The 72089-nt window shown below is 39.1% G+C and overlaps 1 long non-coding RNA gene and 1 pseudogene across 1 annotated transcript; both read right to left on the reverse strand.

The window, feature by feature from the left end:
• Positions 1-15340: 15340 nt before the first annotated feature.
• LOC138829381 (U6 spliceosomal RNA) lies at positions 15341-15437 on the reverse strand (annotated as a pseudogene).
• A 5292-nt stretch (positions 15438-20729) lies between these two features.
• On the reverse strand, positions 20730-29071 carry LOC138829370 (uncharacterized). The gene is made up of 4 exons (XR_011372565.1): positions 28752-29071; positions 26512-26645; positions 22446-22497; positions 20730-20769 (listed from the first exon to the last, which is right to left on the reverse strand). It is a non-coding gene; the product is annotated as an uncharacterized lncRNA (long non-coding RNA).
• Between the last annotated feature and the right edge of the window lie 43018 nt (positions 29072-72089).

Consider the following 72089-nt stretch of genomic DNA (forward strand, 5'->3'; position numbering starts at 1 on the left):
AATTATTCAGGAGATCAATTCATCTCCCTCAACTCTGTAATGTTGGATGATTGTTTAAGTTCTACCTAGCAATGTAATTTTGTGAATTCCTGCATCAAGTAGCATATTTCTTTCATGAACAGGGAAGCCTCTGGGGAAAAAAAAAGTATAGGTTTTACTCCTCCTGGCAAGCATCTGGAAATTTATTATCTTCATATAACCCATGATCTGTCTGTGTATGCCAAAGACGGCTGTGAATATAAAAAGACCCTTCTAAGCACATAGAATTCATATACCATTAATAGGTATGAAGGTTTTTTTTTATTATTCTGAAAATACCATACAGAGGAGTTACAATTACATGGGCAAGATAATGAGTACATTTCTTATCAAGCATTGTTGCCTCCTCCTTTGTTTCCCCTTTCTATCCCTTTCCATCTCACCCCTTCTGCCCCTCCCCGTTATTCCCCGCCTTGCGAAAGTTTTAAAGTTCGTTTTTCGACATAACATCTCGTAAATCTCATTGTTACAATGGGTCCAATTCTATCCCTTTTTAAACGATTTGTTTTTTCCCTTCCCCTCCACAAATTATACCAACATAAAATACAGTGAAAACAGGAGTTATATCGTGGGGGAGGGACATACAAAGCAACAAAAATTCATCTTATAAATATATTTCAAACAATCGCATGAAAGAAAAAAAATATTTGAATACTTATGTTGAGGTACATTTCACATAACATCAACGAATCTTACCTTTTCTGCTTGTCTCAGACATATACACTTTACTACCAATAAGGGAAACTATGGCTCCTATGTGCATTTGGGCCTGGCTTACTGCACTTAATATAATTTTTTCCAAGACTTTCATTTTCCTGACAATGGGGAAATGTCATTCTTTCTGATGGAGGCAAAGAGTTCCATTGTGTATATATACCACAATATCTTGATCCATTCATCTACTGAGGGGTATTTGGGTTGGTTCTAAGCTTAGCTATGGTAAATAATGTTGCCATAAACATAGTTGTGCTGGGAACTTTAGTGTGGTCTTCTTTGTGATAATTTGGGTAAATGCCCAAAAGAAGGATTGCTCGGTCATAGGGGAGCTCTATGTAGAGTCTTTTGAGGAACCTCCATACCACTTGCCAAAGTGGTTGACCAAGTTTACACTACCACCAATAATGCAGTAGGGTTCCCCTATCCACATTTCCTCTTGAATCTGTTGTTATTAGAGTTCTTGATTTTAGCCATTCTAACTGGGGTGAGGTGGTATCTCAATGTTGTTTTGATTTGCATTTTTCTATGGCTAGCGCGGTTGAGCATTTCTTCATGTGTCTATTGGCCATCCTTCTTTCTTCTTGAGAGAAGTTTCTCTTTAGCCCACTTATTTATTGGGCAGTTGTTGCTTTTAGGATTTGTTGTTGGGGGATTTAATTTTTTGGAGTTCCAAGTATATTTTAGATATGAGACCCGTGTCCGTTGTATGGATAGTGAAGATCTTCTCCCAATCTGTGGGCTTTCTATTGATCTTGCTAGCTACGTCTTTGCCATGCAGAAGCTCTGCAACTTCGTGCAATCCCATTTGTCTAACCTTTCTATGATTTGTTGTGTTTCTGGCTCTCTATTAAGAAAATTTCGGCCTTTGGCAAGGAGACCTAGGGTTTCTCCTATTCCATCCTGTAAATTTTTCAGAGTGTCTGCTTTGACTCCGAGGACTTTGATCCATTTGGAGTTGATTCTGGTGCAGGGGGATATATAAGGATCTAGCTTTAGTTTTCTACAAGTAGTTAACCAATTTTGAGAGCACCATTTACTGAAGAGGCTGTCTTCCTTCCATTCTATTTTTTTTAGTTGCCTTATCAAGATTAGGTGGCTGTAGTTCTTTAGGTTCATTTCTGGGTGTTCAATTCTATTCCATTGGTCCTGAGGTCTGTTCTTGTGCCAGTACCAAGCTGTTTTGATTACTATGGCTTTCTAGAAGAGTTTGAAATTTCTTATTGATTTTCTTCCAGCACTGTTCTTTCTGTTAAGGATCGTTTTTGCTATACGTGGTCTTTTATTGTCCCATATATATTTTTGGATTGCCTTTTCTATTTCCTTGAAGAATGAGGTTGGAATATTGATAGGTATCACATTCAATTTATAGATAGCATTGGGAAGTATTGCCATTTTTACGGTGTTGATCTTTCCAATCTAAGAACATGGGTTTTTTTTGCCACTTTCTAAGTCTGTTTTGATTTCCTTTTTTAGGTATTTAAACTTTTCAGTTTAGAGGTCCTTCACTCATTTGGTTAAGTTAATTCCTAGGTATTTCATTTTTTGTGGGGCTATTAGGAATGGAGTTGCTTTCCTAATTTCAGCCACAATTTTCTCATTGTTGGCATACAGAAAAGCCATTGATTTTTGAGGGTTAATTTCATACACTGCTACTTTGCCAAAGTTTTGAGTCACCTTGAGTAACTTGGGAGTGGATTCTTTAAATACAAGTTCATGTCATCTGCAAAGAGGGGGAGTTTTATTTCTTCTATCCCTATTGGTATCCCCTTTATGTTCCCATCTTGTCTTATTGGTGTAGATAGGCATTCTAATACTAGATTGAAGAGCAGAAGAGTGAGTGGGCATCCTTGTCTCATTCCTGAGTTTAGAGGAAATAGCTTTAGTTTTTCACCATTGAGTATAATGCTTTATGTAGTTTTGTCATACATAGCCTTTATTGTATTGAGGAATGTTCCATGGTTTCCTAATTTTTCCAGGACCTTCACCATGAAGGGGTGTTGGATCTTGTCAAAAGCTTTTTCTGCATCTATTGAGATAACCATGTGGTTCTTATCCTTGCTCTTTTTGATATGATGAAGTGTTAATTGATTTGCGTATATTGAAGCAGCTTTGTATCGCTGAAAAGAATCCTGTTTGCTCGTGGTGTATTATTTTTTGGATGAATTGTTGAAATCGATTAGCCAAAATTTTGTTGAGAGGCTTTGCATCAATGTTCATGAAAGAAATGTGTCTATAGTGCTCTTTCTTTCATGAGGGTTTTGGTATGAGGGTAATGATGGCTTCATAGAAAGCATTTGCTTTATTGGGGAGTTACATCCGTTAATATTGAGAGTTAGGACTGAGAGGTATTTGGATGTTCCTGCCATTTTATCCTCCTTCTTGGGAGCTATGCCTACTGCATTCTTCCTACGGTTCTTGGATTCTCTTTGGGTGTGGTTTCTTGGCCTTTATTGTGGTCTTGTTGGTTTTCTATGTGTAGGACATCTTTAAGTATCTTTTGTAGAGCTGATTTGATGTACATATATTGTTTGTTTTTCTTTGCTATGGAAGATTTTTATTTTACCTTCAGTTATGAAGGAGAGTTTAGCTAGGTACACTATTCTTGGTTGATAGTTGTCTTTAGGGCATGGCATACATCATTGCAGGTTCTTCTTGCTTTAATTGTCTCTGTTGAGAAATCTGAGGTGATTCTAATTGGTTTTCCTTTATAGGTGACTGATCTTTTCTCCTTGGCAGCTTGAAGGAACTTTTCCTTGATCTGAATTGATCCCGTGTGGATTATAATGTGATGATGGGATGTCCTGTTCTTGTGTGGTCTATTTGGAGTTCTAAAAGCTTCTTGTATCTGAATATGCCTATCTTTTTGCGTGTTGGGAAGTTTTCTGCTTGGATCCTGTTAAACAAATTTTCTAGACGATTAACTTCTGTCTCTTTGTGCTCCTCTACACCCATTTCCCTCAGATAAGACCTTCTGATGGTGTCTGCCAAGTGTCGAATAGATTTATCATATTTCTTGAATTTGTCTTGGATAGTTGTATGTTCTTTCTCTATAATACCTAGGCTGTCTTCAATGCCGGAGAGTCAATCTTCTGCATGGTCTAACCTACTGTCAAGACTTTCTACTACATTTTTTCATTTCTTTTGCTTCTTATTGGTCGGTTTTTATGGTTTCAAAATCTTTGTTGGAGCTTTGTTTTAGATCTTGTATGAAATTCTTTACTTCCTTAATTTGTGTTCAGTGTTTATTCTCAAATCACTAGGTTGATTGGTTATGTTTTCCTTGGACTCCCATTGCTTCTGTGGGGCTCCATTCAGCATTCTCTTTGTGGTCTCCCTGACTCCTTTCAGGTGCCTGTTTATGGATTCCATGAATGCCTCTATTGATCTTTGTCTATGCTCATCCCGCTCTTGCAATTCTTGTATTACTTTTTGATTAGATTTCTAACGTTCATGAAACTTGTGTAGTTCTCTTTGTCTGATCTCAGCCTGCTCACGCAATTCCTTTATTTCTCTTTAAGTGTTCTCAACCTGCTCACACAATTCCAGTATGAACCTTTTAGTATCTTCCTCAAGCCCATGAGCTTCCTGTTTTGATCTTTGGTTTGCCTCTTCTCTCTCCCTATCATGCTCACACTGAGTCCTTTGCAGGGTTTCAATCATTTCATTCACCATGTTTACCAGTAATGTTTGTAGAGCTTTATGGGAACTCTCCTCTGGATTATTCATTATCTGTTCTATCACCTGATTATCTTGAGTGGGAATTGAGATACCCGGACTTGCCATTTTTCCTTGTGTTTTTCTTGCTTGTTCTGCCCATTTGGGATGAAAGTAATGCTAGTTTTGTGCTAGAACACCATTTTAAGGCAAGCATCAACCAAAGTCCTGTAATTGCATAGTCAAAAGTCTGCAGATACAATCTATTTCAAGAGATACAGTCTATTCAACATTAAACAACTATGTATTAATGGGGTATGAATAGCAAAGAAGAATTTGACAAACCAGAAATTATTATGTTTAGGGAGAAAGGTGTGGAAAAATAGGGTTAGAGGGATGTGGAAAGGCAAAAGGAGAGTGAAATTAACCAAGTCCTACTCTCAAGAGGGAAATGGATTGGAAAGAATGGAAGGAGAGAGAAAAAAATTAAAAGAAGGGACAAGAAAAAAAAAGGAAAGACAAATATTTAAATTTAAAAAGTGAAACTCTTAAAAGTAATGAAAATTTAAAGAAGTGACATTGAGAGATGAAGGGGGATAGGATGAGAGGAGGGGAGGGATAGAAAGGAGACCTGAAAAACCAAAAAATAATAATTTGTGGAGGGGAAGAGGAAAAACAAGTCATTTAAATCAGATACAGGTGGACCCATAGCAACAATGAGAAGTACAAGTTGTCATGTCGAAAACGAACTTTACAAATTTGGTGGGGGGGGGAGGATTAAATGGGGGGCAGTGGGAGGCTGGGAAGGGAAGAGAAGGGGAAACAAAGGAGGAGGCTACATGCTTGATAAGAAATATTCTCATTATCTTGCCCATGTAATTTTAACCTCTCTGTACATTATTTTCACAATAAAAAATAAATTAAAAATACTTCAAATATTGTATAGGTATAAATAGATAATACTGCCATTAAGGAATTTAATACTAAACAGTTTTGAATTGAGGAATACATTTATGAATTAAGTATGTACACAATGGGGGATAAGGTCTTATAATCAATGACAGGTATATATGAGGATAAGCAGAACAACAAATAATTCATGCAAAAAGAACAAAAGATGAAAAAGTAAAACGAATGTGAAAGAAAGAACAAAAAAGACCTAAAGGTCAGTAGAGATTTTTTTAAAAAGCACACATACACACATATACACCTAAAATAAGAGTTATAAGAGGAAGAAAAAAAGATTAATAAAAACAATTTTTATAATTAAAAAGTAAATATTTTAAAATATATAAAAAAAGACTTCTTTGATTTTGTTTTTGGGGTGTTGATGGGAAGATCCTGTATCTCCCTTGTGTCAGTAACCAGTCTCTTGGTGGAGTCTCTGGTTTGCTTGTGGTGTTTCGTTTTCTGTGGCTTGATTGGTTTTTTTAAGTCAGTTTGTTTGGGCAGGCAGAAAAAATTCTGTTGGTTTACCCAGAAGTTTGTGATACTCCTCCCAGGCTAGTTCAGTGGGAGGGAGATCTGCTTTGAGTATCACAAAAGAGGGAGATGGCTGTTTCCTCTAGTTTGGAGTTGCTGTGAAAAGGTTGGGTTCTGGGAAAAGTTGAGGCCTTTCAGAAAACAATAGCTTTTCCCTGAGGAGCTAGCTTCTGAGACATTCACAGAGCCCAGCCTGGAGCCATTCTCAGGGTTTATGTTTACTGTGTTTCATTGATTGTCAGGGCTGATGTAGAGAGGAGCAGCCTCTGGCTCTTTTTACCCAGTAAAGAAAGCCACTCCTTCGGGGGTGTAGCTTTCTCTGCCTGGTTGTGGAGTTCAGAATGGCAGGTCAGGGTAAGTACTTGTGACTCGCTAAATGACTCTTTTGTTTTCATCAAAGGACTGAGTTGAAGCTAGCTGCTTAGCCAGGCCTTTGTCTGTATCAAAGATGGATAGTTCCGCTGTTGGGGGGAGGAGTGGCCTTCCCTCCTCTGCTTCCTTTGAGAAGCAGTGAGAATGTCAGTTTTGTACTCATGCGGGAGTGTTGGTTCCTGGGTAGCCTATGTTCTGCTATCTGCAGGATGAAGATATCTGCTATTTGTCAGTTCTTGTTGGTTTTGAGTAAAATCTGCTTACCTGCTGCATCTGGCACATTTGTCCCAAACTCTCTGGGTTGTAGGGATGGTGGCTATGGATGCCACCCCAGCCGCCACAGCCGCCACAGCCATGGCTGCTGGAAAATGCTCACATCTGTCTCCTTACCTGGATTTTCCCTCTCTGGCCAAACTCTCTGTACTGTGATGCACACTTGGTGTGCCTAGGACTGTTCACTGGAACATTAGAACTGCTTTCTCTGCGAGAGCTTGTTTAGCCACCAGGTTCTCCTCTGCCATCTTCTCGAAATTCCTGAAGGTGTTTAAATGTTACTGGAATTGTTTTGGAATAAATATTTTTTTTACCTTGACTATCTTGAGAAAGAAGATTTGGTTTCTCAGCACGATAGGTAAGAACTTGAATGAAAGAAACAAAAGGAAAAATGAGGAACAACTCAACACATACATTCAAAAAAAACAAAACAACCCAAGCAAACCCAAATTAACTCAGTACTCAAGAACCTGAAGGAAATTCAAAGGTTTTTTAAAAATAGCTATGATAGGGGCTTGGAAGATGGCTCAGTGGTAGAGTGCTTGCCTTGCATGCATGAGGTCCTCAGCACCACATAAGCAAAAAGAAAAAAGCCAGAAGTGGCACTATGGCTCAAGTGGTAGAGTGGTAGCCTTGAGCTTAAGAGCTGAGGGACAGAGCCCAGGCCCAGAGTTCAGGCCCCAAGACCGGACTCAAAAAAAAATAGCTATGATAAGCTTATGAAAATCCTGACTACATGGAAGCCTACTGTGGTGAGGATAGTGGTTAAAGCTCAGACTGGACCGAAAGATCTGTACACAATGCCAGGAACCTGTTATTCTAAATTCCAGGAAGAATAACACCAAGTAGACTGAGCCCACGATCATACACAAGTAGGAAGCGAGATTCAATCTGAAAGTTAATCAGGATAATTTAGGGCTGGGGGCATGCCAAAGTGGTAAGAACATCCATTTAGAAGACACAAGACACTAAATTTAAATTCTAATATTATGGGTATTAAAGAAAAAAAGCTATGACTTTAAATAATTGGAATAATTGCAAGATTTGAATATTGAGTGGAGAAAAATCCATGAGAGAGATAGAGTTTACCCATGTTGCAATGCTTTCTACTTATGTGATAATATTATGTGGTACTCCAGATACAACAGAGTTACCTTGCAATGAGCATGGATGTGCATTTGGGTGAAAGAAATACTCTACTTACACAGGTGTAAATTAAATACTTTTTTGGGGTAGATTTTAGTTCTTGAACTAAGAGCCTGGGTGATATCTCTGAGTCTTTTCTCTCAAGGCTATCACTCTACTACTTTGAGCCACAGTTCCAATTCTGATTTTCTGTTGGTTGTTTGGAAATAAGAGGCTCATGGACTTTCCTGTCCAGGATGGCTTCAAACCAAGATCGTCAGATCTCAGCCTCCTGAGTAACCAGGATTCCAGGCCTGAGCCGTCCATGTTTTTAATAATTTAGTAAATTGTACAGTTACAGAAGTTAAAATTTATCATTATAACTTTTATAATATATGTGTGTATATTTATATCAATGCATACATATAGAAATATTTTAATGTATTTTTGTATCTACAGTAGATTTATGAAATCATCCTTCATTACAAAATAACATGGAAACAAGTTAAATGAGGAGCAAAGCATAGGGAATAGTCACGTTTCTTGTTGAATGAAATATAAATTGTGAGAATCAGTTTGAGAAAACCATTTAACAAAATGGATAATGGCTATTAATTCCAATCCTTTTATTTGTCCATATTTTTCATCCTCACACATGAGTGTCAAAGTCAAACCACACATTTTTGCCTTTGTAGTTAAATCATGCTATAATTTAGGGGATAGGTGAAGTAATCAAATAAAGATTAAAATAATAGTAAGTGATGCTATGAGAGCTGAAAATTATTTTAAATGATAGTAGCTAATTAAATTCCATATCTCTCACTTTTACTCTATTGTCATATCCCTCATTACCACATTAGGAAAGTACATAGAAGATTCTCACTAAATTATGTGTAAAATTATGAAAAATGTATTAAAAGAATATGGGCACATCGGGGCTAGGAGAGTGGCTCAGTGGTAGAGCTCTTGCCTTGCATGCATGAGGCCCTGGGTTTGATTCCTCAGCACCACATAAGCAAAAAGAAGAAAGCTGGAAGTGGCGCTGTGGCTCCAATGGTAGATTGCTAGCCTTGAGCAGAAAAGCTGAGGGCCAGCGCCCAGGCCCAGGGTTCAGGCCCCTCGACCAGACAGAAAACAACAACAACAACAACAACAAAGAATATGGGCACAGTGTGGTTTTAGCTGATTCAGATCTGTAGGGGGTAGTGTGTTTTTGAGAACTTGAAAAACCTTGTGATGGAGATGAAGGAAGGGATGTGCTTATTCTGGAAAATTGGCTAGAGGGTTGCTCCTAGAAAAACAGTGGTGAATTCTTCCCAAAAGTTACAGTAAAATCAATCTCACAATCATGTTCTCTACTGCACTATTCACCATAGAGAACTTATGGAATCAGCCCAGACGCCCTTTACCAGAGGGATGGTTGGAGAAAGTGTTGCACATATACACAATTTGATTGCACCCATCCATTATAAAGACGTTACAGCATTTGCAAACAAATGGATAGATCTAAAATTATGTTAAGTAAACGACGTCAGAACCAGACACACAAAGGACGCGTATTTGGAAGACAGAATTTTATGCAAGTTAAACAACAGTATTAATCAAAGCATGCTATTTGCAGAGGAGTATTTAAAAGGTGTAATTTCTTATAAAATTGAACTTTTAATCCAACAAAATGAATACCAGGAAAGTATCACTTGGAAAATGTGAGGGGAAGTCAAAGGGAAGGATTAAAGACACTTACGGAAGTAGAGAGTGAAGCCATAATATTCAATGCAGATAGTATGAAACTAGGAAAAAATGAAAGTGGGGTGAGGTTTGGAAGGACGTGAGAAATTTATGTAAAGATCCATCATACTAAAAACTGATTCATTGAATGGAAAACCCTTCGTACAACTATTTACTAAAAATATAATGAAAAACAATGGAGACATCTGATCTTAACCCATGAGTCAATATGATAATTTCCTTCTCAGAAATTTTCTTTGCAGGTATTATCCTCATAATAACAGAAAAGTGAACAACACAATGAATATCAATACATCACTTTGCCTATCCTAAATAGACACAATATAAAAATCACAGTACAAATATTTGAATATATCACATGATAAAATAACAAGTAGAAAATATCAAACTATGATTGTTTTTCCAAGTACTTTACCTTTGGTATCTAATTTAATCCTCACAATAATCCCATAAAGTAGAACTACTTCTATTTTTAATTCTAAGATGATGATATGTAAGTCTTCAGAGTTGCAATTACTAGTACAACATTGTACCCACGGTAAATGTTAGGCTGCAGTCCATTCCCACCATATCAAATAACCTCATTCTATTTTATAACTAAATACCAGCACTCAGTCTACTAATTCTAGGAAAATTTCCCAAAATTATTGTGCACACTCTAATAATATTTCACTTTATCTTTGTTAGAAAATAGGTAACTAAGCCAGACACCGGTGGATCACGCCTGTAATACTAGCTACTCAGGAGGCTGAGATCTGCGGATTGTGGTTCAGAGCCAGCTCGGGCAGGACAGACTGTGAGAATCTTATCTCTAATAAACCACTAGTAAACTGGAAGTGGCACTATGGTCCAAATGGTAGAGACCAGGGACAACACCCATGCCCAGAGGTCAAGCCCCATGACCAACAACAACAAAAAAAAGAAAATAAGTAACTGTAATATGAAAACTCCAAGTTCATAATCAATTTATACCTCCCTGATGAAAGGAACTGCTAAACTATAACATTCTTGATTTCTAGCTCAAAATACTAGAAATCATATTTTATCCCTTCACTCAACACTACACTGCCTGGGGACCCCATCTCTGGTTAACACAGTCTTATTGAAAAAATGACCTGCCCAATTCCTGATGGAAACAAAATGCAGGTCTTTTGGAACAATCGTTTCCACATTGTAGCTCACCTAAATTGTTTACCATTAGAAGTATTTTGATTGCTTTTTATACCCAACATTTTGAGAGAAATGTACTACTTCATAATGTTATTAAAGAAAGACTGATATAAAAATTACTTTTCACCCCAGATAAATATTTTACCTTTCATATACACAACAATGCAGTCTGACATATTAATTTTAGGAATGAGAGGTTAAAAATCATAGGCACCAAGACCTAAGTATGAATTAAAGACTCTTCAACTTGTGAATACAATTGGTTTAAAAAGACATCAATACTGCTGCATTTTTTAATTCCCTATGATAATGATAATGATTCCCTATGATAATGACAATGAAAATCATAAACTATTAACACTTAAAAATAACTCATTTTCTTGGGAGTAGGACACAAAACACAAGGTTAATTCTAATCACTTAAAAAGACCTTTATACTAAAAATTCACTCATAACTATAAAGATTCTAAAACTAACTGAAGTACAGAGACACAAAGCAAATAATTTAACTATCATGTACATTCAATGGACTGTTAATAGAAAACAAAGTTATACTAATAATTAGCTTACCCAATTCACTTACATTATTTTATTCTATTCCATTTACTTTCATAAAAAGTGGGTTTTCATAAAATGAGGCATAAAAAAGCCTATATGCCCACTTACATTTTCAGATCTTAACAATATTTATTTCAGAAAATTTAGCTCTATAGTGAATGAACTGAAATAATACTAAAATATTCAAAGGACTTTCAGAAATTGCAGGACTTCCTCTGGGATGTTATGTATATTGGAAAAGATATTCAAAAAGCCTTATTTGTTAAAGTTGCCATAGTTACTCCCACAAAAGAGCCATTGGTAAAGATCCCTGTGCATGTACAAAACACCTTCAAATGCAAACACAATCTGGACATGACACATCCTTTTTGTTTGTTCGTTTTTGGAAGGAATATCTAACAAGCATATCGACAATACTTATTTTGTCGATAAGATGGGATATTCAAACGTAATATGGGTTTGATTACCTCTTAGTGCGAATAGATATGGTCTTGCAAAGAAAGTGATTTTCTACAGAAATCCGGAGTTTATCCAACTTGTGTTTCACAGGAATAACCAGAGAGTAATACCTATTTGGTTAAGTCGGTCCAAATCACTCCATGAGTGTATCTTAAAAGTATAACCAATTTAAGAGGTCAAATATGAATTTTGTACTGACAATGATCTTACAGCAATAACTTACTACCTAATTATGTCTGTATCTTCTTACCTCACATACAATAAGAGCTGAAAGTGGTCTGTTTATCTAACTTAATGCTGTAAATGCTTTGATTATGATGACTTTTTTAGTAGACAAATAATATGTACAGAAGGGTGGTTCCACTGAAATGACATGACAGAACACTGATAAATAAAACATTGCAACACAGTTAGCTCTTTTCAGCCTCACCATGTCCAGATTGTCAAGCAACATTGCAAAAGCACACACACACATATACATGTATACACATGTTCGCACATGTACACACACATATACATGCATGCTAAATTCAGGGTTTATTGTACAAAAAATTTCAAATAAAATATTAGTGATTAGGACAAATGATAATATGCCTTATTACAAAATAATACATGAACCATCACCACCCATGTTACTTTTTACCTGCCTCTCCAAATGTGACCACTTAGTTTATTTTTAATTAATTGATTACCTTATTAATTCGTTTGGTGCTAATACTAGGGCTTGAACTCAGGGCCTGGCATTGTCCCAGAATTTATTTTTTGTTTCAGTTTTCTCAAGGCTAGCATTTTACTGCTTGTACCACAGCTCCATTTCTAGCTTTTTCTGGTTACTTTCAAATCAGAATCTAATGGACATTTTTTTTCTTGGTCTGCTTTCAAACCACAATCCTCAGATTTCATCTTTCTGATTAACTACTACTAAAGACATAAGCCATCAGTGTGGCTTCTACTTTTTCCTCTATAGTTATCTAATGCACATACTTAAATAGTAATTTAAAACTGAGAGTATAGAAGCAAGATTTACAGTGATGATACTGTCCTGTCAGAAATTCAAGTTAGTAATGTAAATTATTCTTAAGACCATACACAAAAAATACCATATTATAGTGTAAGAGAACTCACTATTGAACATATGATCATTAAGAGCTTTCTAATAGATCCATTATTTATTGTTACCCAACATTAGAAAAATGTATGAGGCATTGGTAAAATAGAAGTTCTTTGCATGACTACATACATTCCTTGTTTTTTTTTTTAAAGACACTTGCTTTCATCTAAAGAAGTAGGCCTGTCTATTGTCTTCATGTGATTTCAATAATTGAAAGTGCTTAGTGAGAAGGTCAAAATGTATTAGTAGTCCTTAACTATCAATTCTCATTTTTCTTCTTGGAGAATATAATGATCAAATCAATAATTCAGAATCAGAAATCTATAGTTCAGTATCATGCCTCCAGTGAAAGTGGATCACCAGTAAGAAATCCTCAATACCAATTTGCACAAAGTTTTGTCACAGATACAATCTCCCTGCCTTCTCTAGCTGCTTTACTACCTTCCTATTTCTTCATTATACAGGAAAAGTTGATTCACCTGATTTCAGTCATATCTGTTGCTATAATTATCAAGGAATTAGTTTATTGTCTGTAATTTGGTCAAAGTTATGTCTCTTTACGTAGGCTACTATAAATGTATTTACTAATTTCAAGTAAATACATAAATTCTATTCCCACTTTTTTAAAAAATAAAATTCTGTTTGCTCTATAAATTCATCAGAGGCATGGATTTTGTGGCTAGCTAGGTCATTGCACATCATCTGTCTCTCTCTCTCCCTTTCTTGGTTCTCATAGATAATATGATTGCTCCATAATTATCCTGATTTACTTTGCTTTCATATTTTTGGTTGCATCATTTCAGTTTTTGCTCTGCCATTTCCCAAGTCATTTATATAGAAGGCGTTATTTCCTAATTTCTCATTCTTAGAATAAGCTGCACATGAAGATATCACTGGTCCTCATTGTCAGTGTGTACATTCGAATACGGAGGAACATCTTTCCTCTGCTCTCCATCAATTCCCTACTCTCCAGTTAGAATAATTTCGAATAGTAAAATTGGAAAAAGAGAAAATAAATCATGGTGAATAAACAGTTGCAGAAAAATCATTGGATATTTCTGACCAGTTCAACCAATGTGAACTATTAGGAAAATACATGGACACCACATTCCCACTGGCACTCAAAGTTTCTGGTTAGGCAATTCTTAGGAATATGAAGAACAAGATGAAAAAATAAGGAATGATATCAATTGCAAGAAAAAAATGGAGAAGGATCCAAGCAAATTTCTTCATTGGGCTGCCAAAAATATTCGGCTTACTACAGTGCGGAGACTTCTTTCCCAAAAGGCCACTTATGTGAATAGTAGGGATGACGATGAGTATACCCCTCTTCATCGAGAAGCGTACAGTGGACAATTAGACATTGTCAGTGAGTTGGTGTCTCAAGCGGTACATGCAATAATGTAGATGACTGGACACCCCTGCACAGTGCATATACGTGGAATAATACCGGAGTGACTTCTTTATTACTTCATCATGATGCAAATACCAATGCCCAACTAAAGGCCTCTTGTCCCCCTTACATCTTGCTGCTGAGAATTGAGCTAGCAAAGATACGCTGGATCTCCATCTGTTGAACCATTATATAAAACCAGGCCTGGAGAACAACATAGAAAAAATTGCATTTGATATTGCCAAAAGGATAAGTATGTATCACTACTTCTATGAAGTTGTGGAAGGCTGTACAAATTGTTCACCTATGTCCTAATGGTCGGGTTAAGTTTCTTAAATTTCAAAAATGCAAGTCGATCTTTTGTGTCCCTACAAAATATTTTCACAATCCAAATAAGAGCAATATATTTTATTTTGGTCTGTCATGGGGCTTGAACTCTGGGCCTGGGAGCTATCTCAGTGCTCTTCAGCTCAAGGTGAGCGCTCTACTACTTGAGCCTCAGCTCCACTTCCAGTTTTCTAGTGGTTTATTGGAGATAAGAGTACCACAGACTTTCCTTCCCAGGCTGCCTTGGAACCATGATCCTCAGATCTCAGCCTCTTGTGTAGCTAGCATTATAGGCATAAGCCACATGTGCCCGGCAACACCAATATTTTACTGTAAAAATTCATGGATTCCGCAGAATTCTTCCAAGTGAATTGCCTGCATTGGATGTCAAAATGTATTCAATAGTTTTTGTATACATGTATAATGATTTCTTCAGAGTTTGTGATTTTTTAATCAGAAACAATTTTAACTTACCTGTTGAAATGAGTAGTACAGAAACTAAAATATTTCTGGTGCTTGTCTGAAAAAGTATATTTTAAAATATACTATATTCTATGTTTGCATAATGTTCATAATTTACTTTATTTTCTCCTAGATATACTTTGAATTCTACATTATTTTATAATATTTAGGTTCATTAATGTGTCCTTTCTGATTGCATTCCATATAGAAACAGTTTGATTCCTTTTTTTCTAGGTCTTAATATTATTTTTCTTTGGGATAAAATGACAATGTTGTCTAATTTGAAAAGTTTTGTAAAGTTTATGCTATGTAAACGCCTTTCTGAGGTGAATATTTAATACACTGATGTCAAACTAAATTTAATTATATGAATTAGGTGTATTGTTACAGTTGAAATTTTGTAATCAACTTTTTAATAACTGTTTTTCATTTCTTGCATCTGAAGAATGAAACATATGGAATACTTCTCAAATTTTCATATTATCCTTGTGCAAGTGCCATGTTAATCTCTGCATTGTAATTTGAGTATTCGTGCTGCTGAAGCATGTAGTATCCTCTAAATTTAAGTAGTTAATGATGCAATCTTTATACAAGCCTATATCTATGGGTGCCTACTTGTAACAAAGAAACTGTATTGTTCCGAACAATGCTATCGATCTTATTTCCCTAAAATTCTGTGAATAGCAGAAAAAATTATATTGATCAGTCAATTGCTCACATTTGCAAATTTTTTGTCAATGACTATCTTAAGTCTTTTTATTTGGAATTTGATCGTACTCTCAATTATTTATAGATAGGTCCAAGGTGATGGCTTTTTCAAGAACTTATTTATCCAACTGTGTTAGCTATGTGGACCTAATGGATTCAAAGTAAGCGTTGCTTAAGAGGTACTTCTAAACTTCTTCAGCTGATATTTTCCCAAATGAGGTGTTACTGTCACAAATGTCTACCTGAGCCTTTACCCTTCTTCCATGTGGGAACAGACCCACCAGAATATCTTACCCTGACAGCATAGATTGTCTTACTAGAGCAAAACTAATCTTGGTTACAAGGGATCATAGAGAGATGAACAGTTCAAACAGAACTGTTCAGACTAGAAGGTATTTTATCAAAATATAATTGTTTATTATACATTCCATTTCAAAAGTAGCTAAAGCCAAGAAGGTAAAAAAATTGTTCATATGCATGATTACTTAATGTCCTGGCCTGTCTACCATCCAACCAGGCAGGAACTTAAACTACTGCCTTTTTATCACCAAATATTTTCATAGTTGCAGGAGAAGTTCATATGTTTCTCCTCGTTATTAGGCATTAAATTGATACTGTTTTAATCACAGTGTTTCCTCTTGCCTCCATGCTGTAAATCTACAAATGGTAAAGCTTTAGGTCTAACTCTATCAAACACTAAGGTAGAGATAATGGAATAATACTTTAAAACAGAGTTGCCTTTGATACAGTAACTACAACAGAACAATGCAAACCTGTGCCTTTTAATTATATTATATATAGTTATATATTTTATATTTATATGTGCTGATTTTATATTTCACAAAGTAAAACTTACTAGAATTAGTTGATAATTGGACAAATAAATTGATATTTATTTATTCCAATAAATAGAATTGGAATATAAATAATTAGGTTTAAAATATATATTAGAATATAAAAAGTATCAATGCAATGTCTTTAGTATTAACTTGTGATATATCCTAACTGTTCTTGGTCTTCTGAATCCACATGGTAAAAAAATCAATGTTTTCCTCTAATCTATAATGCATTTTACTCTGCTGCTCTGTTTATTGTTTTAACTCTCTTGTCCCAAACTGTTTTTCTCCATATTTCTGAAGCATTCCTATTGATTATACCTAAATTTTGCTAAGATGTCTAAAAAAACATTATTCTTCTGCAGTCCCCATGGGTCCTAGGATCCCAGGTCCCAGTTACCTGCATCATCAGATAACAGGGGCAAGACTTCTCACCAAGGCCCATGCGCCATGTCAGCACATAGTAATTGAAGACCAATCTCAATTTCTCATTTCCTATATTTCAGGGCCCCAATTCCTTGAAATGCTGGAATTAGCAGTAAGCAATTGTGGAATGCAAGGCAACTTAAAGAATGAAATAAGAAAATTTAAGAAAAAGTACTGTAATTAAAACATTCAACTTATAGATGACCAGCCCATATGAGTGAACAAGTTCACAATGTGTCATAAGATTATTTTTAATACCCCTCCCCTATGATTAATGAAAGATTTTATTCCAACATACGTGGCCCAAAAAATAGTTCCTTGAAGGATAGATCCATAATTGGTCTACCAAAGCCCAAAAAACTTGACTTAGAGGTCAAATGTAATTCAGAAAAATATTTGAAGCATTAAGGAGTGCTTCAAAACACTGGGACTTCAGTACAACATGGTTCTGTGGTATAAAAATGTCACTCTCAAACCAATGATAATCTACATTTAATCTTCTGAAAGTGTATTCTTTTTCAAATAAACTTTTTAAAATCACATTCGTCAAAATGACGGTTTACAAGTTGATGATACTTAGTGACATTACAAGTTTTTTAAGTGTAGGGAGCAAGTTACAATAGAGTTGAATTTTTTACACAGCACTAATGCCAAACACGTTCAACCATTCATTAAATTGTAGAAATAGTACCACCCACAATTTGTGTTTTTCAGTAAGGGCCTTCCAGAAATGTGTTAAATAGGTTAGCCTCCTAAATTTCAAACCCAAACCTGAGCTAATAAATTTCATCATTTAATAAGGTACACTTTAAAAAGTCACAAATAGTTGCCTTATCATATGTTATTTTATGTTTTCCCTCTGTCTAACATAGTAAGAAATATGACTTTAAGTCTTGAATATGGGTATTCATCAGAGATATGACAAACATAATATCTGTCTTCTATTTTTATCATATTCCTCTTTTGGAATAAATTTTAATTTTCTTCTTTTTCCAAAACTTAGAGGCAGTAGAAAATATTATTCCATGTAAAATAAAAGAATCACACCATTGTACAAAGTCATTTATAAAAATTCGTAGTTAGGAATACATTCTAAGCCATTTTTTAAACTTTCTTTTTGACTAAAGATTAATCTTCCAAATGGATGAGAATAAAATCTTGTTTAGGTGCTTCACCTCTCCAGTCTCCAGCAAATTGTTGCTGCAGATGAATCAATTATGGAAATATAAGCTGACATCAGTTCAAGAATATGCAGGATTGAAAGTCCATAGAATGCATATAAACCATTCAAAGTATTAATAGACAGTTTAACACAATGACTATCAGGAAGTTGAAACCAGAGAGGAATTATAGTAAAGACATAGAGTGAATGAAAAATGAACAAGGGGCAAGTACAGCTAGAATATTCAATGTAAACATATGATAAAGGAAGTGGTAAATTGGAAATAAATCTTGGAGAAAGGGTTGGTTGAGAATGATGGAAGGAGTGACTCAGATCTAGGAGCATTGGACAATTGCACAACCTTTTAAAATTCAGTTAAAAAACATAAGAAACAAAAAAACAGAAAAATCACAACCAAACAGCAATCTCCAGAGAGTATGAATATGACCTCTCAAAATTTTAATCAATTAATGAAGGGCAGTCTTGGGAAAAGCAAACAAAACTGTTCAAAGAGGGAAGTTTGGCATAGGGGAGAATTGTGAACAGAATTAAATAGAATGTCTAAGGTTATAAATCACCTAAATCTGCTGCAAATAGTATCTTTCTTCTACGAGTTTTCTGTCTGAACTGGATAATCCAGTCCTGAGACACACTTGGTAGCTTGTGAGGTTAGAGTGGAAGAAACAAGATCATGAACCCATTACTCCATTGGAGAGAAAACAATACTCTATATTTTCTCTAATCTCTCTTCACTACTCTTTCTTCATACTTTTAAGTCAATTGATTTTGAATTATATTTTTCCTTCTTTCTTCTGGCAAAGTAATTCATTAAATATTATTTGCCATTTTCTTCTTTCATGCTGTTTAATTGGCCAAGTGAGTCCATTAAATATCCCTCTTGCATTTGGTTGCCATGAAACAACATTAATGTTAATGAGGAGAAATCTAATGTAAAACTTTGTCTCCAGAATACAGCCCTAGAAGCTGTGATCACAAATATTTGGCTATTTTTTTCTTTTACCTTAAAAGATTTCTTGTGTCTAAAATGCCCACAAAAATAAGTACTCCATCACTTGTTGGTTCAATCAGAATTGTCTAAGCTCAAAGATATATTTTCCTAACAAGATGATGATAGGAAACAAAAAATACTGCACTTTTATCTTCTCTCTTAAGATTCTCCTTAGATACCATATTAGGAACAGTGAAGTTATTCTAGGCAAAATTATTTCAATAGATTATTTTTCTCTTGGTCTTGCATTTGTTCACCAAGATGGATGGAGGAGAATAGAATTAAATGACCCATACCTTGGAAGACAGTGTCTGTTACAAAAGGACAATGTTTCTATTTCCTACTTCTATGTCCTCCTCTTAGCTCTTGCCGGAGTTCCAATTAATCACAGCTTCTTGGCTTCATGTCTAGTGAAGCTGAAGGACTATATGGGCTCCACCACTGTGAAATCTTCATTATTTCTCTTTTAAAACTCTTTAAGTTGCCTCATTTGGATGTGGAATTTATTTTCATGTCTTCATTCAATCAGTTCTGCATTGTAGTGAGCCAAATAGGCTCTGTAAACTCACTTTAGGGAGTAAAAATACTAACACAATTTATATCAAAAAGTTTTGGCCTCTCCTTCACTGCTGAATACAATATACTTAGCTAAGTCTTCTAAGAAAACTTTTTTTATTAACTTTTCCATTTGCTCAATTCTTGTCTGAACTTTTTGGCATATGTAATAACAGAAGTCTTCACTATCTCATATTAATAAGGATATTACTTTTGTAAGCCACTTAGAAATGTGAAATCATTGGTTTGAAGTATCCAATCAGATTTTTTTCTGTGTTTCACTGCTTCACATCAAAAGATTTTGTGGAAAGTGTTACAAACAAAAATGTGTAATCCCAACACCTTCTTTCATTGTGAAGAGCACTTTGTCCCTAAATATTTTGACTCAAATTATCTTTTTCAGATAATTACTCTTTGGTAATTAAAGGTAAATTCACAAATTTTGATGCCTTATTTTTTTTTAAGAACTTTGAATTTAAATTCCAATACAACCTTGTTTCAAACAGTGAAAATATATTTCCTGGTTAAGGACAATTCCAAGGAACCCTACAGGATTTACATGTTTGTTTGTTTAGTGTGAAAAAGAGCCATCTTAATACACATTGCTCCCTCTCTACTCTACTAAATCTCCTTGGATTTCTTTGCATGAAAGACTATTCTTCCAGGCAATTTAAATTTTCGTAATAGGCTAAGTTGTTAAAATTTTGAACAATTAAAATTTACCTGTCATAACTTTAAAACTCTTGAAAATCCTTTATCAGAACCGCTAATTCACCAATCCTAATTCCACCATTACCATCAAAAAGTTAACATGCTATTTTCATGATATACTATCCAGGCAGCTATTATATTCCAGTGGCTTTGTTATCCGTATATATAACCATATTAGCTGATGCTAAGCACAATTAATTCCAAGATATGGAACCAGATTTTTTCATTTGTGGTTGTTGTTTTTGATGAACTATGTGATTTCTGTTTTCTTTGGGGTTTCCCCCTGTGGTTTATCCTTCTGATATATCATTTTGTATTGTATATACATTTACCTTAATTAGCGAAGGGAAGAGGAAAAGCATAATGGTGAGCCAATGGACAAAAGGCAAACCAATGCAATAGCAATACTCACAAGACAATATATTGGAAATGTACATTACAACTTGTGAGGGATGAAGGGGTGAAGGAAAACTGTGAAAAAAATGAGAAAAGGTTAACAAATTTGAAAAGTTATGATTTAATACCTTACAATTACTGTAACCCCACTGTACATCAGTTTGATAATAAAATTGAAAAATAAGCTGCGTAAAATATAATTTCACTGTATTGGCACAGGAAATAATATTCTTTATGTAGTAATATTTTAAAAATCAATACTATTTGGCATCTAATTTGTATTAATTACCCCTTATTTATCAGAGGGTCATCAACTTGAATGTTATCCAACTAGACAATATTTTCACAATATACTTGCCAAATTTTTCAAAAAAGAATAAATTTAGTACTTTCTCATTATAAAACAGAAAACTGTTTAAAATGCTATGGAAACCCATAACTTTTAAAAGTAAGTTGTTAAGAGGACAGAATATATGTGTTCTTCAAAATTCCTATGACTAATAACTACTCATTTTTAAATTCTCAACATTCCTGAGAGATTCTAAACAGTACCTGTTTGCATGTTATATAATTGTGCAATAAATGTAGTTTCCAATGGGGTGTTACAGACTGAGAAGTCAACAGAAAAATAACCACATTGTGGTAGAGGATAAAACTATGAAGCATGTGTAATAATTATTTCTTCAAGAGTAAGCTATTGTTTAACAGCGTAAGCTATTATTTTTATGACTATCAATCCCAAGATTTATGCCATAAAATCATCCTAGCCCAACAGTTTCCAACTTTTAAGGGGCACCTTAAAATTCCTTAATTCACATCATGAATACCTTATCTCTATTTTGAAAAAATACTACACCTCTGCTAATGTGACGCCCTCCTTGTTCTGAAAAGAACACCACAATACATTGATCTGCATCATTTTTCCTCCACTGGTATTCTTGAGATCAGAACACTTGCAAATATTATTTATATTTATACTTTTTTAACTATCATAGATATTCAGGATGCTAAGATAAAAAAATTATGGTTCAAAGCCCACCCAGACAGGAAGGTTTCTTAGAATCTTATCTCCAAAAAAATTCTCCACAAAAGCCAGACTCAAGTGGCACTGAGGTTGAAGTGGTAGGGCACGAGACTTGAGCATCAACAGGCTCAGAGACACTGTACAGGCCAAGAGTTCAAGCTCTAGGATGAACCAATAAAACAAAAACAAAATTGAAAAGAAACCCCAAACCTAGCATTTTTCTCCATGTATACAGAGGCACGTAAATAAGGAAATGACTTCCTGTTTTACATATAGGTAGAAGAAAGAAGATGTCACACAATTACTCTCTTCATACCATATTAAACCAAACCCTTAAAAAATTGTTTTTTCTAAATGTATAAATTAATGTCATCCATTTTTTGGCAACTCTGTCTAGATTATTCACATTAACATAGTATACATGAACTGTGGGAATTGTCTATTAACTATGTTCTAATTATAACTCTCTTGAAAGAATATCTAGACAAATAGAATGCCAGAATCATTTGTGAATTTAACAATTAATCCCTCTACTTAAAAATAATTTTGTAGTATACTATAGAATATGAAATTACAAATAAAACCAAAAAATATATTTTAAATCTAAATTCTAATTTAACAAGGTCTACAAAGTCCTACATTAGACGAACTTTGCTATTTCTCCAGATTTAAGCTTTTGTAATCCTTCAACATTAATTTGGAATCCAACAGAATGAGGCTGACTTACTTTTGCAAATTTTTGGATGGGAATCATGAGCTATTTTTCATCTAGGAATGTTCTGTAATGATGAGAGCATTTAAAACACAAGTGAGGATATATATGAGTTGCATTCAATAGGAAACTTGACTTCTCAAAACATAATGACAAAATTAGCCCAAACTTCCAACTGTGTATTCCTTTTTTGTTGTTTGGTTTGTTTTACTGAGTCAAAATTATTCTACCTGGTCCAGGGAAGGTATTGTTATGTAATTCCACTCTCTAATCTCCTGTTTGAGTGCTAGAATTCCAAGCTTGTAGCACTTTGCCCTGCCATAGTTTGTTTATTTAATCTAGAAACAGACTAGCAATTCTGAACTTCTCCTATGATCTTATCCACTAGACTGAATGCTCAGACTGTTTATGTACTATTTTCAAAGATGTTTTAACATTTGACACAGGATATGAACATTTTCAGATGCACCTGCAGGGTTCCCTGATTCATTCCACCATGGATCCTATAATAATAATGATTACTTGACTTTCTTACTATCTCTGGTCCCTACCTATGTAATATTCTCAACTTCTGGGGGAATGTTCACTTGAAGGCTTTCTAATATTTAAAATTATCATTTGATTCTAATCTTACTCAGGACTTATTTTCTATTGTTTTCTAACTTTTCTACATATTCTGAGAGTTGTTTCATTTGTGTCTTTTTGTGTGCACCTATAAGTGCCTCTGTGTGTATGTGTATGTTCGTATGTATGTATGCAAAAACCTAAAGCTGTTATTCAGCAATGTTGCTCGTGACTGGTATTCCAGCTTTTGGCTGATTAATTATAGGTAGTGTCTCAAAGCCTATACTGTCCAAGCTGGATGCAAATTGAAATTCCCAGACTCCTTTACATTCTTAGGTTTTATTTTTCCAGGAGTATCAACTTTTAAACTTCAAACACTTTTGCGAATGTAAAGTCTAACCTGTAGCCCAGATTTTTAACTCAAGAATTCATAAAAAGATAGATGAACATATACATTACATATCCTGAGTGTACACTGTTAGAAATGTGATCATAAACCAAGTTGTTGTGAAATCTGAGGATTGGGGTTTAAAGTCAGCACGGGTAGGAAAGTCCTGGAGACTCTTTTCTCCAATAATTACTAGAAAATTGGAAGTGGCACTGTGGCTCAAGTGCAAGAGCCCTAACCTTGAGCTGCGTTTCAGAGGGACAGCAACCTGCCCTATATTTCAAGTGCCACAAACAACAAAAACAACAACAAAAAGAATATAAGAAAAGGAAAGAATAAGGAATGTGATCTTAGCCACCAGGTTCATTGCTGGTATAATTCCTGTTCTCTCAAGATGGATTCTTTTTTTCCAGTTACGTGTAGACTCTCCTATATCTGACTTGCATTGGAAACAGAATCATTCTTCCATTCTCCTTTTTGCACATTTACGTGATTAGCAAGCGTGATTTAGAAAGGCAGTGGCCTCATGCTTCATGTTCCACTTAGGAGTAATGCTTTCTCTATATCACTCTCATAAATCTACATATTGGATTTGGCTTTATTTTTTCAATGTTTTCTTATTTGTTGAGTCTTCTATATTTTATTGAACACTTATACATAAACACAGAACTTCTTTTTCTCTTATAATTGCTATTGTTTGTCTTACTCTTAACTCATGTACACTTGGGAAATTCATGCGCAGCACATAGACTCACAAAAATGATCTGAGAACCTTCTTCCCATTTAAAATTCACCTTAATTTACAGAGCACATAGGAAGTTTGAACAAAATGTTCTCATGGATAATGTATTTATAAGCAATTTAAATTTCATTTCTCTTTACTAAGTTGTCTCTGAAACACGTGTTACCTCATGGCCAAAAGTATCTTTGTGCTATTTCAATGAAGCAAGAAAACATTCATTTTTTTTCCGGAGCAGCACCATAGATTGTTACTGGAAGTAAGTGGAAGTAACTGTTACTGGATGTGGAAACTGATCCCAGGAGAGGAATTGAACATAGAGAAATGACAAAGTTCAAGTTAACTATTGCTTTCTTTTTTACTGTATAAGAAAAGGATCCTAGGCTGGAAGGAAATTCTGTCCCTGACTTTTGTGAGTGTGTCCTTTACTCATATAAAACTTGTCTGTGAACTTCTGGTTGAGAGTATTACAAAAGGAAACAATGTGTCATTTGAAGGCCAGTATAGAACAAAAGGAAGTCACTTTATTTTAAAAATGTTCTACTGCAAAGAAGCAAAGATATGGAGGCTTTAAATTGTCTTATGGATGGATGTTTCACTCCTGAGATGATTCTCTTGTTGCAGGAATCAGTTATCAATTCCTTTAGTCAAGTCCTGAGTTTTCCATAGCAATAAGGATTCCAAAAAAGCAGGATCCAGTGAGTATGATAAGCAAAAGCAGCCTATTTTCAGACCACCACTATTTTAAGGAGAGTCCCAAAGAAATACCCAGGGTTTGTTTTGTTTCCTTGTTTATTTAGTTTGTGCTGGTTCTGGGGCTTGAACTTAGAGACTGGCCACTGTCCCTGAACAGTTGTCTTTCTTTCCCACCTGGCCCAAAGCTAGTACTCCGCTGCTTGAGCCAAACCTCCACTTCGGGATTTTTGGTGTTTAATTACAGATACGGGTTGACAGACTGTCTTTCCTGGGTTGGCTTTGAACTAAGACAATAAGAAAGCTAAGTGACATCAACTGTATGTACTTCTCTTTTGAACCAAGAAATATTAGATGAAGTTTATTATAAAGTTACTATTTGACAATTTTTAAAAAAGAGAATATGTTTAGCAAAGAAGCCATAACAAATAACTCAGCAAAAGTAGGTGAACTACTCAATCATTTGGGAAGATTACTATTGACTTCATCATTCCTTTGAGGGAAAATTAAAGCCATATTTGTAATTTTTTGTTGGTTGTGATTATTGAATATTGATCCTTGGCATTGTCTCTCAGCTCTTCAGCACAAATTGAGCACTCTACCACTTTAGCTACAGCACCACTTCCGAGTATCTGGAGTTAATTGAAGGTAAGTGTTTCATGGACTTTCCTGACCAGGCTGGCTTTGAACCACAATCCTCTGGTCTCAACCTCCTGAGTAGCTAGGATTACAGACATGAGCCACCAACACCCGGCTCATATTTGCATTTCTGTGCACTTAATGTCACTATGTAGACAAAGAATGGAAATCTGAACCAAATGATGTGACATTGAAGCTTGCCAGAATGATTGAGTTAGCAAAAAATATGTCCTCCTTTCCCATTTTGTTACATTAATGACCCATGAGCTATGGGACTCTTACATTAGCATCCTCTTCCATCTTTGTAGGTGTATTTAGTATCAGAAACTGTTCACAGAGAAATATAGAAAGACAGATTTTTAGAAAGCAAAGGATATCAGGTGGGAAAGAACAGCATAGAAGGAGATACATTTATCACACAGAGATTAAGAACTAGCCTAGGAGATTTGGAATGCTAAAGGCAATGAGGAATAAGCCTATTTGATAACTAGTTCTTCAATATCCAAAAATGGTTTCCTAGAACGGTTTCTGCTATACCTTAGTTACGATCATTTTTTCTTTCCATCTGGAGTTATTCCTTCTCTTCTGTCACAACTGTTAATTAGCCTCTGCCCTTTTGGTGCGAAGACTTGCAAAAAGAGTTTCCAAATCTCACTTAGACTGTTGTTGTTGTTGCTACTTTTGTTGTTTTGGCAGTCCTGGAGCTATAACTCGTGCTTGGGAATTTTCCTCAGCTTTATTTTTTTTCCTCAAGGCTAACCATCCACCATTTGAGGCACAGGACCACTTCCAGTGTTTCCTTTGCAATTTATGTGGTACTGAGGAATTGAACCCAGGGTTTCATGCATGCTAGGCAATCACCAAACCATGAAGCCACATTCCCAGAACCCTAAATGACTTTCTTAAGATGGCATTACATTTTCATTCTGTAACTATGTATCATAATTTTAACCAGAAATTTTTGCTAGAAAAGAGCATTGAACACAGTACTGAGTCCAGTAAGGCTAGTTGGATAATGGATTACTTTCACAGTGTAGTCAGGGCACAGAGGGAATTACCTCATGGAGCTGGTACAACATAGTGAGCAAGACAGAGCCTGACCCACAGTCTACCTCCAGAATGAGAGGGCCACCTTGGTTTCAACCATATGGAGATGCTGGGCCACCTCCTCCAGCACCCATTGAATCAGTTCCTGAGAGAGAAAGAGAAAGAAAGAAGGTCAGAATTACACTTAAGCCAGGTGCCGGTGGCTCAGGCCTATAATCCTAAGTATAATGGAGGCTGAGATATGAAGATCGTGGTTTATAGCCAGCCCGGCAGGAACACCTGTGAAACTCTTATCTCCAAAAACCACCAGAAAACTGGAAGTGGTGCTGTGACGCAAGTGGTAGAGTGCTAGCTTTGAGCTGAGGAGCTGGGGGAGCTGCCCCAGGCCCAAAGTTCAAGCCCCATGACTGAAAAGAAGTGGACTTCCCACCACAAGAAGTGGATTGAATTGCACCCATTGTCCTAAGGAGCATGGCAGAGAAGTCAGACAGAGCTTCCTGTCAGCTAGGAGTCATTAGTAGGTCACCTGGCTTCTCTGTGCCTCAGTTTCCCCAGCTTCAAAAGTGAACAAAATGAAGGATCCCGTTACTCATAGGGATAGGATAATAAAGAAAAAGAGCCATGTTTTGTTTCATAATCCTATACCTGTTTCACCATTAATAACACACACTATCTGAGATCTTTCTGGGAATCTTCCTATCATATAGTCACAGAATTGCCAAGAACAGGATCAGATGGCCCCTCCCTCTGTGCCTGTCCCTGCTCCAGAGATCCCTCTGTATTAATCCCTTGTTTCCTCAACTGTACCATTAGGAGATTGAAGTCCAATGGTTGAGGCCCAACCCAGAGCTTCACCTCTGGTCAAGAATCAGCTGCCATGGACTGAGTTTGGGACAATCCATCTAAACTAATGACTGAGCGTGGTGCTACATGTCTACCATCCCAACTACAGAAGACCAGGCCTGGTGGATCATGCCTGTCACAGATAGGAGGACCATGATCCAGCCCAGCCTGAGCATATATTAATTCTCCATCTCAGAAATGCCCAAGACAGAAATGCTTGACTCGCATTGTAGAAGACCTGACTGGCAAGCCTTAGGTCTTTAGGTCTAACCCTAATATACCAAAAGAACCAGAGTCCCAGTGCCAGAGGCTCATGCCTATAATCCTACATACTCAGGAGGCTGAGATCTGAAGATCACAGCTCAAGATTTAAGATAGGGTTGGCCTCGCCCATCAGACGTCATGATGAGAAGACCCAGAGTCTGACCTATGCTGTTGCACTCCATACTAGCAGAACTCATATCCTTACTAAGTGTTGGTCATGCTCTCTGTCCCCCTGGGAAGCCATCCCCTGCAGGCCACACTCCCATGTCCTCTAAATCTCCCACTGCCACCAATCAGGCTCAAGGGAGTACCCAGCTCCATTGCACACAGAACCCTTGTTCTTGTAATTTAACAGTGCTGTGTCCCCTTCAAGCCTCTCACCTTTCCAGGCCCCCAGACCTCAGCTGTGAAGCCCATACATGCCTCAAAAATAGCAGTAGAATTTACCAAAACATTCTTCCTCCTGGTTACAACCCAATTCTACACACACACACACACACACACACACACACACACACACACACACACACACACACACACACACATTCAGACCGGTGACAGAAGACTCATCCATGCAGCACCTGCAATTTGCCAACTGATCACTCACCTGAGCACAGTCAGGCTGTACAAGGAAAAAGATTTTCTCTCTCTCTCTCTGTCTCTCTGACTATGTCTCTGTCTCTCTGTCTCTATGTCTTCAGGTGAAAGGTTGACCGAACACAGAACACAAGGGTTCACACAGCAAGGGTGTCTATCTTCTGCATCCAACACCTCCCATCCCCAGAAAAAAAGAAAAAGACCCCACAAGGCAGGTGTAGACATGCTCCTCCCCACCTCTGACTAAAGCCACCGGGTTTTCACCAGGGAGAGGAAGGGTGCAGATGTGCGGCAGTGTGGCTCCCACTACTCCAGGCCAGGGGATCTGTGGCGCCCACTCCTCACTCAACCATATATCTCCCCGTTTCCTGGGATACTAGCTGCTGGGGATGGGGGTGAGATCCTCGGGTCAACACCCACCCCCACCCCTGGGGCACATTTGTGGCAGGGCGTGGGCCAGACTGTGGGGCACAGGGGAGGCGCGGGTCCAGGTCAGAGAGGAGGGGATATGAGGTGCAAGGTGCAGGGATGTGTGGCAGCCACTCACATGTGTTGCTGGCAGAAGCTGTTGGCAGCTGCTACAGGTGTGGCAAGCAGCAATGGCAGAGGACTGACACACACTCAGGCCCTGAGCAGAGGACAGGGGAGCAAGGACCAGGTCCTGGCCGCAAGCTGGCTCCTGGCCCACCATTGCACCATTGCCTGAGAAAACCATGGGTCTGAGCCCACAGCACCAGGTTTGAAATGCTGCTCCATGGGGAAGGGGGTGAGGGGGCCAGGGCTCAGGCAGACACATGATGGGCCTGAGGAAGGCCTTTCCTCCTAGGCCTCGAGTATCTTGCTCACCACTCAGCCACCTCTACCTTCCTCAACTGCTGGAAGTGGTGTCAACAAACAGAGGGAATTATGGTGCTACTGGTCGGCATGGAATGTGGGCGTGGCCACCATTCTTGTATCCCATTGGTCAGAAAGAACCATGAAACAATGGGGGTGTGGCTGGAATCCTGTGATGCAGGTAGAATGACGCAGCCCATTCCCCAGGGAACTCTGTCCATGACAGTTGGGGACAAGAGGGTGACCTGCTTTAGCCGGATGGCTGCACAGATTGTTGTCTATGTCTGTTTGTTCCCAGACCTTGAACTCAGGATCTGGGCACAATCTGTGAGTTGCTTTTGATCAAAGCTAGCTCTCTACCACTGGAGCCACATGGCTTTACTTCTGGCTTTGTTGGCACTAGTTTGACAGGAGTCTCAAGGGCTTTCCTGTCTGGGGTGACTTTGACCATGATCCTCCTTTCACAAACTTGTAAGTTTTAAGGAGGACTGCTGAGAGCCACTGATACCTGACTAATCATTGGTTTTGCTGATGTTCTTGGACAGACCTGTGAGTTCCCTATCCTCAGGTTGAAGTGGTAGGAGCTGGAGCACACAGTTTGAATCCTGGTCCTACCACCAACAAATGGCAGGAGATCCTATGAAACTCATTCCTATTCATATGACTACCAAAGGAATGTGATGTATATCATGATTAAATGGGCAGTACTTGAATGATTTGAGGATAAAACTATACACAATTACATTATAGGACACTGGTCGATATTAATTAATACTTTATGAAGCATTTAAACAATCACATTCATTAAATGGAAGCCAAATGAAATACCTACGAATTGGGCATCACATAGCATGGAGATGCTATTTTTTTTTCTGCCAGGACTGGAATTTGAACTGATGGCCTAGGTATCCCTGCTGTTGCACTGTGTAGAAAGAGGAAGCTTGCCTCCTTGAATTCAAGAAATTCAAAGTCTGTTCCTTAGGCCTGAAATCGATGCCCACCACTAGAAAACATCCTATTTGTGTACATTTTAAATATATGATTTATATTTATATACATATGTTGATTCTATATTGCATTCAGTGTAGTTATTTATTTTATTTTTTGTTTTATTCATGTATTGACTTCTCATTTTATTGACTAATATGACTCATAGAACAGTGATTACATTGATTACATAGGATATAGGTTTGCATATGTATTGCACATCCTTCCTGACACCCAGGACTTTCACAGAAAAGGAAAACGTGTCAGCATCAACTTCTTACTACATGATTCATTTTTTGGGAGTGCTGGCATCTGAACTCACAGCCTACAAGGCCCAATTCATGAATGGGTGAGTGTCAGCCTGGCATCCTGTGGCAAATTGAGCTGACAGGCAGCTCTGAGTACCTGAAATCGAGCCCCAGCGGTTGACAAAATAAGAACAGATTGACATGCAGATGGTAGTACACTAATAAATATATATCTTTATAGAGTGCCAGAGATGTCTATACATTATTCGGTATTATAGACTACATTCCTACCAATACTTGGGTATTTATAATGCCTCCATATAATTAATGTTATTGTTTTCATTCTTAACAAACTCTTAAGTAAATCAATCAGTATCCTGAAATTATTACATTCTGTAAGTAATAGTATTATTTTAATGCTTCATAAATATTAAATAAAATCAGTCTTCTGAAATTATGCTGTCTAATTTTATAGGAGCATCATTCACCATCAATTCATTCAACCTTGACATTGATAATATTCCCTTGTTATTCCCATGGATGGGAACGAGTCTCTTAGTATCTCCTGCCATTGATTGGTGTCAGGACTAGGATTTGAAATCAAGGCCTACATTGCCACGTGGACCTATGACTTCCTCAATAGTCTGACAACCTTCAGCAATGCAAGGTGAAGTACCCTTTGCAACAGTGTCATTCAGACCCAGGAGGGTCACCGTGCAAAGGAAGAAAACATAAAAAGGCCATCTCGCTGCATTTTTTCTGTACATTTTTGCCACACAAGGCTTGGGGGTCTAGGATCTCAGGATCTACTGTATGTCCAGTGGCTGCACCCCAGCATAGGGTGTCGAAGCTGAGGCAGAGTTACCACAACCTGAGTTCAAACCCCCTACTGAGCAAAAAATAATGAAAAGAAATTAGCTCCCTGGCTTGCAATTCACCCCGTTTTTCTGCCAGGCTATGGATTTGAACTCAAGTTCTGGGGAAATCTGCAGCACTGTGTTAGAAGGGCAAGCTCACCGTACTTGAAGATAAGAAAGTCAGGCCTGTACTCTAAGCCAAAATTCAAGCCCCAGCCTTGGAAAACATACTATTTATATACATTGAAAATGCAGGATTTGTACTTACCTATGGGTGTTCAGTCCATACACGTTTGGTGTGGTTGTTCCTTGTACTTTTTGTTTTATTCATTTATTTACCATTGAATTTACTATGATGACACCCATTCCCTTTATTATATTGATGACATCCTATCACATGGAATCTAAATTTGTAGAAGTGTTCTCCATCATGCCTAACACCCAGGACTCTCAGAGAAAAGGAAAAAAGTTTCACACTTGGTTTCTTACTGCCTGATCCAATTGTTGGTAGTGCTGGGATCTGAACTCAGGGCCTAGCAGGACCAATTGGTGAATAGTTCAAAGTGACCACACCAGCCTGTGAGGCACTAAGGAGGTAGGCCATTCCGAGGACCTGAGATGAAGCCCTGGTTGGGGCCAATATAGTCATAAATTCATCATTTAAACAGAGGATCTATATTTCCATACATGGATGGGCAGCATCTTGCATTCGGTGTAGTCATTCTTTTATTTTGTGTCTTATTCATTGATGTATTGTGTATTTTCTTGAGTATAGGATAACAGATATAACTGTGGTGACCTGGATGACAAACTATTCCCATGAGTATAGAGTTCCGTATACATTCTCCATCCTAGCTGAGACCCAGGACTTGCACAGCACAGGAAAACTGGTGCAATGACTGGCTTCTCACATCAGGGTGAATTTTGGCAGTGCTGGGATTTGAACTTTGGGCCTAGGAGGCCCAACTGCCCAATGGGTCCACGTGATCACACCAGACTGTGAGCCACTAAGGAGCTGGTCGGTTCCCAGGAACAGAGATCGAGCAACGGGGGGGCCACAATTGTCCTGAATGCATCATTTAAACATGGGATGTATACTCAAATCTATGTGTGGACTGCATTGTGCATTTAGTGTAGTTATTCTATTTTGTATGCTATTCATGGATGTATTGTGTATTTTCTTCAGTATATGATGACAGGTATAACTGGGCTCACATGATAACAACCTATTTCCGTGGCCACAGGGTGGCCCATGCATTCTTCATCCTAGCTGAGACCCAGGACTTACACAGGAAAGGAACACAGGTGCAACAATTGGCTTCTGACATCAGGATGAATCTTTTGGCACTGCTGGGATCTCAACTCCGGGACTAGCAGACCCAATTGACGAATGGGTCCATGTGAGCACACCAGTCTGTGATCCACTAAGGAGTAAGGCCATTCCCAGGACCTGAGATGGACCCCCAGGTGAGGGTGTGGGGGGAGGGCACACAGCAGTCATCCATTCATAAGTTGAAGGTAGTATGCAAATAAGTACACAATTGTATAGAGTAGGAGAGATGATAACCTGTGATGGAATCCAATCTACCATGTGTCTACTGATTTTTGGATCTTTCCAGATGTCTTCATTTCATGACTGTGATGATTATTGTCATGCTTAATCAACACTGCTTTACAAATAAGTGATACCCCATGAGTCTTGCCTATCATTTCCTAGTCACATCATGCATTAACTACTTATTTGATGATATCAATCGCATTCCATGACTTTTCCTGTATCTCAGGATTTCCCGCCATTGCTTTCTCATGGGGGTGGGCTGAATTCAAGCCTCAGGCATGGAAAACATACTCCGTATATACATTTTAAAGACAGGATTTATACTTCCATACAGATGGTCAGTAGATACCGTGTTTGGTGTGGTAGGATTTATACTTCCATATAGATGTTCAGTCCATATCACGTTTAGTGTGGTCATTCATTTGATTTCTTTTTTATTCATTTATTTACGATTTATTCATTGACTTTCATGACACCTATACCATTTATTACATTGTTTACATCATATTACATACCATCTAGATTTGTAGATGTGTTCTCCATCATGCCTGACACCCTGGACTCTCCCAGAAAAGGAAAACATATATCACACTCTGCTTCTTACTCAAAGATTAAATATTTGGCAGTGCTGGGATCTGAACTCAGGGCCTAGCAGGCCCAATTCATGATTGGATGAGTGTGAGCACAGAAGCCTCTAGCCAATGAAGCTGTGAGGTCGTTCCTAGGTGCTGAGATCATGACCCAGGATTGGCCAAAACAGCAATACATGGATAGGCAGAAGGTGGTATACAAATAAATAGATATTGTTAAAGAGTTCCAGAGCTGTCTATCTATGACTGAATGACATCTACTACGTTCCTACCAACTTTTAGGTATTTATTATATCTCCATTGAAAAAATATTATTCTTTTCATGCTCAATAAACTATTAATTAAGGTCAATCAACATCCTAGGATTATTGCATCCAATTTTAGACTAGACAAATGTATGAACTACTCTTTCAATCTGTATTCTTATGCATAGGAATGAATCTCTTGTGATCTCCTGCTATTAGTGTGTAAGGATTATGATTTGAACCCAGAGCCTATGTTGACATGTTGGCTTATGGCTTCCCTGATAGCCTGCCAGCCATCAGCAATGGCAGGCCAGGTCCACTTTGAAACCATGTCATTCAGACCCAGGATGGTCACCATGCAAAGAAAAACTTGTAAAACCCTGAGTCCTCTACAGCTCCCCAATTTTTGTGCTGTTGTGCTTTTTTTTTTCTTCCTGCAAACCCTCTGGGCCTAGGGTCCCAGGATCAGCTTTGGGTCCCGAGGCTGCACCCCATCCTAGGGAGAGTGAAGCTGAGTCAGAGTTGTCATGACCTGAGTTCAAGCACCGTGGTTGGCAAAATTAATTAACTAATTAATTCATTAATTAACCAACTAACTAACTAAATTGAAATAATAAAGCTCCTTGGTTTGGAATTTCTTCCAGTTTTCTTTCCTAGCCTGGGATTTGAACTCAGAGTCTTGATGAATCCGTAGCAATGTGACAGAAGGCTCAGAGTTGTTATTACTTGAGTTCAAACCCCATGCCAAGCCAAAAATAAATAAGTCACTGACCTCAGGAGGGAAGTTAGTTGTGAAGATGGGAGGGAAGGGATGGTAGGGGAAAAACAAACGAGGAGGCAACAATGCTCAATAGGAAATGTACTCATTACTTTGCTCATGTAACTGTGACCCCTCTGTACAACATTTTAAAATGAAAAACGTACAAAATTATGTAGTGCTCAAGAAGCACTTTGGGAGTAAGGGATGGATGTCTGAATAGCTGTACAAAATTCTACACTGATTTTTTTCAGTGTTCAGTATGGAACTGAATAAATGTAACTGTTTCTGTTACAAATAATAAGTCACTGTCTTGGAACTGGGGCCAGTATTTCTGCCATTGCTGGGATTTGAGCTCACTGTCTAAGTAACTCTATTGCACCTTGGGTGAAGGCTAAGCTCCTTGTCCTTGAGGGAAAGATTTTCAAGCTAGTGTTCCCAGGGCCTGAATTAAGGCCTTGCAATTGAAAAAAATATTTGTATACATGTGTAATATAAGATATATAGGTACATATGTATATTTATTTCATATTATGATTATTATTGATTTTGTATTTAATTTTTTATTCATTTAATTGTTTATTTATTTAGTATTATTATACACATAATAGTTATTATGTTGTGTACATATATTATAAAATTATACACAATAATTCAGTACATTGACTCATTTTCATTAATACTTAATTAAGTGTTGAAACATGATACATAATTAAATGGAGGCATTTGTCAAGTCATCACATGGTTAGAGTCTGTCCCTAGTATGAGCTTTGTCTTATTTATCTTGGACAACTTCCTATAGGGATTTGTTTAGATGATTTATACTCAGAAGCCTTTTCTTGTGGATAGGCAAGTTGAGGGATAAAATCGTAAGGTTGAGGCTGGGAATGTAGCTTAGTGGTAGAGAGCTTGCTCAGCATGCTTGAATGCCAGGGTTTGAATCCTCAGTGCCACATACTCAGAAAAAGCCAGAAGTTGTGGTGTGATTCAAGTGGTAGAGTGCTAGCATTGAGCAAAAGAAGCTCAAAGACAGTACCCAGGCCCTAATTTGAAGCCCCAGGTCTGGCAAAAACAATACGCCAGATTCCAGTGGCTCTGGAAACCTACTTTCTCAGGAGGCTGAGATCTTAAGATCACAGTTTGAAGACAGCCTAAGGAAGGAAAGCCTGTTAGACTCTTACCTCCAATGAACCATCAAAAAACCCCATGTGGCACTGTGGGTCAAGTGGTAGAGTGTTTGCCTTGAGCTGAATTGCTCACAGACAGAGCCCAGGCTTCAGTTTGAAACACACACTGGATAAAGAGTGAGGGATAATCAAAGTAATTTTCCTATTTGCTATTTATGAGAATATGGTTTGGAAAATGAATGATGATGTACACCAGAATTGGAGTCAGACCTCAAGGTTCAAGTGTAGCACATACATAATCCCAGCCTCTCAGATTCTAGCATTATAAACTTGCATCCTACAAGGTTCTGAAAGGCACATTGTTGAAAGGCTTAATATGCTCCCCAAGCCCTTTGTGATAAGCAGTTGACTTGTATTGTCAAGGTCATTACAGTTCAGACCCTAGCAGAGAACCAATAGCTTACACCCATCACCCTAGCTCAGGAGGCTGAGGTCTCTATCACAGGGTGAAACCAGCCAAGGTAGGGAAATCTAGGACATTCTGGCTTCCTGTTCTGAAAGGTCAGATGCTCAAGAAATTCCTGTGTTTCGCTTGGTGATGAGAAGTTACTTGCACTCTAAATGTTCTTGGAGTTCTTGAGCTACAGAAGAAGGAAAGAAATATTATTGACCCAATCGGGGTTCAAATGAAGTTCTCAGGATCCAAGCCCTGGCTGTTAGCAGAAAGAACTCCAGAGTAACACTGTATTTGAAGCACAGAAAACAGTTTCAAAAGCCAGGCTAGGTGCAGAGAACTAGGCCTGCAGGATTAGGAGGCAGAATGTACACACTCAACAGGGAAGGGAAGTGAGCTGCAAAACCACTTCATTCATTCCAGGCACAGCCAGCAATGGGAGAAACCTGAAACATTTGTTAGAGTTACAGCAGGGTCAGGCTTCTCTCAGTATCTTCAAACGATGACTAATTAAATTTCCTCCCTCAGGTGAAGGGAGCCTCAGGCTATCTTTAGGTTACCTACAGAGAGCCAGTTTTGTGGGGAAGAGGAGAGGAACAGAGTAGAAAACCCTGCTCTCTGGTCTTAAGGTGTGGGCTTTTGACTCTCCATTTTTCAGGTTTGAAGGCCCTCCTATCTCTGCCAGTCCATTTTCCTTACTACATTCTCCACATCATTAATGCAAATCCACAGTCCAAGGAGGAGCAGGGCCATTTCTCTTCTGTCTCCAAGCACCTGAGTTAGAACCTGGCTCTGCCCTCTTGACTCTGGGGCTCTTGGCTGCCTGAGAAGTGGGACAGAGACAGTCATCCTGATCTGCGTTTGTGTGAAGGTGATGCTGGAGTCCTGGAACACTGCAGAAAGACTCGTGACTGGGAAGTGTTCCCTTCTTTCCTTCTGATGTCAAAAACGGATTCATCTATCAGCTTTCTTCCTTCTTTCCTTTCTTCCTTTCTTCCTACCTACCTTCCTTCCTTCCTTCCTTCTTTCCTTCCTTCCTTCCTTCCTTCCTTCCTTCCGTCCTTCTTTCTTTCTTTCTTTCTTTCCTTCTTTCTCTCTCTCTCCCTCTCTCTCCCTCTCTCTCTCTTTCTCTTTTTTTCTTTCTATCTATCTACCTACCTTCCTGACTAGGTAGCTATCTCTTTGCCAGTTGTTGGGTTGAACTCAAGGCCTGGGCACTGTCTCTAGCACTCTGCTACTTGAGCCACAGCACATATTCTGGTTTTTTCTGTGTACGGGTGCCTGAAGAATCGAACCCAGGCCTTCTTGCATGCTAGGCAAGCACTCTCTCGTTAATCCATATTCCTAGCCCCTTCATTTTTTTCTTAATGGTAGTTTTTACATAAGTATGCTACCATTTTATGTTCTCAAGTTTAATTTTCTGAATATCGGTTATTTCCAAGAGACCTGATCTCTTCCCCTGCCTGATTTGTGATTGTTCCTGCATTGCCCTCATGATAAAATGTAAATAAAGGCTGTTGAAAGCTTCAGTGTGCATCATATAAAGACACAGGCCTAGCGCCCTGGAAGAGAAAAGCAATGGGCCTGAAATGAAGAGAATGATGCAGTATGCACAATTAGCATATCTGAAAAATAAACCAGTAAATAAAAGCAGAGTTTGCACTATGGGAGGTAATTTACATACACACATAAGTAGGTAGGGCACTGATACATAAACTTGGCCTTCTCTTTTTGAATTTTTTTGTGGCCATCCCAGGGCTTAAACTCAGGGGCCGATGTGTTCCTGAGCTGCTTTGCTCAAGGTTGAAGCTCTACCACCACCACAGCTCCACTTCCCGCCAGCTGGTAGTTAATTGGACATAAGCAATTCCCAGGCTTTCCTAACTGTCTGGATTGTATCTCCTGCTCAGTTTTTTCTCTCAAAGCTGGAGCTCTACCCTCTGGGCCACTGCTCTACTTCTGGTTCTCTGGTGGTTTATTGGAGAAAATAGTCTCAGAGACTCTCCTGCTCAGCTGGCTTGAATGGCTTTCTCCTGAGGAGGCTTCAAGTGGTTTTCTCAGGGATTCACCAAGGAGCCTCTCCACACAAACCCTTAGTCTATATTTCGAGGAGTACTAGAGAAAAATGGAAACATTGTTATACCGCAGTCGCAGGACCCCCACCAAAAAGACCACCAAGAGTCAGACTTTACAGCTGTTGTAAGGTTTTATTTAAACGCGCTGCATCTCAGGCCTTGTCCTACACTCCTACACAGTAGCACCTAGGAGGAGCGCCCAAAGGTAAACATTTTACAGGGTATATAAAGTCACACAACCAACCAGGTGTTTGTATTACCACCATGTGTTGCTCTGCTAGAAATAAGCAACAAGTGGTCACTGCCTCAAAACTTTAACCCTTCATTCCCCCCCTTGACTTATGGTCCTGGAACACAATCTTGTGGCTCCAGCCTTAAACTGAACTCCAACAGCTCTTGATCTTGAATGGGTATAGCCATATTATTAAACAAGTATACCAATAACAATCAGTTCATTTTTCTTTTCTTGAGGTGTATGCAGACTGGTTGGGTAAGATGCTTGGAGACTTCCCATGTTTCCCCATGCTTGTCCAGGGCAAAGGGGTCAGCCTGTCTGGCATGGGAGCAGTGGATCCAAGCAGCAATGCCACAGTAGCAGCAGGGCTACACACCAGTAGCACCATGTAAGGGTGGAACCATGTAAGGTCCCTTCCACTGTGGCTCCAGAGATCTCAGGTTTTGCCTTCGAACAAACACCCAGTGCCCTGGTTTAAACAAATGGGGGTAGGAATAGAAGCAGAATCATATAATGCTCTAAGCTGGGGCCACATCCTCTTATGCACCAGCTCTAAATAGTCAAGCTTACACAGAAATTCAATATCATCCAAATCAGCAAGCAATTCAGTCTAAGGCTAGGGATAATGGGTTGAAGGTGTCCATACATTATTTCAAAAAGAGTAAAGCCAAGCTGATAGGGTGAATTTCCTACTCTAAACAGGGTAAAAGGAAGCAGCAATACCCAGTCTGCGCCAGTCTCAAAGGCCAATTTAGTTAAGGTCCCTTTTAGAGGCTGATTCATTCTTTCTACCAGCCCTGAACTCTGGGGTCTATAAGCACAGTGCAATTTCCAATCCATCCCCAGTGCCGCGGCTATTCCCTGACTTACTTTTGGGACAAAGGCTGGTTCATTGTCTTACCAGATGGTGGATGGGATGCCATACCTGGGTAGGATTTCTTCCAGGGTCTTCTTAGATATGACGTGCGCAGTCTCATGCTTTGTTGGGTAGGCTTGAACCCATCCTGAAAAGGTGTCTACAAAAACTAGCAAATATTTATATCCAAATTTTCCAGTTTTAATTTCTGTGAAGTCTACTTCCCAATATACACCTGGCCTATCTTCATGGAGGCAAGCTCCTTTTGTAACCAGTTGATTAAGGGCATTGGTAAGTTGACAGGCTTTAAAATTTTTAACAATGTCCTCAATGAGTTGATTTCCTTGCCTGATTTTTACTTCTGAGTGTAGGAACAAGTCCTCCATTCTTCAGTTCCCATGTGAGAGACCCGATGGATTCTCATAAGAATCCTCTTGCCCAATCTTTGTGGCAAGATAAGTTTTCTCTCACCAGTTTTCCACCAGTCTTTATTTCTTTCTCTGTTTGGGGATTTATAGGCCATTGAATTTTTCTTTATCCACTCCAAATCTTCTTGGGAGTACTGAGGCTCAGGAGGCAAAGCTTGGGGCCCTGGGTCTACTTCTGCTTTAGGCTGGAGATCCACCCCCTTAGCTGCCTGATCGACCAAGTTATTTCCTTTGGTTATTGAATCAGTTACCTTTCAATGGCCAGGACAGTAGATAATGGCAATATTTGCTGGTTCCCATAAGGCCCGGATGAACCTTAAAATTTCTTGTTCATTTTTAATAGCTGTCAAACCCTCTCTTGGTAAATGGCTCCATGGACATACGCAGTGGCAAATGCATAGCGACTGTCCATGTAAATGTTTAGTCTCTTCCCTTTTCCCATCTGTAGGGCTTTTGTTAGTGCCACTAGTTCTTCTCTTTGTGCAGACATTCCCTGGAGGAGTTCTTCTGCCCACACTATCTCAGTGTCTGTGGTGACTGCTGCACCAGCGTACCTTTTTCCATCTCAAATGAAACTGCTGCTGTCTGTGAACCAGGTATGGTCGGCGTGCGATAGTGATGAGTCCAACAAGTCTGGCCTCTTTTCTTTGGCTTGGTCACTCTTTTCACACTCAATTTCACATTCTCTGTCATTCCTTTCCTGTCTTTGGTACTCTCTCTCTCTCTTACTGTAAACCTTTTCCGCTATTGCTACTAGATTCCTAATAGACTTTTCACCAAGTCTGTCTAGAGCCTGCAACTTCTACTTTATGTCTGGTGCAGCTTGATTTATATAGGCAAACATAATCATCTGAGCCGACTCCTGGGTCTCAAGATCATACAGGTATATTGACTAAAAGCTTCCCTGAGCTGCTCAAGATATGCTGCGGGATTTTCACTTCCTCTCTGTATAACATCATAAACTTTGGCCATATTAGTAGGTTGGCAAGTCTCTTCCTTGAGACCTGCCAACAGAGCCTGACGATAGACGAAGTGTCGCTCCCTACTTTCAACTGTATTGTAGTCCCATGTTGGTCGGATCTCAGGAAAATAGACAGTGATCAGGGCAGGATCCATAATAGGTGCTCTTGTGGGGCCAGGGATATGTTTCCGGACTGTCTCTTGGATACAGTCTCTCTCTTCGGTGGTAAAAATGACCTGTAAAAGCGGACTAAAATCATCCCAAGTGGGCTGATGAGTAAAGAGAACAAATTCAAGCAAACGAATTAAATCCTGGGGTTTCTCAGAAAAGGGGGCATTTTGGGTGTGCCAATTGTATAGATCACTGATAGAAAATGGACAATATTAGAGTTGCTGTTGACCATCCACATCCACAGGACCTATGGAGCATAAGGGTAAAACAGCTGCATTAGAAGGGGGATTGATCCCATGGCATCTTCGAGTGACTGGCTCCTCAGAAACGTTAAGGGCAGGTGCCGAGTGTTCTATAGCTCACTCTTCCTCTTGATCATTCTCAGGTTCTGCAAAAGGAACCTGGAAAGGTGAGTATGGGGGAGGAAACATTTCTTATTTCAAGTTATCTCCCTGAAAAACCAGGGGGTACCTTTTCTTTCCCTGTGTCCCAGTTTCTTTTTGTAAGTGCAAGGGACTAGATGGAGTGGTGCCTATGGTTTCCAGTCCTGTCAGACGTACAGTCCAAAAAACAATAAACAGTACAAACAAAACACATGCAGGCCTGACAGTTACAAAAAAAAGCTTACAAAGTGGACATCTCCCAAATTGGTCCACTGACTACTGTCATGGTGGGGTTCCACACCCACACCACACAGCAGAAGGAGCAGAGCCACAGTGGGCAAGTTGGGCCTCTGTTAGGAGGCCCTCTTGGTCAGTTCTGGCCCAACACTGAACCAACCTCTGCCCCACAATTAACACAGTGGTGTTCCAAGGGCCGCCCCCCTCCCTGCCCCACACAGCGGGGTTCCAAGGACCCCGCCCCACATGGCAGGGTTCGAAGGACCCCTGCCCCACAAGAGGATCTTGGACATCTCCTAGTTCCTCCAGGGTTGTGGTGAAAGGGCGCCTGCTTCAACAACCCTTTACAAATCGGAGTGGCCATCCTCACAAAGGAAAATGAAAGTAAAACAGACAAATGATAGGACAAGACAAATTAATAAAGACAGCGCTGTTTTACCTTTGGAGTCTGAGATCTCAGAGGTCTTTGGGGGGATCCCAGACAAGCCCCCACTATTATGTTATACCCAGGTCGCAGGATCCCCACCAAGAAGACCATCGAGTGTCAGACTTTACAGCTGTTTTAAGGTTTTATTTAAATGGGCGGCAGCTCGGTCTCATCCTACACTCGAACACAGTGGAGCCTAGGAGGAGAACCCCGAGCTAAAGATTTGCAGGGTTTATAAAGGCACACAACCAACCAGGTGTTTGGATTACCACCAAATGTTGCTCTGCTAGAAACAAGCAACAAGCAGTCACTGCCTCAAAACTTTAACCCTTCACATGAAGATGCTACTAGTGTGTTCTAGACACTTAATGTTGGAGACACAAAGCACTCATAATTATTAGATCACTTTATAGGCTAAAGGAGCAATGCAGACTGTATGAGGATCGCTCCAGCTTTCGGTTCTCATATCCTGAGACAGTAAATTCACAGCAGCTCAATGCTAAGTAACAGAACTGGCATGTACTGTGGATATTTGCTCCCAAATCCTGTGACACTCATTTCTCACTTTTGGCCTCAAACTTGTGACCAGAGGGGAAGATGAGGAGAGAAAATCCTTCTCAGGGAAAGCAGCTGTAAAAAACATTGGGTAGTTTACTTATAAATTATAACCTTGGGAATGACCATTAAGAAGTCAGATTTTCCAGATTAAAAAATGAAGAAGAGAAGAAAAAAGGTGCCAGTGGCTGCTGCTGTAATCCCAGGTCCTCAGGAGGCTGAGATGTAGAGAAACTTAGTTTGAATCCAACCAGTGTAGGAAAATTTATGACACAGTTATTTCTAAGAGATCACAGAAATACCCAAAAGTGGGGTTGTGACTCAAGCTTATTGCACTACCCTTGAGCAAAAGGAGCTCAGGGACCGTGTATAGGCTTATACTTCCACCCTAGGACCTGCCCCTTCAAAAAGAGCCTGTCTTTGTTTTTGCATTGTATTCTTATAGGTGAAAATCCAGAGTAGCTATGATGAATCGCACCAACCGAGGAAATTTGTATTCAGTACAATGAGTTCATAACAGACAGACTTCTTTCAAGATAGTGCATGTTCCGGGGCTCCCTTCACTGTTCACATTGTAACTTAAGGGTTTCTCTGCATCACAGGCCTGCTGGAGGAAGACTATCTCATTGTCTGGACACGCACACAAAAGCCCTCACTCCTGTACAGCTGGGTAACAAACAACTCCATCTGGGCCAGTTAGTGAGGATGAGTGTGGGCGGGCTCTGAAGGTCACAAAAAATAATTCCTCTTTGTACCCTTAGCTATCTCTCTCCTCAGTGCTGTGTTTTAACAGGAGACTTTCATTTGTGCCACCTCCCATGGCAGGCCAAGTTATGTGCAATTATCCTGACTTTGTGAGATTATAGTCTGGTGATCAACATAATTCAGTTGCCTGCCTGAAGGGCAAACAACTAGGGCACTGAACATAATGACACGATTCATTGCAGGCAATGTTGGGCCTATGATGCCGCTCCTATGTTTCCAGAAGCTTGGGAAATCCAAGCACATGTTGGATATCACAAAGCTTCCTGTCATGTAGGACTGGTGAAGCTCATCAGGTTTTGAAACCTTTGACTTCTCCTAGTTGGGCCCTGGGTGGCTAGGTTTGGGGATTGAACACAGGGCTGGGTGCTGACCATGAGCTCAGTGCAGAAGCCCAGTACTTTTCCACTTTGTGCAACAACATCACATCTGGTCTGTGATGTATGTGTGTGTGTGTATGTGTGCACATCATGTTGTGTGTGTGCACGGGTGTGAGTGTGCATGCACACATATACATGAATCTTGAAGCTTGACCTCCTGATCTGAGCACTGTACCTAGTTTCTCTTGTATAATGATATCCCTCTCCCACTCGAGCCACAGAGCCACTTCAGGCTTTGTCCTAGTAATGTGGTCCTGAGAAATGAAGCCCAGGATTTCATATATGCAAAGCATTCTACCACTAAGGCACATTCCCAGCCCTCTACTTCAGCTTTGTTAGTTTATTTCTGTCTTTTTTTATTGTTGTTGTTGTCGATTGAAGGAGTTGAAGTCTTGGCCTTGGTGCTGTCCCTGTCCTCTTCAGCTCAATTCTTGTGTTCTACCACTTGAGTCATAGGGCTTCTTCCGGTTTTCTGGTGGTTCATTGGAACTAAGTTTCTCAGGACTTTCCTGCTTAGGCTAGCTTTGAACCATGATCCTCAGATCTCATCCTCCTGAGTAGGTAAGATAACTCACATGACCTCAAACACCCAGCTTCCCCTTCAGGTTCTTAGTAGTGAATTGGAGATAATAGACTCATGGTACCTTTTGTGTGTGAGATAGTTTGGAACCCAAACCTTTAGAACTCAGCTTCCCAAGAAGGCAGGATGACAGACTTCAGCTACTGACCCCTTGGCCATGGCCTCTGCTGCAAGGGGGTCCATGGCTCCACGTGGTGGAGTGCTAGCCATGAGCTCAAGAGGTAAGAGTCAGTGCCTCAGCCCCAAGTTCAAGGTTCATGACCAAGAAAAAATCAAACCAAGCCATTTTCTGCTGAAGACAACTCATGAGTCTTCAGTAATACATAATTTTGTCCCTGACATGGGGACCTATTTGAGCCTCAATATTCTTGTCCGTATAATTATCTAAGTTATGGGGCTCTTACATAGAAAAGTGGTAAGAATGCACCCAGTTAAGGACATAGCACATGGCACTCTTTGCACCACTCAGCACAGAACATCCTGTGAAAGACTCAGCACCCAGCACCCAATGCAGGACTCAGCACACTGCATCCTGTGAAAGACACAGCATATAGCACCCTGTGCAGGACTCAGAACAGAGCAACCTATGGAGGACTCAGCAAATAGCTCCATTCCACAAGCTGTCATTAGAATTAGGGTGCTTTCATCAGTATCACCATTCTTTGAGGAAAATTTACAAACCATAGAAGTTCACATCTAATGGTTTAGAGGGGTGGTTTTCTGGGGTGTTAGCCATGGGGCTTGAACTCAAAGCTCTACCACTTGGATCCACATTTTGAGGTGTCTCTCAGATTTCCTTCCAAGACTGGGTTTTAAAGCCCCTGAGCAGCTAGGGTGATGGGCATAAGCCAGGATGACCTGGGTAACTCGTGGAGCTGGGTTGCAGCCGTTTACATGTGGCTAAGTCAGGTTAGGTGGCAGCTGTCAGCATCAGACTCCTAGATTGCTCTGTAATGAGCAATAAGTGTAGGATGTGCACTAAGTTTAATTAATATTTTATTAAGCAGTTAGAATATCCTACCTTTATTTTGCATCAGACCTGTGGCTTGAGTAAGAGCTTAGACATTGTGCCTAAACATTTGTGCTCAAGGCTAGCACTCAATTAATTGAAAGACAGCAGAACTTCTGGGTTTTCTGTTCTGTGGCACTGAGGAATCGCAACCAGGGCTTTGTGCTTACTATGAGAGCACTCAATCCTGAGCATCTGGAGGGAATGAGGTGTAGAGATTGCTACATATAAATATATACAGAAAAAGAGATTTCTGCATATTATTAAATTATAGATAATATTGCTACCAATTCTTAGGTATTAAATTATGTCTCCATTTAATGATATGTCCCAGTTAACAATTAATAAAGCATTAATTAATAATTACTCAATATCCTATAATTGTTTATCATATATGTACATATATCCATACATATAATTAGATATTTCATAGAATGAGACCAATGTCTATATATTATTAAATTATGCATCATGTGTTACTCCCAATTATTAGTTATCTAATTATGTCTCCATGTAATTTTTATTCTGTTCATGCTTAATAAAATATTAAACAGTGCACATCCTACACTTATTGTGTCTAATTTTATCCTAGAATAATTCACTACTAATTCAATCTGTTTATCATTTACTGTAGTGGCAGTTCTTCTACCTATGATGTTTTTTAACTTTATTACGTCATATTACATAGCATATAGATTAATATCCAAATTATATATCCTACCTGACACCCAGCACTTTCACAGAAAAGGAAAACATGTGTCATGTTCAGCTTCTCACTACAAGATTACATTTTTGGGAGTGCTTGGATCTACACTCAGGGCAAAGAAGTCTCAGTTCATGAGTGGGTGACTGCCAGCACAGCAGCCACTAGCCAATTCAGCTGCCAGGTAGTGCCCAGGCCCTGAGATTGAGCCCTGTATGTTGACTCCAAATTGTGCTTAGTGTAGTTATTCATTTTATTTTTTATTTGTTTACCATTTATTTTATTGACTGCTATAACACATGGAATATTTACTATATTTATGACATAGGATATAGAATTGCCTATGTATGAAACTTCACACCTGACACCCAGGACTTTCACAGAAAAAGAAAACATGTGTCACCCTGTGTCTTACTGCATGATTCAATTTTTGTTAGTGCTGGCATCTGAACTTACAGCCTACAAGGCCCAATTCATGAATGGGTGAGTGTCAGCATGCCAGCCTGGGGCATATGGAGCCAACAAGCAGTTCCCAGCACCTGAGATTGAGCCCCAGGGGTTTACAAAACAAGAACAGATGGACATGCAGATGGTAGTACACAAATAAATATAGATCTTTATAGAGTGCCAGAGATGTCTGTACATTATTCAGTTATATAGGCTACATTCCTATTAATTCTTGGGTATTTATTATGCCTCCATGTAATTAATATTACTGTTTTCATCCCTAATGAATTATTAATTATATTGACCCCTGTCCCGAAACTATTGTGTCCATGTAATTAATAGTATTCTTTTAATGTGTCAAAAATATTTATTAAAATCCATCAGCCTCCTAAAATCCCTCTTTAATTTTATGCTAGTATCATGCAGGAACAAGTAATTCAACCTTGACATTCATATCTTTCCATCAGTATTCCTATGAATAGGAACGAGACTCTTAGGATCTCCCTCCATTGGTTGGGGTCAGGACCCGACTTCGAACACAAAGCCTATGTTGTCGTGTTGGTCCACGGCTTCTCTGGAAGTCCGACAGCCTTCATCAATGCCAGGTTACCAACACTTTTTTCAGCCCTGTCATTTAGACCCAGGATGGTCACCTTGAAAAGAAAACAAATGTAAAACAGGCAGCCATTGCAAGTTACTGGGTTTTTTTCTGTGTCGTTTTATTTATTTATTTATCCTCTCAGCCTTTGAGGCCCAGGAACCTAGGTTCGGCTGTGGGTCCAGTGGCTGCAACCCAGCCTAGAGTGATCAAAGCTTAGGCAGAATTGCCATGCCCTGAGTTCAAGTCCTGTGCTTGACAAAATAAAAATATGTAATACATAAATGCATACATACATATATACATTAAAATATTTAAACAATTTTTAGGCTACTTGGTGTTGTATACACGCCATTTTTTCTGCTGGGCCTGGGATTTGAACTCAGGGGCTAGGTAAATCTGCAGTACTGTGGGGGAAAGGAAAGCTCACAATGCTGGAAGACAAGAAAGACAGGCCTGTTCCTAGCACTTGCTAAAATAATATTCATATACATTTTAAATACATGATTTATATTTACATATACATGTTTATTGCATATTGCAGTTAGTGTAGTTATTCATTTTATTTTGTTTTTTTATTTAGTTATCATATATTTTAGACGGTCAATTATATATTTTAGTGGATCAATGTTAGCCCACCAGGCTGACGCAAGTGAAGTTGTCGGGCAAAATTGAGGACCTGAGATGAAGCCCTAGGTGTGGCCAATATATATAAACAGATATATGTGTAGATTGCAGCGTGTGTGTATTTACATATGTATATGAATCTATAAATAAAGTTATAGAGACAGATAGACATTTATGTAGATTCAAGTGTGTAACTCTATATAAAGAATGATAACCTATATCTTATTTTTATATATTCTATTACTATGAATTATTTGGTCTAAAATTATGCCACCATTAATTTATCACAGTAGGAGACTTAATAAAGTGTTAATTAAGTTAATCAATGACCTATATTTATTGCGTACAATCTTATAATACAATGACTAGCTAATTAGTAGTTCAATTGGTACATTACAAAGATTCTATTATTGTTCCTATAGATAGGAACGAGTAGGTGGAAGTCCCAGCATCAAACTCAGGGCCTAGGTGTCTTGGTTGGGCTCAGGCTTCACTGACAGCTTGCCAGCCTTCGGCCATGCAAGGACATGTGCAATTTTCAAGCCGAGTCATTGAGAGCCAGGATGGTCACAGTGCAAAGGAAACAAAGGTAAAACTGTTGTCTAAAATTTCCTGGTTTTTCCTCCTCAATCTTGGTTGTTTACTTTTTTGCCAGAGCTGGGAGTTGAACACAGGTCCTAGGATCCCTGGATCATCTGTGGGTTTAAAAGCTGCACCCCAGCCTAGGGTAATCAGGGCTGAGTCAGAGTTGTGGCGACCTGAGTTCAACCCCCGTGCCTGCCCCCCCAAAAAAGTTAAGGTCCTGGCTAGGAGTTTGGGCCACATTATCTGCCATACCTTGAATTTGAACTCAGAGACTAGGTAACACTATTGTGCTTTGGGTAAAGTGAAAGCTAACCTAGAAGAAAAAAATAACCGGAGCATTTCCCAGTGTGTGAATTCCAGCCCTAGAACTGGCAAAAATAATATTTATATACATGTATAATATATATCATACATATGTATTTGCATAGATATTACATATTGTACCTAGGGCACAATATATCCACAGAAAGGAAATTAGCTTCTTACTCCACCAATTGACTTCAGCACTCCTGGGATTTGAACTCAGGGCCTGGAATGTCCAATTCATCAAGGGGTCAGTTTAAGCACAGCAGCCTCAAACAAATTCAATGCCAGGCAGTTCCCAGGTCCTGAGTTCTAGCCCCAGGAGTGGCCAATATATAAATAGATAGATGTGTAAATTGCTGAAAATAAGTGTATATAAATATATAGAGAGAGATGTATACATATATTCCGCTGTACATTTAAATATAAATATATTTATAGAAAATATGAATATATTTATAGAATGTGAGATGTCTATATATTATTAAATTACATGTAAAATATTACTAATAATTATTAGATATTAAATTATGCCTCCATTTAATGAAGTATCATGGATTAAGGCACATTAAAGTGCTTCCTTGTGTAAATGGAGCTCAGGGACAATTTCTAGGCTCAGTTTAAGCCTCAGGATCTGCACTAAAAAAAAAGAACCAGTAACTGCATGTGTCTGCATATATATGCATATATTTCTTTCAGTCAACATCCATAGTCGTTATGAAGATTAGCACCAAGCTAACAAATTTGCTTTGAATAGAATGATATCATAACACAGAGAGTGCTTTCAAGACAGTGCATGTTCCTGGTCAAAAAAAATTTAAGACTCTGGCTTTGAATTCTCACCATTTTTCTGACAGGCCTGGGATTTCAACTCAGGGTCTGATTAACTCTCTGGCACTGTGGGGGAGGGGAAACCCACCATCATTAAAGACAAGAATTTCAGACCAGTTTCCAGGGCCTGAATTCAAGCCCTAGCACTGGAAAAAATATTATTCATACATGAGATCTATTTACATACATGTGTTTACTCCATATGACATTTATTACCTTTATTTTTATTTATTTTATTTAGTATTATTACATATATAAAATTTATTTCATTTATTACATCTTATGACATGGATTTATTTGCATATAGATTATACATAATACAGAGACCCAGGACTTTCACAGAGAATGAAAAAAATGAGTCAAAATTGGCATCTGACTCCACATATAAACTTTTGGCCATGCTGGGATTTGAACTCACACCCACAGTGCACAAATAATGAATGGGTCAGTTGTAAAACAAAAGCCTTTGCAACCTGAACTGCCAGCCATTTCTGAGAAACTGTGATCAAGCAATATTAGTGGCAGATAGATAGATAGATTAGATAGATAGATAGATAGATAGATAGATAGATAGATAGATAGATAGATAGATAGATAGATAGATAGATAGATGTGTAGTTTGCTATGTATATGAGAGAAAGAATGTGAGGATATTAAATTACATATACTATGAATTATTAGTTATTAAATTATGCCTCCTTCTAATGAAATGAAGTATCATGGTTGAATACTTACTAAAGCATTAATGTAAAAGTAGTCAGTATTCCTTAATTTGGAGAATCATACCATGGTGCTAGAATGGAAGAGAGTATCCAATACTTTTTGTGTGGCATTCTATAAAGGAATTGTTACTTTTATAACATTCCATTAGGCATTCCCATGGATAGGAATGATTTTCTCAAGATCTCCCTCCATTTATAGGTGGCAGTCCAGGCACTTCAACTCCAGGCCTGGGTGTTTTACTTCAAAATGCAAATGATTGGAATGACACTGTGAAGATTTCAGACTGTCAGGATGAAAGAAAAGAATGAGAAGAAAAGAAAGCCAAGTGTCAGTAGATCCTACCTGTAATCCTAGCTCTTCAGGAGGCTGAGAGGTAGAGAATACCAGTTTGAATTCAGCCAGGACAGGAAATTCCACCACACTCTTATTTCTGAGGGATTACAGGAATATAAAATTCCCATGAATGGGTCTATGACTCAAGGGCAGAGCGCTACCCTTGAGCAAAAGGAGCTCAGGAACATTGCCTATGCTCTTAGTAAAACACCCAGACATGCCAAAAAAAAAAAGCCAGTAACAACATGTCTCCCCATGTATGTATGTATGTATTTCTATTGGTGAAGGTCTAGAGTTCCTGCGATGAAAGGTATCCAGCTAGGAAATTTCCTTTGAATAGAATGATTTCATAGAACAGAGAGAGTTTTCAAGACAGTGCATCTTCCGGGGCCCCTCTCATGTTCCCATTATAGGCTGAGGTTTTCTCCACATTGGGGACTGCTGGAAGAAGTCTTCCTAACTGTTGGAACATGCTTCACTCCTGTACAGCTGAGTGATTAAAAAAACTCCTTCTAGGCCAATTAGTGAGGAGTGTGGGTGGGCTCTGAAGTCCAGGAGAAAAAGTCCTCTATGTACCTGAAGCTATCTCTCTGCCGAGAGCTCTGTTGTGACAGGAAGACTTCATTTGTGAACCTCCCGTGCCCAAGTTCCCTGCACTTATCCTGTCTTTGTTAGACTATGTTTCAGTGTTGAAATAACCTGCTACAATTAATTCAAGGGTCCTTCTGGCAGACAACTAGCGAGCTGAACCTAATGAAATGATTCCTTATTGGCAATGATGCCTCCTTTGGTTTCCAGAAACTTGCTAAATCATAGCACATGTGTATTATCACTATGGTTCCTGTCATCTAGGGCTTGTGAAACTCATCAGATTTTGAAACTTTGACCTATCTTAGTTGGGACCTGGGTGACTGTGTTTCAGAGTTGAACACAGGACCTGGGTACTGTCCATGAGCTCAGAGCAGAAGCTTAGTTCTTTATCATTTGGTGTCAGCGCTTCACTTCTGGTATTGGTGTGTATCTGTGTGTTCATATACTTGTCCTGGAGCTTCAACTCAGGACCTGAACACTGCACCTGAGTTTCCCCTGTACAAGGATAGCACTCTACCACTTGAGGCACACAGCCACTTCAGGATTTTTTCTAGAGATGTAGTACTAAGAAATCAAACCCAGGGATTCATACATGCAACACACTCTACTCCTAAGACACATTCCCAGCACTCTAATTCAGGATTCTTTCTTTCTTTTGTTGGAAGTTGGAGGAATTTAAGTCTAGGCCTGGGTGCTGTCCTTAAGCTCTTTAGCTGAAGCCAATCACTCTACCACTTGAAAAACAGCACCCCTTGAGGTTTTTGGTGGGTCACTGGAGAGAAGCGTCTCAAGGAATTTCTTGCCCAGGCTGGCTTTGGACCGTGATCCTCAGCTCTCAGCATCCTGAGTATCTAGGATGACAGACAGGAGTCAGCAGCGACTAATTTCCACTTCAAGTTTCTAAGTGGTCAACAGGAGATAGTAGTCTCATGGGACCTTTTTTCGGGGATAGTTTTGAACCCAGATCGTCAGATCTCAGCTTCCTGAGTAGGCAGGATGACAGACCTCAGCTACTACACGCCTAGGCTGTAACACTCTGTTGCAAGGGGGTCCTTGGCTCCACGTGGTATGGCGCTACCCATGATACCCACTGGTAACTGTCAGTGGCTAGGTCCTGAATTCAAGTTTCATGATCAAGAAACATAAACCAAAACAATTGTCTGCAGGAGACAACTTACTGTAGTTAGGAACATACATAATTTTGGCCCTGACATGAGGACATATCTGAGCCACAAATTTCTCATCTGCACAATCATCTTACTTGTGGAGCTCTTACAAGAACCAGATGAAAAAAATGAAAAAATGTACCCCATGAAAGACTCAGCACACAACAACTCATGAAAGACTTATCACATAGCTGTAACCCACATAATATCATTAGAATTAGGGTGCTTTCATCAGTATCACCATTCTTTCAGAAACAAACCACAAACAGTCCAAATTTTGATTTTAGAGAAGTGAGGTTTTTTTGGGGGGGAGTCAGCCACGGGGATTGCAATGAAATGTTGGGGGTACTGTGCTAAGATCTTTTGATCAGGCTAGAACTCTACCACTTTAAGCCACAGCTCAGAGTTTCACAGACTTCCTGCCAGGGCTGGGTTTTAAACCCACCAGTGTCAGATCTCAGCCCCCGAGTATATTGGATGACAGGATGAGCAAGCCAGCAGCATCTAGTCCATGGAACTGGGTTGCAGCGGTTTACCTCTGGCTAATTCAGATTAGATGGCAAATGTCAGCACTAGACTCCCAGCTTGCTCTGTGATGAGGTATTTTCAGCCCTATCCTTATATGGTTGCAGTCAGAAAATTCTATCTTTTTGGTTTTTTTTTTTGTTTTCTTTTGTTTTGGTGCCAGTCCTGGGTCTTGAGTAAGGGTCTAGACACAGTCTCTAAGCTTTTATGCTCAAAGCTAGTGCTCGAGTATTTGAACTACAGCACAACTTCTGGATTTTTCTATGCACATAGTAGTGAGGAATCAAACCAAGGGCGTCATACTTACTAGGCGAGCACTCTTACCACTGAGCCCCAGTAGTGACAAGTGTATAAACAGATAAATGTGTAGATTGGTAGATAGAAAGAAAGAAAGAAAGAAAGAAAGAAAGAAAGAAAGAAAGAAAGAAAGAAAGAAAGAAAGAAAGAAAGAAAGAAAGAAAGATAGATAGATAGATAGATAGATGTAGATTTATTTAACGAGAGATGTCTGTAAATTATGAAATTGCATATATGATATTTCTACCAAATATTGCCAATTAAATTATTCCTTCCTTATTTTAAGTATCATGATTGAATACATAATAAAATATTAATTGAAAATTAGTCAATGTAGTATAATTGTTGTGTATAATTTTTAATATAATCGTGCACTAACTACTAATGTAATTGTTACATTTACAACATTCTATTAGTACAGATGTCTGTTGGAAAGCGTTTCTTTTTAAAATTTTTATTTTAATATTTATTTTTTTATTTTTTTGGGGGGGTCCGGTGCTGGGGCCTGAACTCTGGGCCTGGTCGCTGTATCTCAGCTCTTCAGCTAAAGGCTAGTGCTTTACCACTTGAGCCACAACGCCACTTCTGGCTTTTTTCTTTTTGCTTATGTGGTGCTAAGAAATCAAACCCAGGGCCTCTAGCATGCAAGACAAGCGCTCTACCACTGAGCAACCTTCCCGCACTGGAAAGTGTTTCTTAGAATCTTCCGCCAGTCATTCATTAGTGGGAGTCCCGGGATTCAAATTTCAGGCCTAAGTTGCTGATTTCCGCTTGTCTTCCCTAATAGCCCGCCATACATCAGCAATGTAAGGTCATGTATATTGTCTGGGCATTGTTATTTATACCCAGGAAGGTACAATACAAAGGAAAAAGAATAGTAAAACCACTGGATTGAACTTCTCAGTTTTATACTTTTACTTTTTATTTTTTGCCAGCTCTGAGATTTGAACTCAGGACCTAGGGAAGATCACCGTCCTTGAAGACAAGAAGTTCAGAAAAGTTCCAAGGGCCTAATTGAAGTCCCAGTACTGGAAAAAATAATACTCATATATGAGATCTATTTACATACATGGGTTTATTCCATATGACATTTATTACCCTTATTTATTTAGTATTATTACACAAAAAAATTTATTACATCATATCACATATACTGAGACCCAGGACTTTCACACAGAAGGAAAAAAATGTGTCAAAATTGGCTTCTTACTCCATGAATACATTATTGGCCATGCTGGGATTTCAACTCATGGCCTACAATGCCCAATCCATGAATGGGGTCACAGTTTTAGCCCACCAGCCTCCAGAAAACTGAGCTGCCAGGACATTCTGAGGACCTGTGATCAATCAAGAGTAGTGCCATATATGTATATATATATACTGAGAGATGGAATGTGAGGATATTATTAAATTATATATTTTTACAAATGATTAGTCATTAAATTATGCTTCCATTTAATGAAGTATCATCATCTAATACTTGTAAAATCATTAATAAAAAAATCAGTCAATATCCTTAATCATACCATGGTGCTAGAATGGAAGATATAAATTCAATAATTTTTGTGTGGCATTCTAAAATAGAGTCATGAATTAACTGAAAATTTAATTATTATTTTTTAAATGTTCCATTAGCATTCACATGAATAGGAATGAGTTAGTCAGGATCTCCCTCCATTTGTGGGTGGCCGTCCTAGCATTGGAATTCCAGGCCTGGGACTGCAAACCATTGGAATGACACCGTGAAGATTTCAGATTGTCACGAAAAAAAAAAAGAACAACAAGAAGAAAAGGAAGCCAGGTGTCAGTGGCTCTTGCCTGTAATCGTAGATCCTCAGGAGGCTGAGATGCAAATTTGAATTCAGGCTGGGTAGGAAAGATCTCGACATTCATAGTTCTTAAGAGATCACAGGAAATCAAAACAATATAATAACAAAAAAAAAACCTGAGTGGCCCATGGCTCAAGGTGCAGAGCACTATCCTTGATCAAAAGGGCTCAGGGACAGGGCCTGGATGATGGGCATTGAGCAGGTTGCCCATGCCCAGCCTCCGAAACTGGGAAGCTGGAACAAGCCCTCAGAGATTGCTAAATCTGAGCAGGCATCTTGAACAAGCATCCTTCATTGCAGTTTAAGAACTAAAGCCAGGAAAGTTTGCGTGGGCTGGTATGTGCAACTGGTGTGTACAACAGGTAAATTATGTCCTGGCACTTCTCAAGGGAAACCACAATTCTTAGGCTGTAGGAGTTGTCGAAGGTTGTGACTCCATATCCTCTATCCCTCTGTAGGATGTGAGCCTAGGCCTCTGGGGGCTGGTGCCATAACTCATTCATCATTCCTCATTGCCGAGTCTCAGGCTGGTCTCAATTCCTGGGAAAGATGGAAAATAGCCAGCAATTTCTGTGCCAAAAGGGGTAATCCAATAAATCCCACCATCATAACTCCCATTAGAAGTAAGCCTTGGGCTTCGAATGTGGTTTACTGGTAGAGTGCTTACATAGCACACATGAAGCCCTGAGTTCGATTCCTCCCTACCACAGAAACAGAAAAATCCAAAAGTGACACTGTGGTTTAAGCAATAAAAGTGCTAACCTTGAGCAAAAGAAGCTCAGGAACATGCCCAGACCCTGTGTTCAAGCCACAAGACTGGCCAAAAAAAAAAAAAAAAAAGTGAGCATGGTGAGACATTTTCCACTGAGACTTAGAAGAGGGCCAAGGTTATGGGTAACAGGTAGAGGGCAGTTGCTGTTGGCTCACCCCTTTAATCTTAGCTCCAAAGGAAGCTGAGATCTGAGGATGCCAAATGCAAGCAGGAAAATCTATATGAGACTCTTTTCTCCAATTAAACTCCCAAAAGCCAGAAGTAGAGCTGTGGTTGAAGTAATAGAGTGCTAGTCTTGAGCACAAAAGATCAGGGATAGCGTCCAGGCCCTGAATTCAAACCCCGGGACTGGCACACGCACACACACACACACACACACACACGCACACACACACACACACACACACACACACACACACACACACATACACACACACAAACACACACACCAAGATAGAGAATTTGACAGTCCATTTAATCAATAGTATTCTTTTAATGCATAATAAACTATGAATTAAATTCAATTCCTGTCTAGTGATTATTGGGTCTAATTTTATGCAGGATTGATTGATGGACTACTCTTCCAACCATGACATTAATCACATTCCTCTGGTGTTCCTATGGACAAGCAATAGTTTCTTAGGCACTTCAGTCCCTTGTAAGTGGCATGACTGGGATTGAAACTCAGGGCCTAGTGTCCACGTTGGCCTATGGCTTCGCTGATAGAGCCAGCCTTCAGAAATGCTAGATGACCTACAGGTTGCAGCCATATGATTCACATCCAGTATGGTCAATGTGCAAGGAAGGAAAACATAAACTGCTGACCGTCTGCAGTTTGTGGCTTTTGTTTTTTTTTGGTGCTGTGTTCATTTTCTTTTCCTGTGAGCCCCTGAGGCCTAGGACCACAGGATGGGCTGTGGGTCCAGATGCTGCACCATCCCAGGCTAGGGTGATGGAAACTGAGGAGAAGTTGCCACAAACTGAGTTCAAACCCCATGCTTGGCAAAAATTAATAAATAAATAAACAAAGTAACAACACTATTGAAGCTCCTTGTCATGGATTTTGTGCCATTTTGTTGTCTACCAGGCCAGGGATGTCACCTTGGGATCTGGGTAATTCTGATGCACTTGGGGCAGGGGATGGGAGGAAAGGGAAGCTCCCCTCCCTTGAAGACAAGGAATTCAGGCCTGTTCCCTAAGCCTGAATTCAATCCCGAGCCTTGGAGAACATAACATTTATACACATTTTTATTATATCATTTATAATTACATCCATACATTCAGTCTATATCTTGTTTGTTGGAATGATTCATTATATTTTATTATATATTTATTTGTTTACCATTTATTTTATGGACTGTGAGTGCACCTATAACATTTATTACATTCATTCAAATCTATTCCATAGCATGTAGCTTTGCAGACATATTATAAACATCATACCTGACACCCAGCACTTGCAGAGAAAAGGAAAACAGGTATCACACTTGCAAGCTTACTACAGGAAGACATTTAGCAATGCTGGGACCTGAAATGAGGGCCTAGAGGCCAAATTCACGAATGGGTGAGTGTCAGCACGGCAGCCTCTAGCACATTCAGGTGCCAGGTGGATCCCAGGACCTAAGATGGAGATACAGGTTTGGCCAAAATAGTAGTATCTTTCTATGCAAATGGTGGTATACAAATAAATATATATTTAGATACTGCAAGTGAGTCTATCTAGTATTCAATGACATATACTATCTTCCTAGTGATTCTCAGGTATTTAGTTAGGACTCCATTTAATCAATAGTATTCTTTTAGGGGATGGGAAGGTGGCTCATTGGGAGAGTGCTTATCTTGCATGCAAGAGTCCCGGATTCGATTCCTCAGCAACACATGGTCAAAAAAAGCAGGGAATGGCACAGTGTCTCACATGGTACCGCCTTAACCCTGAGCTGAAAAGCTGAGGGACAATGCCCAGGCCCAGAGTTCAGTCCCCGCTACTGACAAAACACACACACACACACACACACACACACACACACACACACACACACGCACACACACACACACACACACACACTTTTTAATGCATAATAAACTATAAATTAAAATCAATCCACATCTTGTGAATACTGGATTTAATTTTTGCTAGAATAATTGACAAACTACTCATCCAACCATGACATTGACCACATTTCTCTGGTGTTCCTATGTACAGGCAATAGTTTCTTAGGCTCCCCAGCCCTTTGTAAATGTCATGACTGGGATTCAAACTCAGGGCCTAGGTGTGCAGAAGCCTATGGCTTCACTGACAGCCAGCTGACAGCAATGCTAGGTGACATACAGGTTGCAGTTTTGTCATTTGTACCCGGGATGGTCACCATGCAAAGAAGGAAAACCGAGAAACCTCTAACTGTTCACAATTCATGGCTATTTTTCCATGCCATTTTCACTTTTTTTTTCCTGTCATCCCCGGAGGCCTAGGATCCCAGGATGGGCTGTTTGTCCAGAGGCTGCACCAACCCAGGCTAGGGTGATGGAAGCTGAGGCAGCGTTGACATGACCTAACTTCAAGGCTAAATAAATAAATAAATAAAATAATAAAATATTAAAATATATAGAAAATAAAATAAAAATAAATTTTAAAAATATTAAAAATACTAATGGGGCTCCCTGACTTGAAATGCGTGCTCATTTTTTTTCTGCCAGGCCTGGGATTTGAATTTGGAGTCTGGGAAACTCTAATGCACTGTGGGGAATGGGGAAACTCACTCTTTGAATACAAGCAATCCAAGTCTGTTCCCTAGGCCTGAATTCTATTCCCAGCCCTGTAAATTAATTTTCATCCACATTTGAAATGGTTAATATCTACATACTTATGTTTACTGCATATTGCTTTTTGTATTATTTATTAATTATATTTACTGACTATTATTTCACTTATAACACATATTAAATTTACTACATCTTATGAAAATTATACAAATTTGCATATGTATTATATCTTACTTCATACCTAGGACATGCAGAGAAATACTATAGTAGATGATCCCATGCTTAGAAAAACAAAAAGAATACACCAACCAAAGTCTAATTTATCCCTAGGCACCACAGTGGCTCACATCTGTAACTACTCAGGAAGCTGAGAACTGGAAGATGAAATTTCAAAGCCAATGAATGCAGAAAAGCCTGAGAGATATCATCTCCAATTAACTGGCAAATGCCAAGCTACAGGCATAGCTGAAGTGGTAGAAAATCAGATATGAACAACGAAGCCAAGAAAGAGCAAGCTGACTTCAAATGTGAGGAGAGGAGTTAGGGGGATAAAAGGGAGAGAAATCCTCCAAAAACAGAGAACAAAATGACAATACATAAATCCCACCTAAATTAAGGTACCAACTAAACTGAAAAAAAATGAAGTTTGTGCAGTTGTATAACTTTTCATGAGCACATAAGCTCTTAGGTGCACTTCTAAGCTATGTTTTTTAAAATATATATGTATATATATTAATAATACATATATATATATATATCTTTAAATAAAATAAGAAACCAGCCAATGAATAAATATTTCTGAATTAGTGCCTTAAACATGGCATTATAAATTATTTATACTAAAAGTGTATTCCAATTTTCTTTTCTCAGAATCAATCTTTAAGAAATTTGTTCATGTGCCTGGCACCGGTGACTCATGCCTATAATCCTAGCTACTCAGGAAGCTGTGAGCTAAGGTTGGTGGCTCAAAGTCAGCCCAGGCAGGAAAGTCCGAGTGACTCTTATCTCCAATAAACCACTAGAAAACCGAGGTGGTGCTGTGAATGAAGTAGTAGATCACTCGCCTTGAGCTGAAGAGCACAGGGATAACCCCTGAGTTCTAGCCCCAGGACCAAAAAATGAGTAAAAAAAGAAGTTTGTTCATGCAGATCATAAAATTTTAACATTCTGAGCTTTAGGAAACTTTTCTGCAAGGGTCTTATGCTCTTTAGGCAAGTACTCCACTACTGAGATACATCACAGTCCCATTGTTTTCGTTTTTCATTTTACAATCCAGTTTATTCCCAAAATGCTTAGAAGTACCTACAGTCCTCACAGAAGTGAGGTTTTATTCAGAAACCAAACCTTTTGTGCTATGAGGACTCCCCTAGTGTATGTCATGGTAGGCACTGAGGAAAACTCATACGACACAAATGCAGAGTTTATAATTGTAGAAATAACTCTAAATAGAAATAAATTCAACTGTCCCGACATTCTAGAGAGAAATGATATACTTATTTTCGTTCTCACTCTTCAGGGCAGATGGTCAAAATAGAAACACCAATGTGCTATGCTGAAATGTAAAAGTTTAAACCCCTTTTTTGAAAAACTCTCATGGTATAAAATCAATATCTATCAAATAAATGTGAACTGAACTTAAAAAAATATTAAAAATGCTAATGAAGCTCCCTGGCTTGGAATGTGTGCCATTTTCTTGTCTGCAAGTCCTGGAATTTGAACCCGGGGTCTGGGTAACTCTGTTGCACTGTGGGGAAAGGGGAAGCTCGCCGTGCTTGAAGACCAGTAAGTCAGGCCTGTTCCCTAGGCCTGAATTCAAGCCCCTGACCTGGAAAACATACTCCTTATATACATTTTAAAGATAGGATTAAAGTTCCATACAGATGTTCAGTCTATATTATGTGTGGTGTGGTTATTCATTGTACTTTTTTATATTTTTCATTAATTTACCATTTATTTACTTTTTTTAAATTTTCTTTTATTTTATTTGTGAACATACTGTACAGAGGGGTTACAATTACATGGGCAGGATAATGCGTACATTTCTTACCAAGCATTGCAGCCTCCTCCTTTGTTTACCCTTCACATCCCTTTCCAGCCTCCCCCCTCCCAGCCACCACCCTCACCCCCGCACCGACGTTGTAAAGCTCATTTTGGACATGACAACTTGTACTTCTCATTGTTCCAACAGGTCCACCTGTATCCTTAAACGACGTGTTTTTCCCCATGTCCTCCACAAGTTATACTGACATCAAATATAGTGAAAGCAGGGGTTATAATGTGAGGGAGAGACATACAAAACAATAAAGAAATAATCTTTTAAATGCTTTAGAAAAACATGCATGAAAGAAAAAAACATTAAAATACATATCTAAGGGTTCATTTTCGTAACATCACATTATCTGACCTTTTCCGCTTGACTCATACATATACTAGATATTGCAAATAAGAGAAACCATGGGAGCTATGTTTCTTTGGGCCTGGCTTACTTCACTTAATATAATTTTTTCCAAGTTTTTCCATTTCCTAACAAATGGGGCAATGTCATTCTTTCTGATGGAGGCATAGAATTCCATTGTGTATATATACCACATTTTCTTGATCCATTCATCTACTGAGGGGCATCTGGGTTGGATCCATATCTTAGGTTTGGTAAATAATGCTGCAATAAACATAGTTTTGCTGGTAGCTTTAGTAGGGTCTTGTTGGTAAACATTTGGGTAGATGCTCAAAAGTGGGATTGCTGGGTCATAGGAGAATTCTATGTGAAGTCTTTTGAGGAACCTCCATACTGCTTTCCAAAGTGGTTGAACAAGTTTACATTCCCACCAACAATGAAGTAAGGTTCCCTTCTGTGCACATCCGCTCCAGCATCTGTTGTTGTTAGAGTTCTTGATTATTGCCATTCTAACTAGAGTGAGGTAATATCTCAATGTTGTTTTGGTTTGCATTTCTTTTATGGCTAGGGATTTTGAGCATTTCTTCATGTGTCTATTGGCCATCCTTCTTTCTTCTTCAGAGAAATTTCTCTTTAAGTCTTTAGCCCACTCATTTATTGGGCAGTTGTTTCTTTGAGGATTTGTTGTTGGGGGTTTTAATTTTTTGAGTTCCAAGTATATTTTAGATATGAGACCCTTGTCCATTGTATGGCTAGTAAAGATCTTCTCGCAATCCGTGGGCTTTCTATTGATCTTGCTAGCTATGTCCTTTGCCATGCAGAAGCTCTGCATCTTTATGCAATCCCATTTGTCCAACCTTTCTTTGATTTGTTGTTTTTCCGGGTCTCTATTCAGAAAATTTCAGCCTGTGCCAAGGAGACCTAGGGTTTCTCCTATTCCATCCTGTAATGTTTTCAGAGTGTCTGCTTTGACTCCTAGGTCTTTGATCCATTTGGAGTTGATTCTGGTGCAGGGTGATATATAAGGATCTAGCTTTAGTTTTCTACAAGTAGTTAACCAATTTTGCCATCACCATTTACTGAAGAGGCTGTCTTTCTTCCATTCTATTGTCTTAGCTCCCTTTATCGAAGATTAGATGGCTATAGTTCTGTATGTTCATTTCTGGGTTTTCAATTCTATTCCATTGGTCCTGAGGTCAGTTCTTATGCCAATACCAAGCTGTTTTGATTACTATGGCTTTATAGTAGAGTTTGAAATTTGTAATTTACCATTTATTTTATTGACTGTGATGAATCCTAACCATGTATTACATTGTTTACATACGAGCACATACCATCTAGATTTGTAGATGTGTTCTCCATTATTCCTGACACCCAGGACTCTCCCAGAAAAGGAAAACAGGTGTCACACTTGGCTTCATACTCCAAGATTAAATTTTTAGCAGTGCTAGGATCTGAACTCAGGGCCTAGCAATTCATGAATGGGTGAGTGTGTGCACAACAGCCTCTAGCCAATGAAGCTGTGAGGTGGTTCCTAGGTACTGAGATCGTGACCCAGGATTGGCCAAAACAGCGATACAAGGATAGGCAGAGAGTATTATACAAATAAATATATGTTGGTAAAAAGCACCTAGACGCCTATCTATGATTGAATGACATACACTATATTCCTACCAACTCTTAGGTATTTATTATACCATAATTAAAGGAATACTATTCTTTTCATCCTTAATAAAGCATGAAATTAAGATCAATCATTGTCCTAGGATTATTGCATCCAATTTTAGGCTTGACCAATGCACAAACTTCTCTTTCAATTGGTATTCCTATGCATAGGAATGAGTGTCTTGTGATCTCCTGCCACTGGTAGTTGTCAGGACCTGGATTTGAATACAGGACCTATGTTGACAGGTTGGCCTATGGCTTCCCTGCTAGCCCGCCAGCCTTCAGCAATGGCAGGTCAGGTCCACTTTGCAACTGTGGCATTCAAACCCAGGATGGGCACCATGCAAAGAAAAAAAATTAAACCCCGTCCCTCTGCAGCTTGCCACTTTTTATGCTAGATCACTTTTTTTTCTTTCTGCAAGCCCTCTGGTGACCCGTCCAGCAGGTTCAGTTATTCGTTAGGCTTGAGGAGGCACCTCCTAAGAACCAATGGGGGTGAGAAAGAAACAGGACCAAGCGCCTAAAGAAAGACAAAGTCAGTCTGAGTCGCGTCAAGGTCTGCTTTATTGAGCTCCGGGTAGGGTTTTTATACCCACAGGGGCGGTGGGAAGGGGAAGAATGAAAAAAATTTGCAGAAGCAAGGGTGAGAAGTCCCGGGGTCAGGGATGGGTCATGCTTTCCGCTGTGCTAATCTTAAAGGTATCTCCTGTGATTTCTCGAAGAGACATTTATGGTTAGCCAGGAGCCGTTTGCCTAGGCTGGAGATAAGAGAAATGTTTATGGTTAGCCAAATGTAGTTTACTTAGGGCTGGAGGAATATTATCTTTCCATACACTTTCTTGGCTCCCAACAAATCCCTCTTTCTTATTTAGAAAATTGACCATCAATTGTTGACTGCTCTTTTTAAGGGGGTGACAGAGGCTCTGTTCCTCTAAGGGCCCAGGGTTTTTCTCCACTCCCGAGCGAGCGTCCTCACTCGGGGAGGGTAGTTTTACAGGCCTTGGCATGTTTTTTGAGGAGACGGCTAGTGGGTATGCATGCCAACCGTCATGCAACAGAGCTTGCCACTTGGGTTTTGGGATCTCGCGGATCCATCCCCCTGCAGTCTTACCTGCACCCTTGATTAGAGCATTTCTTCTTCCTCCCATAGGTGCATCCTCCCCCAAGCGGAGGGTCCTATAGGAGGAGGGGCGAACCTATCCCTTATGGCAATAGGTCTTGCCCGTTGAATGGTCAGAAGTTACGAATAAGAAGAAAGATTTTCTAAATAAGAAAAAGAAAAGGGGGGCTGTTTCCCACTGGAACAAGCTCATGGCAAAGCACTAATTAAAAGCCTGAGGTAAATCCTCGATCTCAATGCCTTAGTCCACCACATCCAGGTGATGGTGATGAACCTGTATGGGCTTAGAAGACCAGAGATTAATCTGTTATTTAATAAATTCAAACAGGAAGGTCCAAGTCTGGAGTTCTGGTTGCATCTGTAAGAGAAAAGGCATCATCCTCGGGGGGAAGGTTTCCCCTGGGTTGTGGTAAGCCATTCACCTGTTTTATCAACAAATTTTCCAAAGGTAGGTTATGAGAAAACATCCTGTCTTAGGCTACTGGCTACATGCCTTGTTGAGCCAGCCTGTACAGCCTCTGTATGTAGTGCTATCCAGGGTAAGCTCCATAATACTCGTTTTCTAACTTTTTGGGAATCATTAGGGAAGAAGTGTATGGAATTGCACTCCTTCTTTAGGGGTGACCGCGGTGTGCCCCGTGGGGTACTCCTGAGCCTCTAAGCGATGATAATGCACCGAGACCGAATTTTTTGAAAGGGCAGAATCTATTTGATTTTTTATAAAGTGCATTAGGCGCTGAAAAGCCCAAGGGCCAAAGGAAATAAGCAAAAGTAATCCAACAAGGGGACCCAGGAGGGGAAGAACATAGGGTAAAAGTCCCCCCCAAGCAGCCCAATTAGGGCGCTCAAAAAACTCATGTCACCGTCTTTCAATCTCCTCCTGATGTTTTTTAACTCGATCTCTTACAATGCCAGACTTATTGGCATAAAAACAACAGTTTTCCTGTAAAGTTAAGCAAATTCCACCTTTGTCAGCAGTTAAAAGATCTAAACGTCTGCGATTTTGTAAAACCACCTCAGCTAATAAATCTAACTGATCCTGAAGATCTTTAACAGATTGATAAACTTTAGTAATATCATCAGCTAATTGTTGTGAAAGCTTGGAGTATGAGGAGACAGCAGTGGCTAATCCTGCAGTCCCAGTGCCTAAAGCACCAGCCACTCCAAGTCCTATCAGTAGGGGAATAAATTGTACCACCCTTTTATGTCAGGGAACAAAATAATCAAAGGCAGGAATGGGTACTGGCTCACCTCCGGAAATCAAGTCAATGTCTGGGAGCAAAATAGCTGGAATACAGAGCCCTGTCCAATTTTGGGGAAGTACAGTGTAGGCCATATTATTGTCACAAACAAAAACCTGCATCTGTTGTGAGCATAGGGAGGCAGAAACATTAATAACATTGTTGCACAGGGAGAAGGAGGATATCCCAACATCAATGTCATACTACCCGGGGAAGTTTATAACACTCTTTGCAATAAAACAATTAGCGTGGATGATCAAACTGAGGTAGTCACTCTGGGAGATAAGGGTTAGGGAATCTACAGTGTTACAGGCTTGTAATTGATTAACACTTGGCCTAGTCTGCTGGGCTCATCAAATGGCCCTTGTCTTGAGCCCCCTAAATCGGGAATTTTTACACAGGAATGCGGAGGAACATGCTCTTTGTTCCTTATCTTGGGTCCCATTTGGCCACTTGGGGAATTTACTTGTTAGCCCTTTATTTGCGACTACAGAGCTTGTCCCAGGGCCGACATCTAGACTCCGAAACTTTTTATATATCTCCAGGGAGGGGAAGGGTCAGTGCTAGCGCAAGCAAGTTTACAGAAGCAAAACCAGCAGTTAGCAATTGTAAAATGTAACTCTAATTTTTAATCTTTTATTCCATTTTTCTTTGGGCTAATTTTAATCTTAAAATTTAGGGGGTTCTTATCTCAGTCGAAGGGGTGTCTCTATATTATCTTGTGGGGTGTCAGTTGTTCTCAATGCTTGGTATTTGGATCTCAGAACTAATAGACGGACTGCGCTGATCTTTTTTTTTTTTTACAAAAGACACCAGTCTGTTGAGTATACAAGGTCCAATTGTAACAAAAATAACAGTACCAGAGGCCCCTTACATTTTTTCCCACCAGTCCTGACTCGTGTATCGTAGTTAACTTAATTTTATACCAGCTTTACTTGTATGCTCCAACTTTAAGACATACTCATACCATCTGCTACATACTTAAACTTTTTGAGGTTTGTCTTAAAGACAATCCTTACTTTTTAAATTTTCCCAATTCCCTTTCCAAGACTTTCTTTACTACTTTTTTTTTTTTTTTTTTTTTTTTTTTTTACAATTCCTTGAGCATCTTTGTGGCTGGAGTTTAAAAACTGCCCAATTTTCCTTTGGCTTGTGGAACCTTTATCTTAGAACAGCCTTAAAGCACCACTGTGATGCAGAAGCTTGCTAGATTTTAAGGCTAAGAGTATTACCTTCATTGATAATACACTCAGGTTATTACCATACCAGAGCCAAACTAGGCTTTGACCATAGAGTGGATTTTCAGTCACTATGCACTGAAGTGCCTAAGGCAAGCAAGCCAGTGATATTCTTGTCCCCAGTACCCACTGTGGGAATACAGGGTTTCTGGATATCACCCAAAAGAATGTCCCACAAGATCTTAGATTTAGCAGCAGTCAACCAGGAAGCAGACTCAGGTGATGGAATTAGGCAGGAGTTCTTCCAGGTGGCTGTCAGGCCGTCGTTGAACTTTACCCATTAGGGTATGCAGCAGCAGCAGCAGCAGCAACAGCAGGGTCTCTCAGTGGCTCCAAGAGACTGTCACACCTGATGCTGGGCTGTAAATTCCTACACAGACTGGTTAAAGATACATTGCATAGGCTTGGCAGGCTTTGATCCTGATGGTTTTTAAGATCTTTAAACAATAGCCCCGGACAATTTACCAAAATCAATCTTTTTACTAACCAGATATTTTTGTAAATAGACACAGAAGGCTCAAAAGGCTTAGTCTATAACTTTAGCCTATTTTACAAAGAGGCTATCATGGTTAGATGTCATTAAGAACAATATTTATCTTTTGACAACTGCACAGACCTTTTTTCTTGCTACAGCAGTGTAGCTTGTTTAGCACTCTGGTTTGCAAAAGCATCTTCCTAGATGGCTTAGGAATGTGATCTCTAATGATCCCAAATAATGCCTAAGTTACCTTTGCAGGCCTTTAGACAGATATCAATGATATCAATAGAAACACACTCTCAGGTTTACAAACTTTTTCCTGAGCAGATGAACTTCATGTAACTAGTGTCAGCTCAATTAGAGCTGCCAATTAGAGCTTGTTGGCACATAAAGGGGTTGAGATTTAAACTATCCCCCACATTTTATAACATTAGCTTTTTACTATCACAGAGGACTGGCAAGTTCCTGTCCCTTACAAGGTAGATAGTCATGGACATTAGGCATGCTTACAAACTCTTCCCATGACCTCTCGGCTCTGACCAGTTTTGAAGGGCCACAAAATGACTCTAGGATCTGACATTTCTGCCATCCAAGCAGTGGCTTTACTGCCTCTGGATGCTCCTCCATTGCTTTTGTCCAAGGAGTGTCTTCTCCACATTGGGATAAATGCCTCATTGGCATTTCCCTTTAGCTGGTCGCTGGACTTGAACTCGGGGCCTGAGCACTGTCCCTCAGCTCTATAGCTTAAGGCTAGCACTCTTCCAGTTTGAGTCTCGAGCTTGGCCTTGAGTACTGTCCCCTTATTCTTTAGTACAGGGTTAGTACTCTGCTGACTGAATAGAGGTGACAGTCTCACAGGAACCTTTTTGTGCCCGGGCTGACTTTGAACCAGTTTGCAGATCAATGAGTCTTACAAAAGGCCATTTTACTCCAATTAAAAGCAACAAGGTGGTCAACATAGAAGTAGCTTTTACGCATGCTCTTACCTGAAACTTATTAAGAGTCAAAGGTACAACTGACAACTTGTAAGAATCCTCTGTACTTTGCTCTAGGCTTGCTGGAAACTTAAAAAGCCTATAAGAACAAACTAGAATAGCAATTATTTTGGTAATCCTAATTTTTCCTTTGTGCACATTGAGGCCAATGTCAAGAACAATTTTACATTTAAACTTCATAACCAAAAATCCATTCCTATTTTTTAAGCCTCTTATTAATCACCTTTAATATTTTATACTTTAGTTTTCATTTGCATTTTTAAAAGATCCCTTGAAATCTTGAGGCCAAGTGTCATTCATTGCCTCTTGGCTGCTTGTTTTAAAACAGACACACATTAAGATTTTTAAACTCAAATGACAATTTTTCCTTAATGTGAAAATAACAATCATCATAACTGAACCAAAAAGCTAGACTTAGTATCTTTATGACTTTTAAAAACATCCTAATTGTAAAACATTAAAAGCAAGTCACATTATACAAATAACTTTTCAACCCTCTTTTTAAGGCCTTTTTAATTTTAATGTTAACACATCCAAGAGAAGGTTTTAGCAATACTAATCAGATAATCACATCACTCATTTTAACCACCATGTTTTCAGTGTCTATCTGCAGAGAAAAGAGAGAACAAACATGGGCCACTCAGCCCCTTCTATGGAAAGGGCACACACCCAATCCGACTCTTTAGGGTTAGATGAACTGCGTTTGTGCCAGCTTGCCCTCTTTTACCATGCGTGGACTCCTCCCAGGGCCTGTCCCATCATGCATGACTAGCTGAACTGCATTTCTGCTTGTTCACCCCTCACCCCTAAAGACAGGTCTTCTGTTGGTTTCTAAGTTTTCCCTTTTTTTATCTCTTGGTTCTCGAATGAAACACACAGTTTTATATAGACAGAACAAGTAACATCTTTGACGGTGTTAAACTAACCTTTACATTTAAATTTTTAATATTTATCCCCAAATTTTAGCCCAGGGAACTAGATCCCAAACAGCCAATGCATTTTTTTTAAGCCAGATAACTTGGTTACAGTATAAACAGTCTTATGCATTTTAAAATATTAGTTTTTAAATACCAGATTTTCTAATTTGCAAGTTAAAGAATCTTTACAAAGCCATTTAAAACAATTTGAAGATTAAAAAAAAAAATTTGGTAATGTCCAAACCTCATAACCTTTTGAACTTTAAATTTAAACTCACCCAATTGTTAGAGCATGCTGATAATTTTTATCTTTGAACACTTTCACAGACACACACAAAACACTCACACAGATCTTAAAGCACACAAAAATCAAAATCAGTTGTACGTACACCTTTTAAAGTTTTTAAACAAAAATTTAAGACAGTATTTCTTTTAAACCAGGTACCTTTGTTGAGCTTCATTTTCCCAGAGCTTGCTTATCTAGCATGGCAATTCACTAATTATTCTTTTGAATCTCTGTGCTGTTCTCATTCAGCAAGCTGAATCCAGAGTCTGCTGAGTGAGCCTGTCACACTCACCCAAATCTTCCCTACCTCAGAAAACATAAAACGAACACACACACTAAACAGGACGAACAAGTGGCCACAAAGACAAAATCAGGTCTAAGTGAATGGGGCGACATCTCACCACCATTCACTTACCAGGTGACTCATCACCCCTACTCACCTCCGGAGGATTTTTTCTCTTAGATTCCTGCAGTCGTTGACCCAGGTGCCTTCCAAGGTGGAGAATTCCCAGTCATCTTGGGGCAAGGGAAAAGAAAAATCACTAGCGGCCATCCCCTCAGACTGACAGATTCTCCCTCACGCTCAGACCCCCTGAGACAAGGCCCAAGGCTGAGATTTAACTAGGGCCACTCGCAGGTAGTCAGTGGCAATTTCATAATTGACAAACAAGCAGGTTCCTAAAACCTGACAACCTGGGCTCGAGCTGTAACTTTTTTCCAGTAATCTAAAGTCAGACTTAAGGGGGTTGTTAGTTGCCACCCCTTCCCTTTAAGGACAACAAGACAGACAACAGAGACAATTAACACTAAACAGAAATAGAGGAAACCGGACAGACGCTGCGCGGCAGTTGAAGGACTGCAAACAGAAACGGCAACTTCAGATGGGAGTGGCCATCTGAACATGTTTTTTGTTTATGATAGCCTGAGCCTCTGCCTTATCTATAAATTCAGCCTTCCAGGTTAAATATTGACCTCTGGTCAGGACCAATTGTACAATCTTATTCCATTCATGAGGCAGCAGTTATCCTCCATTAAAATCAATAAGCAGGCACCATCTCTTCCCTTTTCTACCTCTTTTAAAATGTCCCTGATAATCCCATAAAAACTAAAAAAGGCCTCGGGAATTTCTTCTCCTTTAGCCGCTAAATCATTAATATTTTTCCCTACTTTACTTCAGGTAAGGGGATGAATGTCCGGGCCACTCCAAATTAGCCAAGGATATTTTTCCCCAACAAAACAAAAATATTTTTACAAGATCCTTTCTTTTTACTCTTATTCCTCTCTCCCTTAGAGCTTCCTTCAATTCCTTTATAAATAAAGCCTCTTTAGACAAAGCTTTTCCCATGGTTTATTGAACGGCAAACTTACCTCAAGACTTCCCACAGTGCACGAGTGATGGGATGTGGGCGTCTCTACCCTTAAATGATTGGGGATCCCCGTCTCCAGGGCTGTCCGGTAGGTCACGGTGCCTCGAGGCCCCACGTTGGGTGCCACTTGACCCTTCCAGCAGGTTCAGTTATTCGTTAGGTTGGAGGAGGCACCTTCTAAGAACCAATGGGGGTGAGAGAGAAACGGGACCAAGCCCATAAAGAAAGACAAAGTCAGTCTGAGTCGCATCAAGGTCTGCTTTATTGAGCTCGGGGTAGGGTTTTTATAACCACAGGGGCGGTGGGAAGGGGAAGAATGAAAAAATTTTGCAGAAGCAAGGGTGAGAAGTCCCGGGGTCAGGGATGGGTCATGCTTTCCGGTGTGCTAATCTTAAAGGTATCTCCTGTGATTTCTCGAAGAGACATTTATAGTTAGTCAGGCGCCATTTGCCTAGGGCTGGAGATAAGAGAAATGTTTATGGTTAGTCAAATATTGTCTGCTTAGCGCTGGAGGAATATTTATGGTTAGCCAAATGTAGTTTGCTTAGGGCTAGAGGAATCTTAACTTTCCATACACTTTCTTGGCTCCCAACACTCTGGGCCAAGGATTCCAGGATTGGGTATTGGTCCCGAGGCAGCACACAGCCTAGGGTGATCGAATCTGAGGCAGAGTTGCCACGGCATGAGTTTAAGCCCCATGATTGGCCAAAAAAAATAAAAATAAAAAGAAGAAAAGAAAAAAGACAAAAATTAATTGATTATTTAACTATATTTAAAAATAATAGAGTTCTCTGGTTTTGAATTTCTGCCAGTTTTCTTTCTAGACTGGGATTTGAACTCAGGAATTTGTAGCAATGTGAGGGAAAGTGCAGATTTGCTACTACTTGAGTTCAAGCCTGGTGCCAAGACAAAACTAAAAATTTAAGTCACTGAGCTTGGCAGGGGGAGTATTTGTGGAGATGGGAGGTAAGGGATGATAGGGGGAAAACAAAGGAGGAGGTAAGAATGTTCAATACGAAATATACTCATGACCTTGCTCATGTAACTGTGACCACTCTGTACAACATTTTTACAATAAAAAACATACAAAAACAGAAACAATGTAGTATTCCGAGAAGCACTTTTGGGTTAAGGGAAGGATGTCTGAATAGATGTACAAAATTCTATACTGCTTTTTATTTAATGTTCAGTATGGAACTGAATAAACTGAATAAACTGCTTCCATTAAAAAATTAAGTTACTCTCTTGGAACTGGGGCCAGTATTTATACCATTGGTGGGATTTGATCTCACCATCCAGGTAACTCTTTTATACCATGGGTGAAGGAAAAATTTACTGTCATTGAGGAAAAGAAATTCAGGCTAGAGTTCCCATGGCCTGAATGAAGGCCTTGCAATGGAAAAGATATTTCTATACATGTGCAATATATGATATATACTTACTTATATATGTTTATTACATGTTATGATTCTCATTATTGATTTTGTATTTATTTTTTATTTGATTCAATCTTTTAATGTTTACTTTATTTATATGCTCATTCCCATTTACATTTTGCACATCTATTATAAAATTATACACAATAATTTAGGACATTGACTCATTTATCATTAAAAATTTTGCATTGAAACATGATACATAATTAAATAGAGGCATTTGTCACAGTTTTCTCAGGTTTAGAGTCTCTCCCAAGAATGAACTTTGTCTTATTTATCTTTGGACACCTTCCTATAGGGATGTCTTTAGATGATTTATACAGGGAAGTCTTTTTTAAAAAATTTATTTATATTTTATTGTGAAAATACTGTACAGAAGGGTTACAATTACATGGGCGAGATAATGATTACATTTCTTATCAAGCATTGTAGCCTCCACCTTTGTTTCCCCTTCCCATCCATTCCCAGCCTCTCCCCTCCCCCCACCTAATCCCACGCCCACCAAAGTTATAAAGTTCGTTTTCGACATGACAACTTGTTTTTCCCATTGCTGCAACGGGTCCACATGTATCCTTATTTAAACAACTTGTTTTTCCCCTTCCCCTCCACAAATTATACCGACATCAAATACAGAGAAAGCAGGGGTTATACTATGGGGGAGGGACATACAAAGCAACAAAGAAATAATCTTATAAATGTGTTAGAAACAAATACATGAAAGAAAAAAATTAAATACATATCTTAGGGTTCATTTTCCTAACATCACCTTATCTGACCTTTTCTGCTTGACTCGAAAATACAATAGATATTGCAAATACGGGAAACCATGGGACCTATGTTTCTTTGGGCCTGGCTTCCTTCACTTAATATAATTTTTTCCAAGTATTTCCATTTCCTAACAAATGGGGCAATGTCATTCCTTCTGATGGAGGCATAGAATT

This window comes from Dipodomys merriami, unplaced genomic scaffold (genome assembly GCF_024711535.1).
Source record: "Dipodomys merriami isolate MVZ:Mamm:240054 unplaced genomic scaffold, mDipMer1.0.p SCAF_170, whole genome shotgun sequence".
Taxonomy (NCBI): Eukaryota; Metazoa; Chordata; class Mammalia; order Rodentia; family Heteromyidae; genus Dipodomys; species Dipodomys merriami.